General features: G+C 39.7%; 8 protein-coding genes across 9 annotated transcripts; 2 read left to right on the top strand and 6 right to left on the bottom strand.

Moving 5' to 3' along the window:
• The first annotated feature begins 8114 nt into the window (after window positions 1-8114).
• LOC104443739 (ACT domain-containing protein ACR8) lies at window positions 8115-11389 on the top strand. Its single transcript, XM_010057255.3, has 7 exons — window positions 8115-8624; window positions 8955-9000; window positions 9139-9253; window positions 9374-9441; window positions 9586-10149; window positions 10245-10349; window positions 10465-11389. Exons 1-7 carry the CDS (start codon window positions 8539-8541, stop codon window positions 10828-10830), a joined length of 1350 nt encoding a protein of 449 aa, XP_010055557.2. The 5' UTR covers window positions 8115-8538; the 3' UTR covers window positions 10831-11389.
• A 12649-nt stretch (window positions 11390-24038) lies between these two features.
• Window positions 24039-28155, top strand: LOC104443738 (AT-hook motif nuclear-localized protein 1). 2 transcript variants are annotated; one of them, XM_010057254.3, is made up of 6 exons: window positions 24039-24247; window positions 24405-24829; window positions 25956-26023; window positions 26634-26765; window positions 27027-27188; window positions 27551-28155. In XM_010057254.3, the coding sequence occupies exons 2-6, from the start codon at window positions 24433-24435 to the stop codon at window positions 27740-27742; spliced, it is 951 nt and encodes a 316-aa protein (XP_010055556.1). In that variant the 5' UTR covers window positions 24039-24247; window positions 24405-24432; the 3' UTR covers window positions 27743-28155. The 2 variants fall into 2 exon arrangements, with proteins under 2 accessions (XP_010055556.1, XP_010055555.1); XM_010057253.3 differs by having other exon boundaries at window positions 24040-24242.
• A 1364-nt stretch (window positions 28156-29519) lies between these two features.
• On the bottom strand, window positions 29520-33536 carry LOC104443737 (ATP-dependent Clp protease proteolytic subunit-related protein 2, chloroplastic). The gene is made up of 9 exons (XM_010057252.3): window positions 33343-33536; window positions 33170-33213; window positions 33008-33077; window positions 32092-32212; window positions 31661-31798; window positions 31434-31550; window positions 30587-30655; window positions 30408-30503; window positions 29520-29977 (listed from the first exon to the last, which is right to left on the bottom strand). Exons 1-9 carry the CDS (start codon window positions 33390-33392, stop codon window positions 29840-29842), a joined length of 843 nt encoding a protein of 280 aa, XP_010055554.1. The 5' UTR covers window positions 33393-33536; the 3' UTR covers window positions 29520-29839.
• An 830-nt stretch (window positions 33537-34366) lies between these two features.
• LOC104443736 (general transcription and DNA repair factor IIH subunit TFB5) lies at window positions 34367-36166 on the bottom strand. The gene is made up of 3 exons (XM_010057249.3): window positions 36119-36166; window positions 35127-35188; window positions 34367-34788 (listed from the first exon to the last, which is right to left on the bottom strand). Exons 2-3 carry the CDS (start codon window positions 35159-35161, stop codon window positions 34611-34613), a joined length of 213 nt encoding a protein of 70 aa, XP_010055551.1. The 5' UTR covers window positions 35162-35188; window positions 36119-36166; the 3' UTR covers window positions 34367-34610.
• Window positions 36167-38313: 2147 nt separating this feature from the next.
• LOC104443735 (60S acidic ribosomal protein P1) lies at window positions 38314-39798 on the bottom strand. The gene is made up of 3 exons (XM_010057248.3): window positions 39587-39798; window positions 39272-39481; window positions 38314-38602 (listed from the first exon to the last, which is right to left on the bottom strand). Exons 1-3 carry the CDS (start codon window positions 39653-39655, stop codon window positions 38549-38551), a joined length of 333 nt encoding a protein of 110 aa, XP_010055550.1. The 5' UTR covers window positions 39656-39798; the 3' UTR covers window positions 38314-38548.
• A 4959-nt stretch (window positions 39799-44757) lies between these two features.
• Window positions 44758-47499, bottom strand: LOC104443734 (protein cornichon homolog 4). Its single transcript, XM_010057246.3, has 4 exons — window positions 47208-47499; window positions 46156-46337; window positions 45377-45499; window positions 44758-45269 (listed from the first exon to the last, which is right to left on the bottom strand). The coding sequence occupies exons 1-4, from the start codon at window positions 47277-47279 to the stop codon at window positions 45233-45235; spliced, it is 414 nt and encodes a 137-aa protein (XP_010055548.1). The 5' UTR covers window positions 47280-47499; the 3' UTR covers window positions 44758-45232.
• Window positions 47500-49018: 1519 nt separating this feature from the next.
• LOC104443733 (uncharacterized protein At4g22758) lies at window positions 49019-51021 on the bottom strand. Its single transcript, XM_010057245.3, has 2 exons — window positions 50579-51021; window positions 49019-49484 (listed from the first exon to the last, which is right to left on the bottom strand). The coding sequence occupies exons 1-2, from the start codon at window positions 50997-50999 to the stop codon at window positions 49327-49329; spliced, it is 579 nt and encodes a 192-aa protein (XP_010055547.2). The 5' UTR covers window positions 51000-51021; the 3' UTR covers window positions 49019-49326.
• A 2820-nt stretch (window positions 51022-53841) lies between these two features.
• Window positions 53842-56499, bottom strand: LOC104443732 (uncharacterized protein At4g22758). Its single transcript, XM_010057244.3, has 3 exons — window positions 55853-56499; window positions 55013-55220; window positions 53842-54523 (listed from the first exon to the last, which is right to left on the bottom strand). Exons 1-3 carry the CDS (start codon window positions 56183-56185, stop codon window positions 54270-54272), a joined length of 795 nt encoding a protein of 264 aa, XP_010055546.2. The 5' UTR covers window positions 56186-56499; the 3' UTR covers window positions 53842-54269.
• Between the last annotated feature and the right edge of the window lie 11426 nt (window positions 56500-67925).

Raw genomic sequence — 67925 nt, 5'->3', positions numbered from 1 at the left:
TTTTCACCTACAATCGCATCACCCTGTATTAAGTCTCCATAGACGAGAATGATGGGGTTTGAACTTTACTTATTTTCAAATTCCCCGATGATGAAAATATTTTCCATACACAGTCGGGTTTAATCATGCATCCGAAGCGATGGTTAAACTGCTAAATCAAAGCTACAGCCGGGGCACGAAAAAATCATCGCGTCCCATTGACCTCTCGCAAATGAAAAAAGAAACCAACTCATGATGACAATGTTTCCTTAAGCACGTCTTCCTCATATCAAGAAGAATCATCTGCCTTGATCGCATTGCTCGCCAAAGAGCGGCTCTAATCAAAGCCAAACAGTCGCGCTTGTCCCACCAGCATCGCTAGCTCGAAACCCTAGCTCGGCCGGCAGCAGCTGCATCGAGCTTCAATTTACCTATAGAGAACAGTAAAAACTTTATCTTTCTCATTCTAGACAGACGAAGAAAAAGCAGAGGGTAATCTTCGAAAGCTTCATGCCTAATGATTCAGCAGCGAAAGGGATTGTCTGCGTGCGGGGGACGTGGTCCGATCGACACCAGACGTTGTCTTTCTCGATGGGAACCGGAGAGGCCCCCACCGAGATCTCTCGCACCTTTTTTATCTTTTTCCTTCTCCCTTTTTCTTAAAACTCTCGAAAGTTTAAGACGAAATCCTGGAAATGTGGTTGTCGAAAATTCGATTCCGCTGTTACAATTCGGTGGGTTCGGATTGGAGGAGGGGTCGGTATTTGTTGTTGTTCGATTGCTGTTCTTTCTCTTGCTTTGGCCAGTGCCCTTTTCTTGCTTCTATCGTCATGTAGCTGGCGGGGACTTGATGGACCAACCGCCAGCTGAGAGATATTTAATGAGTGAGAATTGAACACGTAAGAAGGAGAAAATAGGATGGTGATTAATCAAAAAAATTGACATTTGTGGCGGCAAAACTCCTTTCGACATGTAATCCTCTCGCTATCTGTAGTTTTCTTTGGTGAGTTCGTTCGTTGGGGGCGGTGGCATGATTGGCTATCATGAGAGTGGAGTGAAAGTGACCCAGAATAAGGAGTCACTGATTTTTTTTAATATAAATATATTATTTATTTATTATCTTTTGGAATTTCCTGCTTGATTTTCAAGATGAACTGAAAATTGCGTGTGTATGCACTGAAAATGATGGCCATCCCTTATTTGATTGAATAAAGGGACCACATTGAAAATTTAGAAATAATTTGAGGACCGTATCAAATAAATTAACCGTTTGAGAATAATATCGTATATTGGGCGAAAATTTCAAAGTTATCAAATTTCGTTTTCCCTCTAGATAATGAGTTCCTCATATATTAAGGAACAATATTTCACTTTAGGCTGTTATACATCTATTCCCATTTACGTATTAGGGAGATATTGATTTGTTATCAAGTATATAACTTTGTACAACAGCACATTGACAAAAAATATTATGATGAAATATATGATGTGGTTCACCAAAAAAAAAAAGGAGAAGAGCGAACGAATACACTTGGTATTTGACGTTGAAAATAAGTATAATTACGGTAGAAAATTAACCTTGTTAGAAGCAATGAAAAGGGCTTACCGAATCATGATGATCATGCAAGAACTTGGACACATCGGTGCCAAAGGAAACCTGGGGATCCTCAGTGCAGGCAGACGTCATTTTTGTTCTATTCCGACGTCATTTTCTCCCCACTGCTATATATTAAGTAGCACGTACGAAAATTTGATGACTGGTATAATTGCGAAATTAAAAAAGATATCCTGCTGGGTAGGTCTACTGAGAAAAATGCTGCGCTGCGAGTGGTCCGCCTCATCGAACCCTCCTCACCTTCCGCAATGAAGGCAACGTGAACTTAAAGCATAAGTATCATAAAGAAGCGCACGAGAAAAAAAACAGAGAGTCGGCAGAAGCTTGATAGCTGAGAGAAACACGTGCATGGATTGAATTCAGAAGTTAGGTCAAGCCAAGTCAAGTCGAATCCATGTAATTCAATGCTCAAATTCGATCGATCTAATCAACGAAGACTCTGTCATCAATCAAGCTCGAGCTCTATTAAACGAGTTTTCAATATGCTTGAACTTGAATTCATTAGTCAATAAATTATACTGAAACTTGAATAAAATTTGTACCGTGAGCTGGCCTAAAACTTGAAATATGAAAATAAAATATAGTCAAAATATATTTGTTTAAAGTTTTTCATCTTATGTGTGCGTATGATTAAGTACATAAAATATGACTACCTAACAATGTACATTGGAGTCAAGTTATTTTTAACCTTAGCTCAATTCTATTAATTACTTAAGTCAAAAAGAATCTTATTTAAACTCAAGCAATTTACTAGCGACGATTACCGACCTATTCACATTTCTATTCACTAGTAAACCCCTATAATCTCGGTAGTCAAATCATATAGGATCAATCCCTTTATCTTATCTCAGTTTAGATCAGTCTAAATAAACATGCCCAGATGTAAGTCATCGATTACTAAAGCTGAACGCCGACGCACAATTCTAAAATAGAACGCCGGCATATGCGTGTCAACATACCTAGTCGATCCGTGAAATGCTTCCTTCGCTCGGAGATGCTTTCCAATGGAATTCATTATACAAAAATTTGGCTAACTTTAGAATGGGAAAATGGCGGGATGATTAGTTGGTAATCCGAGGCAAACATCCATCATCGGAACGCTTATGGAATGAGTAAGTCATGGGTGGGCTAATGAGAAGCGGAGCCGTGAAATGCAAGCCAACCATCGCCTTTACTTCGTACTCACTTCACGTCCGATGTGATGATCTGCTTCACCCACCATGCGCTCGATCGCCCGCATCTACCCCCAATTTTAGCATTAACGAATCTCGAATCTCCAGATCCTCTCGATCCCCACCACCACCACCACCACCACCACCACGGTGCATCGCTTCTCGTCCCCCGAACGTGGCCTCTCAACCGCCGACCCACGTCACACGAACGTGATCGCTTCTTTTCTCGCCTGATGGGAACGATGATTGCGGCCGGTGGTTGAGCACGAGTTGCATCTTCGCTAATTGGGAAAGGCGCTCCCCGTGATCATTTGATAACTAACTAACGGCATTAGAGAATGCGTACTTGGGCAGGCTTATAATCTTGTTCTCACCTTGTAGCTTCCATAAAAAGCACTGGCTAAATATCATTATGGGTGTGCAAAGGAATGGGAGCCGCTTGGAATCGGACTAGACTAACTCAGTTCCAATTTATTTGGTCCAATCCCTTATTTCATATGTGGAACTACCCAAACTTTTAAGAACAATTGAAATCTTAAATCCCTAATCTCACTTTTCAACCATCTCGTTTTCGTCTTTGTGTCTCTCGTCTCAACTATTTAAAGGAACTCTCTTAGTCTATCCATTTCTCGATTATCAACTACCATCAACTCACAGTTGTGCCTTCAACCATTCCTTGTAGACACAACTCACAGCCTCACCTCTTTCTCTTGCTCTTGTTTACTACCATTTGCCGTAAGTTGGAAACCTCGATTACTGCCATTTGCCCTTTTTTGTTTCTTTAATCTACTCATTGTTCGAAGTATCAAGGGGAAAGTATTGTTTACATGTGTAAACTCTTTAGGTTGCATGAACGCTAAAATCTTATCATGAGCTATGTTTGAATTGAATGTTCATGGGTTCATGATTTGTTAGAAAACAAGCTAGTGATCGCGTGAGACTTGGTGGCACCAAATTCATTAATCGTTAGTTCAATTTCCAGATGAGTTAATGAAACAACAAGTGGTTTATGATTTCAATCTTTCGGAATTGATTCTAAGTAAAATGAATCACCTCTAGATCACTCATCGACACAATTTTTTACTTAGATAATAGATCGAATCCTCTCGCAGGATCGAATACTAAACCTAAAACCCCCGTCGTGCCATTACATGCCCGTAGATTTTTTCTGCACCAAGCTCTTCCAACATTTCCCGATGCTCGAGAATTAATCTAATAATATTAAACGAGAGCCGATTGAGGAAACGTAGTGATGCACCGCATACGAAGCAAATACCCCACCGTCGCAATCACGTGTAGTTCGCTTTGACCAAATATCGGTCTCTCTCTCTACCTTTTTTCATCAAACCCAACTTGACGGCCAAGATCTCACTACAGGGGCGGGGCCCACGCGGGGACGCGACGATCGAGACGTGGAATTTTCCCGACGTACAACGAAGATGGAGTAGGTGTGGAAAATACGTAAAGCGGGTCGGAAAATCACGGCCGAATTGAGAATTTGAGAGTGGGATAATAAAATAAAATAAAAGCGAGATCTTCGAATTTTTATGACAAGGGAAATTAACGTGAACAAAATAAATGTTTTGTTTATTGCGACATGTCGGGGGGTGGAGTCACGTTCGGGAGGAAAACATGCCGCGAGTGTCTCGAGGAGCAGGAGCGGCGCCGTACTGTTCATTCATGGTCCTTGTCGAGGACCCGAAGACCCGAATCCGGGCTCGCCCGCCCCGCCCGCACGGGTGTGAACGGGATCCGGAAAGTCGAGCGAATAATACGGTCAAAAAAGGAGGAAAAAAAATAAAAGGGGGAAAAAGGAAAAAAAAAAAAACCCACGTCAAAAGGCCTTTTCTTTTGATTTTTCGACTTTTCTTTTGTTTTCAAGGGAGAAAAAGAAAAACAAAAGAGAGAAACCTGGGACTGAGAGTGGACTGTGGGCCCCAGCTGACAGACGTCCTAGCCGTCGTCCCACGCGTCAGCCCTCCTGGCGCAAGAAGCTTCGGCCGGCTTTAATAAAAGGTAAAAGCCGATTCAAATCAAACGAAAAAAACTGACTAAAACTACTAGATGATGATATAAATAATTTATAGACTTAACCTTAATGTGCAATATAATATTTGAATCATAACTTATTTTGCGATTTCATCCATAAATTTCCAATTAGTTCAAAATAGTATCTAAACTTTTAATATATATTCAATTTAATGTCTAAATTATGTAAAAATATTAACTATTATCTTTAGATAATTTTGGGACTAAGTTGAACATGCAAGAATCACATCAAACTAAATAAAAATTTAAGGGCCAAATTGTACATTGAGTTACTGTTCAAAGATAATATTAAATAAATTAAAAAGTTTATGGATTGCATTATATATTAAATCAAAATTCATAAATCATTTATGTCAATTTTCCCTAAAACTATGACTTAGGGTTACTCCACCCAATTTGTCTTACAAATCTAACTTGAATTGAAAATTTGTACTTGGATGACTCAGAAAATTTCACATGCTTGACATGGGGAAATCAAGCTCCGATGAGGCTCGATCAAAGATCGAGTTGCTCAAATCTTCCCCCAAGTTAACTTTGAACCCTTTCGCCGCCCCCCAAAAAAAAAAAAAAAAACTTAGAACTTTAATATAGGCGAGCTCGACTCGATCCGATTTTTTTTTTTTTTTTTTTGTGTACTTCCGAGGGGTCATAATCATACAGCTCTCGAAGAAAGTTCCTGTCTTTGAAATTTATGTAATTGCACGGCACGCGATGTGCGGGGTACATAAATGCGGATCCAGCTTTCGCTTTTTTCCCCCCGTTCAAAGCGAAAATTGCATTTAGTTATCTCCGAATAAATTCCGGCAACCAACGTAATGGCCACGTCAAAGGCGCGCGTGGGGGTCCACCCTCTCTGGCTTTTCAGCACCTCACGTTCTCAGATCAGATCCGGAGGGGGGGGCCCGGGCCGGGCTGCCCCTGGGGGCTGCACACCCGTGATGACGTGGACCCACCGCCGTCCCGATTTGGCGGGAACGTCGCCGGTTTCCCGCCCGCCGGACCTCTTCGTCCTTCGAATTCGCGTTTTTTACCCCCCCCCCCCTCTCCTTCTCTTTTGTTCCTTTGTTTATCCGTGGAAAAAATCAGATTTCGTCTTTTCCTAATATCCCGTGCGGATCTCCTTCTTTAGGAAAGGGTAAAAGGAAAATCTCTTCCGGCACTTTGAATGTTGCGATTTAAAGATATGCCTAAACGTGTTACACCTCTCCCGTAAAAGGAAATTATCGCCGTAGTTAAAGAGAAAAAGAAGCCGGTCCTTAGCCGTACCAACATTCTTCGGATTAACGAGAGATCGATTTGATTAAACTGGTTGGTGCACCGTACGAAGGCCCGTCAACACCGCACTCGTGCGTTTGGTTTTGGAAGATTATGTTAGGGGAGGAATGAATTAGAGAAAGACTAACCGGAAAAATCAACGTAATTAAACGCTTGGGGAAAAAAAAAATAGCGAGACCGCTTGAACGGGTCGACCCGGGGAAGGTCAAGGACGTCTTTTCCGCACCAACCGGCGCGCCATTAACACGCCCCGCAGCATTCATTTCTCGTTAGTGCAACGCACGTCGCCGGGAAACACAGACGTCACGATGTCCCCGCCACGCGGCGGCATCGTGCGGTCGGCCCGGGTAAGAATCCTGCGGCCGCGGGAGGATATCGGGGGATCCGCGATTTCGTTTCTATTTGTTTTATGGCGGGCGGGGGAGTGGCTAATGCGACGGCGGCACGTCGGACAGACGGGAAGTGGGGGGGGCTTGACTACGAAGAAAACCGGGGAACGTGTTCCTCTGACGAGAGGCACGTGACGACGAGACAAGGTGGGGGACGGACTGCCTGTCGGTCGGGCCCACGCCCCCGGGGGGGACACGTGGCGGGGATGGAGGGCGTGACGAGGTATCCGGATGCGTGCCTCCACGAATACGTTAGCACGCCCCCACGCACTCGCCCCCCTTGTCTGAGTGAGTCCAAAGTGAAGTAAAGCGGATAACCACCCTAGACAACGTCGACCAATCGAATCGCGACCGCGGCGGCGTGTTTCGATGGTTTCGGGTCGCCTTCGTCCCCGTCCGACGAGGAGCGAAAAATGCTCTTCCAAAAGAAACACCCCGATTCGAATTGCTCGATTCGAATTGCTCGAGCTTCCCAAGGCACGAGATTCCGGTCATTTCACAGCTCAATGGATCGATCGGTCCTCCCTCTCGAGGGGGTTGGTTTAGCTGGATTGATTCTGGGCAGGCAAAGGAACCGATGAGTCCCGAATGGCTAGTATGGCGTCCTGCGCGCCGAGATTCATTTGTCATATTGATTTGGCCTTGGACTTGTCTGCGGATTACAAAGTTTTGGCAACTCAAAGATTGGACTTTTCCATTTGGACCGCAGCGCCCCCTCCAATCTGGCCGCTCGATGCCTTTAGAAAGGGCATGCGAAATGACGATCTTGTCCTCCTCGCTAAAAGAGGACAAACGGGGAATAGGGGCGTGGGAGGGGCATATCCGATGTGGAACAAAAGTTTGTTACGAGGGGCAAGGAAGGAAGGTACAGCGAGAAGTACCAGGAAACCGGCCTGAACAAAGTTGAATGAATCGACAAGGGAAAGGGCCGACTCAGGCGGCGCGACCACGTGTCGACCGATTGGCCTGATCGCCTAATTTATCTCCTCCTCATCATGGGATTATCTTTGCTACAAGCATATAATCCTAAATTCTTTTTGTTATTGCCCATAAAATTTGTCACAAAAGCGTAGTAGATATCTAAAATTTTCAAAAAGAGTAATTAAATTTTAAATTTTATCATGAAAGCGTATTTTTAAATTTTTAGAATTCAATTATTATTTCGTCACAAATTTCGATATTTCCTTCAACTTATGGTCCTTGTTGAGAATTGAGGTATTATCGAGGATCTTTCTCTTCTCTTTTTATTTTTTTTCAGGGCTGCGCCTGATTAAGAATCGAGTTGATTATTCATAATTCCTTCCTTTTACCTTTCAAGGGCTTTTCCCTATATTTAATCAGCCGAAGGGACAAAAGGAAAAAGAAAAAAAGAAAAGGCAGGTCGGGGTGGGGTGGGGTGGGGTGGGTCGGGCCGGACAGTCCGTCCGGGGCACGCGGGACTCGCGCCATGTGGCCCCTCCCCCTCCCTCCCTCCCTCCCTCCCTCCTCCTTTTGGTAATTGCCATAAATAAACAATAAATAAAAATAGACAAAATTTTCTCGTACTGCAGAAATACCTTAGCGAAAACAACAGTTCCCATCCACTAATAATTTAAGGAAACTGCCCCACGTATATATATAAGCCACCCCACCCAGGCGTAGATAGTAAAGACCAAGGAAGGAGCTGCTCCTCCAGAGAGAGAGAGAAAACCCTGCCCCTCTGAGCTCCGTAGAGAGAGAAAGAGAGAGCGCCAGCTGCTGCAGCTGCTTCTTCTCGGTGACGACGAGTGGAGTCGGCCTTTAAGCGAAGCGTTCCGACCGAAGGGAGGCCAGCAAACGCCGACAATTCGGAGCACGAGATAGAGAGAGAGCGAGAGAGAGAGAATCCGACATTGCTGCTGCTGCTGCTGCTGCTGCTGCTGTTCTTTTCTCTGCACCCGCAGCGACAGCTAAGTCGTTACGAATCGCGGCGCCTTCTTTCCGGGTATCTCTCGTCTCTGGGTCTCGGTCGACTTCGGAGGTGGGAGACGCGGTTTCGGTGAAGTGGGGTGTTCGAGACGAGGAAGGAGGGGAGGAGAAGATGCAGATGCAGAGAGTGGAGAAGATGGAGTGGCACGCTTGCCTCGACGAGTACGAGAAGCTCTTGTTCCGCATGAACACCCCGAGGTTCGTTTCCGGATTCGTGTCCTCCTCGTCCCCTCGAATTCGCAGAGGAGCTCTTTGGGTCTCTGTTTTTTTTTATTCCCCTTGTTCGGGATTGGTTGATATTCGGTTCACCCATTTTTTTTTTGCATCTGATCTCTTGCTAAGTTCTGTAAGAAACTTGGTTTGTTTCGAAAAACGAGATTTGTTTTTGGGGTGGAAAAAGATTTCTTCACAAGCCTTCCTTTGAAAAGTTCAAAGACAGGGTTCCGTCGTCTATGACTTTGAATTTTAGACCGGATGCCATTCTCGCTGACTTGATTATTAATATTGCTGTTGTCCTCCTCTTTACAGGGTGGTGATCGATAATGGTGTCTGTCCCGCTGCCACTATTGTCAAGGTATGCTTCCACGAAACCCTTTTCCAGAAATTTCAACAAAAACAGAAAGAGAAAGAAAAAAGAAAGAAGAAGAGAAATCTTGTTGCTTGTTCAATGTTGTACGGGTCTGACCGAGTCTTGGGCTCGTGCTTTTGCCAGGTCGACAGTGCAAGAAAACATGGGATTCTTCTGGAGGCGGTCCAGATCCTGACTGATCTCAACCTCTCCGTCAAGAAGGCCAACATTTCGTCTGATGGAAGATGGTCCATGGATGGTGAGTCGCCAAACCATTTTTTCTTCATGTTTTGTTCTTTTCTTAGCGTTATGCCTTGATCGGCATGTTTGAGAAATTTCCCTGATTTTTCTTGCTCTTGGATTTTTCCGGGTTCTACAGTTTACCATGTGACTGACCAAAACGGAAAGAAATTAACAGATGAGAGCGTCATCAGCTACATGGAACAGGTAATTTCCTATTCTGAGACCTCTTAGGTTCTCTATTAGAATATGGAAGGGACAAATTCTGGGGTTAATTGGATCAAGTGATTTATTAGTCATGAACATTGCATTGTTTGTATCTAAAAAGACTGTCGATTTTGGTTGTTGCAGTCTCTCGGAACCATTCACTTTACAAGAACCAGTGACTACACTGGCGTAACGGCACTAGAGCTGACCGGCACAGACCGGGTCGGCCTGCTCTCCGAGGTGTTTGCAGTGTTGGCCGATCTGCAATGCGATATTGTGGAGGCCAAGGTGTGGACTCACAATGGCAGGATCGCTTCCTTAATATATGTCAAGGACTGCAATTCCGGGTCCCCAATTGAGGACTCGCAGCAGATCGATACAATCGAGGCGCGGTTGAGGAACGTGCTCAAGGGAGATAATGACATTAGGAGCGCGAAGACAACAGTTTCTCTGGCAGTGACACACACCGAGAGAAGACTGCACCAGATAATGTTTGTGGATCGCGACTATGAGAGGGAGCCAGTCCTACAGCGGAATGGTGACTCTCCAGTAGTGACGGTACAACATTGTGAGAGGGATTACTCGATCGTGAACATCGAGTGCAAAGACAGAACGAAGCTTCTGTTTGATGTGGTGTGCACATTGACGGATATGGAGTATGTCGTCTTCCACGCGACCATTGATACTACTGGGGATAGAGCATCTCTGGTAAATATCTTTGCCGATTTTTAATCGCAATGAGAAAAACCAGTTCGCTATTTGGTAAAGATAATTGACTTGACAGTTTGTCGATGTTGTTTCAGGAATTCTTCATTAAGCACATGGATGGAACCCCAATTAACTCCGAGGCTGAGAGGCAACGTGTGATCTTATGTCTGCAAGCTGCTGTCGAGAGAAGAGCATCCGAGGTATTTTACAGAAATCCCAACATTTCACCGATCAAAAGCTGTTATTTTTCCAATTTTAGTGCAATCCTTGATTCTTTCGTTCTCTTATCTAATAGAATGTTCTCTATGTTCACAGGGTGTGAGGTTAGAACTATGCACAGCAGATAGACCGGGCCTTCTAGCAGAGGTCACGAGGACATTCCGCGAGAATGGCCTCAACGTGACGAGAGCCGAGATATCCACCACGCTGGACACGGCTCTCAACGTGTTCTACGTGACGGACGCAGCGGGGAACCCGGCAGATCCGAAGATCATTGAGGCAGTGAGGCAGGGGATCGGGCTGAGCGAACTGCAGGTGAAGGAAATGCCGTTGATCTACGACAGGAGCCCGGAGAGGGAAGGAGAAGAAGCAGTCGGGGTTGCCGGGGCGGTGCTGCTGTCGCTCGGAAGCCTAGTGAGGAGGAATCTGTACAATCTGGGGCTGATCAGATCATTTTCTTGAAAAGGCAAAGAAGAGAAGGGAATGAGGGAAGGAAAAGGGTATTTTGGAAATTGGTATGGGAGATTCGTCCACTGATGTGGGCGGGCATATTCTTTGCTTCAGATTTGGGGCTTCGTGTACATAGCAGAAGAGGGGGGAAGAAGAACAGCAAAAAGTCGAAATTTGGTGGATGGTAGGTTTTGCTAATAGCTTAGTTTCGAGTGAGGAAGGGGGCTTTTTTAGGGTTTGTTGGTTGGTTGGTTGGTTGTTCAATTCGACAGGGACCCAGATTGGATTTTGGAGGGATGGAGGGGTCCCATATACAAAGATCAAATTTTTAAGAAAGTTTGATTTGATTTTTATTTTATTTTTATGTTGAATTAGCCAGGAGTAAAGAGAGAAAAGCTTTGATTTGATCAGTGAAGGCTTTTGCTGGTGGTGGTGGCAGTGATTTGAGAGATGAGTAGGTGGTAGAGAGGGAAATATCATCATTTGTTATTTCTACACAGCAGAGTTGTTGTACATAATTGACTTATTTCTTTTCTCTTCAGTATTTGGCTTCCATGGTTGACTTGATTTCTCCACATTCTCTGTTCTGTCTCTGTCCCTCTGAACTCGTGAACCTTGTCGTGTAGTTTTCGGATTTTTTTGGGATTTTCCTGAGCAAACCCATGGGAGACAACTGGCGCTGGCTGCAATGCAATACGAAAACATGGGGCTGTCATCTGAGAGCCCCGAGGAGGGAAGGAAAAAAAAAAAAGGTAATTTAATGGACGGTTGAAATGATATAAAGTCTAGATTAATGGTTGACCTAGACGGTAATGAGCAATGTCTTTGTGAGAATCTTCTGCTTCATGGAACGCCTGCGACGTTCGGCGACCAATGAGAGCGCGACTGGTGTAGCTCCATGTGGTTTTCCACCTGCCCCGGTTGCTGTCATTCTTCCCTCGCTCCTTGTTCGATCAAATCAAATTGAATTGGTTGGTTAGGTGAAATAATGTGAATTGCCCCCACCACGGATGCTCCTTGTTCTGTTTCTTTTCTTCATTTCTTGCCATTTGACCTAATTAACTGTTGAGTGGACCTTTTTAACATAATGAAAAGGTTCGGCCGCGGTTGAGCATGCTGCAAATGTCGGCAGCATGGTAGGAATTAGGATCAAGTGATTTTGAAATGGGCAAGTTCTAGATCTAAATCATGAAACTTACCTTAGTGCGATCGATTTGCAATTTTTGGAACGTGGAATCAACTACTTGTTAAACTTGAATTACACAACGTGAATGCCTCTTAAAAACCTTAGTATATGCTAGATTTGGAGAAATGGAGCTTGAGAGTCTTTGATTGTTTTTGCAGGGCTGAGCTATTGATCTACATGGGCTTGTGAGGTTCAAATGGTAGATTACAAGACACAAGGTAAAACTAAAAGGAATGAGGGTTTTTTGGTCTTGTTGCAAATCCAAAACTGAGAAACATAACGGAAATAGCGGGTTCAAATTTTGGCATCATGAACCGGATCATAATTGATAAGGTAAAGTCGGTTCAGTCCGATTTCAATATTTACTCCGGATTAGTGCTCACTCCTAGCAACAATCTTTCATGTCTACGGGCACGCATGTCGCTAGTGATACAAACGAGCAAAAGACGATCACAGCACATACTCGCACGTACAGTCACATGGAGTTTAGTTAGGAGCACGATTTCTCGATACAAGACAAAGCGTCCGTAGATTCCTCGCGAGACATCAACTAGGAAACTAGGAATCCGCTTTACAAAGGCCGTTCGATTCGGTGCTAGCTAGAAAGCTCCCTAGTTTAATCCGCCCTAAATCCGATAAAACCCATGGAGAATCCCCCTTCCAAAACGGCAGGAGATTACCAAGTTTTCGTTACGCATCTTCTTGTCCTAACCATCGCGCTAGCCATCGCTAGATCTTGGCTACGATGTCGGACGAATCCGCCACGCCAAATTTGTCCATTTACATCAGTTCCGCATTAGCAAGGGAAAAAAAAGCCTAGTGCTAAGTCGGATAAAACCACGATTGATTAACGTTAAATTCCCATTATTTTAACGACAATGGCATCGATAGTTTCGCCATAACGACCTATCATTGTCTTTCTCGTTCGGGTCCCGACAAATGTATTTTATTTTTAAATTCGAAGTGGTCAAAGATAGACGGATTTAAAATAGAATAGAATAGAATAAAATAAAGGGGGTCGCCAGCAAAATTTAAAATAATCACATGCTTTGGTATGTGCCCAAGGAAAACACCACGACTCCCCACGCTGAATCGATCCCAAAAGCGGGCTTTGCTTCCGGCTTAGCATCTCTGGAATCGTCGTCTTCTTTATTCTGTCCCCTTCTAATTTTCCCTAATTTTTTAAATTAAGTGAAGACGGCCTTTACCTTAAAATTTATTCCAAGTTTGTTAGAGCACTCCTCGGATAGTACACAAACATAAAAAAAAAAAATTAATTTTTTTTTTCTGTCAAACCGATTCCGCCTATGATTCGCGTAAATTAGTATTTTGAACATCGAATCATTTCCTTATGAAAGTAGTCCATGAGTAGGAAAGCACAAAACTATAATAATACTGCCTTTCTTCTAAATCAAGACATGCCCAACAAAAAGCAGGGATTTATTTATCTTCCTTATATTTTTCTTTCTTAGATTTCGTTCTTTTATTTTACTTCATTCAACAAAAAATATCCATCTATATATGGGTTCGTTCGATTTGAGAATTTACCCGATGTCCGGCGCAGTCCGTGGGGCGACGGGGGCGGTGGACGATCGGAAAAAGAAGGGGAGAGTCCTTGCTGTCTTTCCCCTAAATCGAGAATTTCTCGACGGGTCCGAAAGCCGACATTCCAAGGTTCGAAAAAATCACGTCCTTTTTTTCCTAGGATTGGCCTGGCGTGGCGTGGCGTGGCGTGGTCCGCCTTGACACGCCGGAAAATGCGCCGGTTATCGAGCTAAAAAGCTCATTGTCTTAGCTGGCATGGCCTCTCTTTTTTCCTTCTGCTTGACCTTTATTTCTTGGAACTATTTATTTTTTTATGAATTAAAAAAGAAAACGGGGGGAAGACAGAGGGCGAGACGACTGGTCGTCCGCGGGTACGACTCCCCACTAAGCACTAAGCACACCACTCATTGGGGGCTCTTCTTTTCATGTCCGTCGGTCGTCCTCTCTTAGACCGATCGATTCAACGTTTGACGATCAAAATCGCATTTTCACATGGCCCTCGAGGGACTTCCTTACAAATAATCCCTCAATTTTGACTTAATATATAACATTATTATTAAATTTCTAATTTGTTCAATATTATTCATAAACTTTAACTCAATATGTAATACAATTTTTAAATTTTTTATATAAATTCAAGTAATTTTGTGCTTGCTATTAAATTAATTGAAGGATTAAATTCAAGGATTACATTAAATAAGTACTAAAAATTTAGGGATTATATTGAATAAGTATTAAAATTCTAAAGATCATATTGAATAACTTAAAATTTCAAAGATTATATTAAATATTAAGCTAAAGTTTATAACCCGCATTAAATAAATTAAAAGTTTATGAACTATAATACACATTAGACCGGAATTCATAAACTATTTATGTTATTATCCCTTGTGAGCTTCGATTGGTTAGGGGCTCAATCAATTCCAAAGTTTTTAATTAGTCATTAATTATTTTGTTTATGTAGAGTTACCGAACTGATTGGGAGGAGCGTGACAAATGGGTGGGGAGGGGGGTCGTGAGATAATCCTTGTTTTAGCTACAAAAAGGGGATTTTTGCATTGATATGGGTTAGCTCAATTGACTTCCACATAAGTTATACATTCATTTTTGTCAGTGAGCGCAACAACGATTCTCTCGGAGAGAATAGACGTATGTGTATGTATATATGTATATAAATACAGACTCGAAATGACCATCTAATAAAAAAGATTGGTGTTGGGTTTAGATGCCATTGGCATGGAGACAAGACATGTGCTGATGGTTGAAATGGTGTTGGTTTTGTGGACCGTTGACCCCTCTAATAATTTAGTCCAAAATTCTGAGTGCGTAAGTACGCTAACGTCTTAACATGCCGCGTCGTATGTGCAGTCTTAATGTGATTGGGAATTTCCTACTGTTTCTAATTAGTGAGAAGGATACGAAGCACAAAACTCCAATTTCGCCTGAGTAGGATTAACTTATTAAGATACATGCGACACTAAATAATCCAAGGGCGGACCATTTCTCTAAGTAAATGAATTATAAAAAAACGCCAATTTGAATCCAAGATGGTCCCCGAAATGCAATAATTACAATTTGCCCAATCATAGGCCTAATTTCCTTTAAAAAAAAACCCTAAACTTTAAGTCAAATCACAATCTCGCCCCAATTTTATTTTATTTTTTTGTCTTGGAAAAAAAAAATCCCAACTTTCACACTAGTTTGAAAGATGCTCACGTGCCCAAAAATCGCCACTAGTTTACTCAAAATTATCAACATTGAAAGCAATTAGAAGCTTTTATTGGAATTTGCGTTTTCATCAACATTCTCCCCTTGTAAGGAATAATAATAACCTCATGATGTCAATAATATTGAAGAAATTGTGGCAATTTTTAAACGTGCTTGCAGATTTTGAGATTAAAGTGAAAGTTGAAGATTTTTCACAAAAGAAAAGAAAAGTCTAGGACAGAATTGGGATCGGGCAGATATTTGAGGATTTTTTTTGGAGATTTAGCCCTAATCATTAATCTGGATATTCGCGAGAGGGGGAAATAATTTAATTAAATTATGGTTAGGGTCGTTGATAAAAAGGGAATCCGACAAAAGCAAAAGAGGCTCCATTTCGAGACTCGTTTGTTTATGTCCCGGCCGCATTCTTTTGTTAGCGGAATCTAATTTTTGTGCCCGTCTCTCTCCATGTCCTAAGTTCCGTCAGGCCTTCTTTGGCTGACAACTGAATCCGACTCGATAAATCCCAGCTTTAACCTTCGATTTGTTCCACTAATTACCTGTGGGTTTGGAAGAAAATCTAAAAACCTAATTTGTTTATTATTCTGAAAAAGCAAAACCCAACTTTTATAAACGCCAAACATATAAAGCCATGAACTTTAAATATCACTTTCTCACCAAATTTATAAAGAAAAAGAATAAAACAACATAAATTATTGCCAATATAACTCAAATTGGCAATAACCGTCATAAGAGAACCATTGGCCGCGGTGGCTCCACTGGATAAGGTCCTGCTGATCTTTAGCCTAGAGATGAAGGGTTCAAAACTTAGGGGAAGCGCTAGGTGTATTAAGTGTGATTCAGGGGTGGTGGGTCCTCCTGCTTAAGTGTCACTTGGGGTTTACGGCGTGGCCATTGTCATTGCTCGGCTTGTTCCTCCAACACCAAAAAAAAAAAAAAAAAAAAAACAACAACATAGTATGTGAATTTAATGTTTGGATATTGTAGGCGACTTTTTGGTTGTGTTTATTTTTCTTTTCGTTTATAAATAACAAAACTGCTTTACTTGTTTTTACTTAATATAATTTGCAAACTGCTTCTTCTTCTTTTTACCATATATACTCCGTTTTCTACAAAGTTATCGAAACTTGGCCAAAGCAGGAGTCTGTCCAAAAACATGCAAGAGAACATGTTCTCTCGGCCAACTTTTAACAAGACGCATCTAAGAAAACGAAGTACAAATATTCCTACCAGACTTTACTTTACAATTGGAATAATCTCCATTCCAACTTTGTTAGCTTGATACGATCTTCCCAATTTGTCCCCATCCGTACAAATTTACGGCATACACAAGCATTAGGAGCCGAGAATATCCTTCGGTTTCCTCCAAATTCGGGGTTCCTCGAATATGTGCGCAGCTCGTGAATGTACGAGCCGATTGTGCTTGGAAATGTTCCTACATCAATTGGCCCGTCGAATGTTCGAGAAGCTCTTTGCTTTCATTCGACATCGAAGCATACGCATTATGCACGAAAGGTTCCTACATCAATTGGCCCGTCGAATGTTCGAGAAGCTCTTCGCTTTCATTCGACATAGAAGCATACGCGTTATGCGCGAAAGGTTCCTACATCAATTGGCCCATCGAATTTTCGAGAAGCTCTTCACTTTCATTCGACATCGAAACATACAAATTATGCATGACACCGACTTATATGTCGGAATCTCAAAAGTTGTTCTTGACTTAAGGAATATACTAGAGAGAATACGAATGTCGGGTACTCAAAAGGCCTAGCAAAGGAGCTACAAAAAGCCTCCGTGTGGTAATGGGCTTATTGGGCCGGGTTCAATGTTAGATTTCAAATTTCAGTTTCCTCCGCTCCCCATGTGAGGCCCTCTATCTCTTTTTTATTTTCTTTTATATGATTAAACTTTAGATTATAATTATATGGACTTTGCTAAATGTATGTATGCACCTCATGCATTGACCAAACACAAGAATTGTTGGGAAGAATACGGCGAAAAATCAACCCCGATTCCAAAATTGATTTTAGGAAACATATGGCACACGTCCGCGATGACTTGCGCATATTTTTTTTTAAAAAATTAAATTTGAATTATGAACTACAAATTCAAAAAAGATTAGAGAGTTGGGCTTTCAAGCAGATCATTGAATTGGGCTTTTCAGACCTTGTTTGAAGTTGAGCTTTTTGGGAGTTGCAAAGAGAGAGGTTTAAGACAATGTCATCAAAAGCAAAAACTTCTTTCAAAAGAGATCATGGAAATTAGTGGTGTTCCCAAATCTTGCGCTTGGACTTGAAGCAAAAGGCTGGAAAGATAGTGCCAAGCGTGATGGTCCGAATCCAAGCCTCTTTTTTTTTTTTTTTTTTTTTTTTTTTTTTTTTTTTTGTCGAGGAGAACGAATTCGCTTATTACTCGAGCATCTCTCGGCAAGAAATCTGTCGGGGGTAATTTCTCTTCTTCTTCTTTTTTCTCATTTTTTCCCTATTTTTTCCAGATTAAGATAGATGGTCTCGAGGTGAAGAACGACATGAGGTTCTATTGAAAGCGTCAACGAGGAGACGGAAATAGACATAAATAATAATTATTTTTTCTCTGTCTTTACGATGATTAAGTATAATAAAATGTTGGGATTGCTTGCCTTCTACTTTCATCATCGTCATTACGCCTATAAAGTAAATAACAAAATCCCATCCTTTTTTTTTTTTATTTGGGTTAGTGATAAAAAAAATCAAAGCTAGTTAATTATTATTTAAGTAATAATAGTCCCACCATCCTGTGGTGGTTTCAGTGGTCCTTGGCTTTAAAGAAAGGGAGAAATTTCCTTGATATACGGTCGCTAGATTGTCCAAATGGACCTGCCCAAATTATTATTATTTTTAACTTTGTCATCTTTTTGGGAGGTCATGTTCTCTTTGACTGCAATAATCCAGCTCCATAGAGGGCATGCTATAGAAAAAGCCTTTTTGACCGGCATGCCTGCTGATTTTGACTCCACGGAGGAGAAATTCAAAACCCTAATTGAATTCTTTTACCGTTAGTCAAAAAAGAAAAAAAAAATTACAACCCTTTTCATATAATTAGTTAACTAAATTATTATTTTGAAGTTAGGTCACCAAAATTTTGAATTTGATTCACGTAATGCGTCGCTCGGGCTGATAAGATTTATGCTTTCGATCCGAGGACTCATAATGATGTCTTTGATTTGTATACTTAATTTTTTTCGATGGATATTAGAAGTTAGTAACTTATTCAACCTATTGTTTTCTTCCAACAAGTAAAAGAGCACAAGTGCATGTGTGCAAAAACAAGATGGATGTTAAAAAGGCGTGATTTAACGTCGGAAGGAGATTTTAAGATGCCGAGAGATTTAAGTTCGATTATGGACAATGAGATGTTTATAGGATCGTTCATTATTTAAAACGATTTGTCTATTTTATCTTATCATGTTCCTATAGTCTCGTCTTGGCGAAAGTGCACGAACATTCGACGAAATTTCCTCCGAATTCGCTTTCTAATATTGATAATGCTGAATTTTGTAAATTCAAAGGTAATTCCTTACCTTTTTCTCTCTACGAAATGCGACCCTTCAATTATCAATTCGATGGGAGAGCACGCCTGAGCATAAAATATTATGGAAAAGCTTATAATTATAATAATAATAATAATCATAATAATTATTATAATTAATTTAACCACTCACTCACTTTCATCATGAAAACACATATGATGACATGGATGTGCAATAAAAGTCACTATAAGGCCCTACTCATCTTTAGGGTCAAGTGGTAATTTATATATTTATTTATTTATACTATTCCAATGTTATATAACATCACGAGCTCCCCCGTTGATTCGACCGCTCCGTCCCACTTTTGGTTTTTTCGGATTGAGTAGAATGCAATTTAAGTCAGGTTAGATTACCGACCAAAAGGAAAAATAAATAAATAAACAAAGAAACAAGTCAGATATATTTTAAAAAGCTTTAAATAATTGGAATTATTGTAAGATGTGCAAGCTAATGCACATCGACCTTATCACCATATTTTCTTTTCATTAATCGATTAATTAATTTAGATTGTTCTTATCTGGACATATCTTTCTTTCAATTGTTTTTTTTTTGTTTTTTAGCAGCCCTGTTTACGCAAGATACCATCAGTCTCTGTGAAAATAAAGACAATTTATTAATTGCAAAATATATTTGCTTGGTCAATGCTTGCTGTCCAGCATTCAACTCTCTGGGTCTCACTTTTTTATTCATTATTCATGCTCTCGAAGCCAGCAATCACTTTCTTTTTTTTTCAAATCCTTTTTTGAATTGTTATTAGCTATTAAAAAATGAATTTACCAGAGAAAGTGAGAAAGTATAAAGTGTCGACTTCATTTGTGAAATTTACTGGGTAATTGTTATTTTTCTCATTAATGTTTAAATAAAGTGAGAAACTATAGTGGTAAGATTCTCTCGTATTTGTCATGATTGAAGTGAATTCTTTCTTTTTGAAATATATCTCTTGGATAAAAGGAAACAGTGTTCTCACGTCTACAAAAGTCTTCCTGTCCAACCATTTCAAATTTTCCTGCATGAACGACAAGTTCGTCCTTAAAAGCTTCGTCATCTAAATATAGTATACGAACAAAGAAATTCGAGTTACTTTTATTTTTGGTTTCTATTATTTACTCAAATCTAACCCTACTTTTCATTTTCCTCACTCTTTCCATTTCTTGTAAGGACTTTCGTCTTCTTGTACTTCATTTTGTTTGTTATTCAATCCTGTTTAAAGGTTAAGCTAAGCCTCAAGGTCTATCTATTTTATTTTCATTAGTTTTTTTTTTTTGAAAAGGACTTTTATTTTCATTAGTTGATTTCTTATGAAATATTAAGATAGAATTAAGATAGAAGTTGCATGATAAAATGATAAATTAAAGCTCATCAACGCGTTCTCATCCGTTTTCTAACAGAAATTCAGGATCAAATTAAATGGGTATTTTAATAGAATTATTTTCATCACTATTCTTAATCGAGTTAATTATTGTTGTGAATACGTGATATATCTAAAATGAGTGGGTTTTAAAAGCAGAGAAAATTTATATAAAATATAAATGTGCTATGCTTTAAAAAGGGTATAAACTTTAATATGATAATGGATTTCAAAAGAAAGAAATAAAGCTTCAAAATTCGTTCATAACAAAAAATGATTTTTGCAATGTCAAAGTTACAATTTATTTATATTAATGTTGCTGTCATTAATATATTGGTTATGCCCAAATAGATATACATATAGTTTTGTATTTGACATATAGATTGGCACTTTTTTCAAGAGGTCATCTATTCTAAATGTGCTCCCACCTAAACACGTTTAGCATTAGAATCGAGTACACTTAACATTAGAATTCCAATGCTAAGCTTGTCGTTACGTTGAGAGGTGTCTTTAGTGAGTCAATTCTAATTTTACATATGTCTCTCAAGATGCTCCCCTTGTTCAATATGCAATTTAGTCCATCCTTGCTCCTTTTGACATAAAAAGTCTACCAAGAATCGCTCTGTCTAGCCTTTTGGCCCTACCCATCACTTCTCACCCTCCTTTGACTACATTATTACAAGCTCATTAGTGTCTACGTGGTTCATCCCCAACACACCTATTGAAGGGAGTCCCACTTTGATACCAACAAATTTCACGCCCTGGCTCGTATAAATATAAGAGAATGATGCGACTGTCTTTCCAATCAAAATACGTGACCTCAAATAAAAACCAATATTAACCTGCTATCAATATATATATATAGTAAGTTGGTTTTAATATCGGAGTTTTTATAATCCACGAAAAAATATATAAATTTCAGAGCTCCGCTAAACCAAATAACTATCATTGGACATATATATAACTTCTCAAACCATTCCCAAAACCCAACCACTTAAAGTTCATTTTGATAGTGCTCTCGTTCTACTTTCCTTTAATTGAAGAACTTGAAAAAGATGTAAAATGAATGATATGAGTAACCATAGCTCTGTGAGCAGCACAAATTTCTTCTAAGTTGGTCGAGTATTCACCATTCACGTTTATAAGACAATATCAAACTCATTTACCCTAAATCCGACACTTAATCAAAGTAAGTTATATCATTCTAACATAATCATACATACATATATATATATATATTTGAAATATTACTTAAATCAATAATACTAGAACAAACATTAACAGTCAAATTTATTGATTGATCTCTATCAAATCATAAATCAATGATCCATAACGTTGATTAATCTATTGTTCAATATCCGACCATAGTCACAATATAATGCTTAGTGACAAAGCGGCTAAGATTCCTCCTTGGCAAGTCTTCACCCATTATCAGTCAATGTTTTGGCTTCAAAAGACATACAATGAAACCAATATACATATCAAGAAATCCCTTAATTTATTTCACAACGATAATGAACATTAAACCATCATCCTCCAATAATCCACCAAATCAATTCAAAATCCACATTATAAATCCAAATACATTTCACGAACTAAAACATATACCCTTTTTGCAACTCGGCTCATTAGTCAACATACTTTTCATAAAATATTTCTAAAATCATTTTAGAATTCATTTCATAAACTAATTTCGTAAAGTAGTATTTATAACCTTTCACACTACTTTGCATAAAAATTCTTCTTAAACCATTCGCAAATCAGCAATGTATAGCAGTATATATAACCTTTCACACCATCTTTCATAAAGTAATAAAAATGCACCATTCTGACCACCTAACATATTTGCATGGTTTGACTATGGACTACACATATAAGAATATATATATTATGTTTTCTTCTTCTTTTGGAATTTGTAGCCCAATAATGTTGAATTGGGCGTGCTTTCGGTTGTAAATAAACTCAATGACTGACCAATAATTTGATAAAGAGCAGTTGAGCGCATTGTGGAAAAGTATCCTTGCAGTCTTTTTCTTCTTTCTTCTTTTCTTTTTCCCGTGAGAGGAGGTAATTTTCCATTTCTTATCTTCCCTTGTTCCATTTTTCTTTAACATAACAGGACAAAAAAGACCCTTCAATATTTTATTTTCACTTTTCAAAAGACAATATATTTCTCGGTTCCTCTCTATTTTGAGATGCCCTCCTCGAAGAGTCAAAAAAAAAAAAAAAAAAACCTGCAAAAAAGAAAAAGAAAAAGAAAAAAAGAAGGATTCCTTTTTTTGTTATTTGTCGTGTACATTTTTTTTTTCTTTTTAATAAACATATAAATTTGGTTTCTAAAGAGAGTGTAAAACAGCTGGAGCACGTGCTGTGCCTAACATTTGGTATACACCAATTCATTATTATAACAATTATAATTATCGTGTCTTTTATATAAAAAAAGTAAGCAATTCATTACACCTTTGGTAGGTAATATCAAGGTGGTAATTCGAGCACATGGACTCGCCTCTACCCCGCTATGGTCCCCCCACTTGCCACCACTCCCACATTTTTATAATAATTAAATTCTGAAAATCCCTCATCGATTTACATAATTATAAGCATTATTAAGAAAAGGACGATCTGTTTATCTTTCGAAATCACATTTATGGTTATTAAGGCAGATGCACATTTCTCAATTAAATATTATACACTTGCTAAAAAAGGTTATGAAATGACTGTTACTGGGAAATTAAGCTTTAATCTCTTGTTATTTTCTTGTTATAGATCATGCAGATAACATAAATGAAAATGCACGAGAAAATTAAACCTTAAAATGTTATTTTGATCAACTTACTTCATATATCCAACGGCAAATTGTCTTAAAATTTTATTTCACAAATAATAATTAATTGAGACTGATTTAATGAGTTCTCTCCCACCTAACAAAGGGTAAATGACATGAACGGTAGATAAAATTAAAAAATAGAAGGAAGATTTGGAAAAACCCATGGACTTGCAGTTATTTATAACTTGATTTTCGGAGAAGCAAAGATGGCATGTTCAAACCAAATCAAATGTTCCACCGAAATTAATGACTTTTTGAATTATGAAAAATTTAAGATGGACTTAAATGTGATTACTAGCACGTTTTAAAAACTCAAGTGCGGGAACTGAAATTGGGATCTTATTTAAAGCTTCAGAAATAAAATTAAAAAAAAGGTTAAAAATTTAAAAATTAGAAATGATTTTGGACTTTGATCGATTTCCTCTAATTAATTTGTTTCCAGGCCATCATTTTCATTTGAATTGGGTATTGCACGCTGGGTCCGAAAAAGAGGAGAATCTTGTCCATCACTACTTTATTTTTTCCTTTTCTTAGGTGTACAGACAATTGCTTCACGCCTTGGCGACTAAAAGTCTCAATTCATTATTTTAAATTAAGGGAAAGCAGGGGGTGTTAATCCAATATTTCCTCCACCCATTTTCCAAGAAAAAATAATTCAAAAAAAAAGGGAAGAAAATAAATAAATAAATAAATGCCCTACCCCTGCCAATAATTAATTAATTTATTACATCTCAACGGGAGTTCCAACCAAAACACGGATATCAATATCTCCACATTAAATATGGAAAGAAAAATCAACCTTAAAATAATAATATATTCGAGCGATGCTTATCGTATATATTGTTTTCTTTTTCTGCCAGTCTCTATTCATTAATATAATATCAGTTCGGACAATCTTAGGAAAGTTAGGAACCAAATTAGCTGAACAACGCCTTTAATAAAAAAGAAAAGAAAAGAAAATCTAAATATTTTCTTAATATCTCCTTATACTCCATCTCTTTCCGAAAAATCAACCTTCCACTTTTTAGATAAATATATTTAGTTTTCCTTTACTGCTGGAAAATTAGGATCACCAACTTTTTAGTTTTAAGCTCTCCCGTTTGAGCTTAATTCTACTTCCTGTAATCACGAAAACTTGCAGTGAATCTCAGTGTAAAAAAAAGGGAAGGAAAAGAATTCAAAAGTCCGTTCTTGAAGTTGTTCTCTGCGGTTCTACTTCTGTGTAAGGTTCTTGATTTTTTTCTGTACTTATGTTTCACGTTTCAAGCTTCAGTAGCATGGTTCAGTTTCTTGGTTTCCATCAAGTTTGAATTTTTCATTGAAGAGCTGTTCTGGGTTGTTCTAATTTTGAGCTAAAAAGTTGAATGCTTTTTGGTGTCTTTAGAGCATAGGAATTTGTGAGGATTTTAACCATGGAGGGAAGAGAAGGTGTGAGTAGCAGTGGAGGTGTTACAGTGGTGGGATCAGATGCTCCGTCAGAGTACCACGTGGCTCCAAGGCCCGAGAACCAGGCCCAGAATCCTGGATCGGCGGCCCCGCCGGCGACGGCGCCTCCGCCGCCTCCGCCGCAGCCGGTGGGCGGCGAGCTCCCGGCCACCGTGGCGGGCACGGCGACGCTGTTGAAGAAGAAGAGAGGGCGGCCGAGGAAGTACGGGCCGGACGGGTCGGTGACGATGGCGCTGTCGCCGAAGCCGATATCTTCGTCGGCGCCGTCGCCGGTGATCGACTTCTCCTCGGCGCCTCCCAAGCGAGGCCGGGGGCGTGGGGCCGGGTCGGTCGCCAAGCCCAGCTTTGAAGTGGAGAATTTAGGTAAATGAAAGAAGTCTTGGCTTTCTTGCAATCATAGTAAGTTTATTGCCCTGAAGTTGACATTTTTTTGGAAGCACTCTGGTGTTTTAGGTTGAGGTTGCCAGTGTTTCCTGTGATCTCTGTGGTTTTGATGTGGGAGTTGGGGTTTGTTTTACTGTTGAGATTTTTCTTTTTTTGGAGAGATTTGTGTGGGAATTTGCAGTTCTGGTGATGCTTTGATGGGGGATAGATGTGGGGCCTGTGAGTTTAGATGCTTATGTTGCAGAGATCAGATCTTCTGATGCTTGTGGATTTTTCCTGAGGGGACTAGGAGGAGGTGTTCGTAGTTGACTGATGGAATCTTCTAGCAAAGCCTGTCATTGGGTACCTCAGACTTGTCATCTGCTAGCTGAAAAGCTCAAAAAACTGGACATATGGGACTTTGTGAGGGCTTGTCAGAGCCAAGCAAAGTTGTTCCCAAATGTGTTAAAGTCCGCCTTTGGGAGATTCTGCTTCTGCGTCTCTTTTACGGTCACCCTCTTTCTTCAGAAGGCCTAACTTATAAATCTGCCAATTGTTTGACATCTGCTGGTAGGATCAGCGCACGTACTCAGATCTTTTTCTTGACCACATAGTAAGAGCTGATGCAGAAGGATAGTTCACTGGTTAGGACGATGTATCGTATGGCAATAATTTCATTGCCTGAAGTTCGGTGATACTGTTCTCATGTTGGCTTCTTGACATGCTTTGCTGGCTTTAGAAAATGGCGATCCTTTCCTGTAACAATTGAAATTCTTGCTCAGGTTAAGTAAATTGGATGCATCTCGATGGCGAGTAATATCAAGGAACTTACAAAAAATCCTAAGCTAATTAGAAATTTCCATTGCATCTTCCTTGCTATTTATCGTGATTCGGTACAGGTGTCAAGTAACTGGGTAAGCCACTTGACAGATGATTTATAGTGTGTCTATCGGTTCCTGGCAAGCGTATAACAAGCGTATGTTATACGGTCTTAAACTTCTGTGTCGTGTTTCTTTTTTCACTTCATACGAATTTTACGGTGTTGATCAGGTTGTGATGAGCTTGTTTACCGTGTAAATGAGGTCGTTCCGAAGTTTTAACCATGTATTGGATTGTTCCTTTACAGGTGAATGGGTCGCATGCTCTGTTGGTGCGAATTTTACTCCTCACATCATCACTGTTAATACAGGCGAGGTATGTTTGGAAAAAATTGGCATTTATCCACTATTGTCTGCAATCATGCTCAGCTAATTTTCTCATGAAATATGCGCATTGAGGGACCAGCCTGACAAACACTTAAGTGAATTTGAAGGGATATAAGCCTCCAGAAGTTCACGAATATTCTTCACAACCCCTTCCCATCACCAAAAGAAAACCCAAAAAAGGAGAGGGAAAGAAGCACGGTAGTGCTTTTGTTTGTTCCTATCCATTATAAAGTTTTTGCAGTAATCGCTCTTGTTGTCGTTCCTCTAACCTTGGCTTCCATATTGCATAATGTTTTGTACGAATACCATCTGCATTCTCTTTAGTAATCCAACACTTAGTCGACTCAGCCATCAGCCATCTCTCTGAATTGGAAAATGATAATTACTTACTCGCATTTCACAAAAAGTAAAGCTTGAAAAGAATCCCACTTTAATCTCTCTTTATTTTAATTTTTGACCCGAATTTTATGGGGCATGGCATCAGAGTCTGAGAAAGTAACCTGGCGACTTATTGAACTGGAGTAACTAGATGAAGTTCATCCTAAGATGTTCCTACATTTCTTGTAGTTGATAGGTGATTTACCTGTTCCTCATTTCAGGATGTCACGATGAAGATAATATCATTTTCTCAGCAAGGACCTCGAGCTATATGCATTCTTTCTGCCAATGGTGTGATTTCGAGCGTTACACTTCGTCAGCCCGATTCTTCCGGGGGTACATTGACGTATGAGGTGATGCATCTTACAGAAACATGCTTACACATCTGTGTATATGCAGAATCTTTTTAAATTTACGCTCTCTACCTCTTCCTGTTCTGTTTTTGGTATGTACAAAAATTTAATAACATAAAATGAAAGAAGAAGAACCAGAATTGGTGGAATAAATTCATGGTTAGCAAATGGTTGCTACATAATCATGATTTCAAAGTCTCTTGTAGAATATTTCCTTTTTTCCCCTTCATCGACTGATAGTATTCCCGTGTATAATTGCAGGGTCGTTTCGAGATTCTGTCCTTAACTGGGTCATTCATGCCCAGTGACTCTGGAGGAACAAGAAGTAGATCGGGTGGGATGAGTGTGTCTTTGGCAAGCCCAGATGGACGTGTTGTCGGTGGAGGAGTTGCTGGTCTTCTAGTAGCTGCGGGTCCTGTTCAGGTATGATCTTTTCAATAGTTTTCTTTTTCATGCTCCTTTTCTGCGACAACAAAATTGAGTCAATGCTACTGGTGATCGCTTGGAAATCTTCTGTGAGAACTCTATATGTGTTTGATTGTTTTTTAGTACCTGTAACTGAAAGTTAGTTTTCACAACTTGTCTGACCGAAAGACTTGCCGTCATCTTTGGGTTTTTAAAAACCATCTTTAGAGCCTAACTTTTTAGATGAATCTCTAATCCGAGTACACTGAATCTTGATCTAAGGATGTCCATGTTATATGCGATGCCTCATGTACTCCTGATTATTGTAAAAGCACGAACCCCTGAATTCACTACTTTTTGCCACTGTTATCTATCGATAGGTTGTGGTAGGCAGCTTCCTTGCGGGAAACCAGCACGAGCAAAAGCCGAAGAAACAGAAGCATGACGCTATTTCCACGGTCCCACTACAGACGTCAACTATTCCAATATCCGCTGCGGATAACTGGTCTGCATTGCAGCCGGATTTGAGAAACAACAAGCAAACTGACATTAATGTGTCATCTATGCCTTGAGAGAGAGGTGGTAGTTGCATAGTAATAATAGTAGTAGTGGTATTAGAAGTAGTAGTAGTGCTAGACGACATCTACTGATCAGATCATGATTTTTAACTGACCAACCACGTCGATTTGGCTCTGCTCGTAAGTCTTATGACTCCCCGAGTTTGTCTTTTGTCTGTAAACTTCATCTAGAGAGAGTTATCTTCAGCTAGGCCCTCTTTTTTTTTCCTTATTTTTCATTTCCCGGCTCTTGTATCGGTGTTATGTTCAGATTTTAGTTGTCTGGTTCAGCTAGGGTGCTGCGGTGTGTTCGATTTGTGTAGGATGTTTAATGCAAAACTATGGGAATTCCTCCGGAATTTTAGCCAATGGTTGCTCTTGATATTAGAGGAACCATGGGTCAATTATTTTTATGTGCTTTGTAATTTGTTTCCTTGGTTTACCTCTGCAAATGCTAGAACTGTTACAAGGTACCATCTTCCCAGCTCGTATCTTGTCATATGTGGGAAATCTAGGAAACCATGCAGTAGATTTCTGATACACGTCGACTTAAATCAGCAATGTTTTGAGGGTTTATTTCTTTTATGGAGGACCGACGGGATCATTTTTCTTGGGAACTATGTGGGCACGGTCGTTTCACTCAAATCATCCTCGATTTCATTATGCCCGTGAAACATATGAATTCCATGGAACATGGACACGCCGTCTGAAACTTATCGCCGCCTAGCGTGGTCCGGCTCGTGTTTTCGAAGGAACCGAAATTTCATCAATTCAATAGACCACACGAGACAACATGGTTCGATGGCTAGACCACATGAGATGACACGGGCAGTCGTGTCTCAGTCGAAAAAATAAAATTAACTCCGGTTCTTACGTCAATGGGAAAAAAGAGCATGGAGTGCGGGAAGCTGCAAGGATCTGGTCTATGGAATCATTCCATGGATATTAGTAGTCATTGTCACCATTCTTTGAGTGCTCATCCCTTATTCATCGGCATCTTATGTCCATACGAATACGTTACTTCAAAGAATAATCTAAACAAATAAGGACCCGTGTTCAAAATGATTGCACTCCTTGAACCCCTTCCAAAAATTAGAGAAGAAATTTATAATCCAGGACCTAAAATTTCCAACCAATAACCACCTGATTAGATTATCTTCCACTCCAAACAAATACCAACACCAGCAAAAAAGCTTCATGATGGTTTGATTAGACCATCTTTTACTCAAGCCCAACAAAAAGGAGTGTTCAGAAAAGAGTCACTCTTTTTTGAAGCAAACCAAACTCCCCAAATTCTTTATGCAGGGCATGAAGCCTGTCCTGCCAAAGAAATTCGTCCTGCTAGCAGTTTCAGTCTCCCTTATTCTTCTCCTGAACCAACGGATACTATCATCATCAAGCAGCCCCAGCAGTTTCAAAGATCCCGATTCGTCATCAGGCGCTCTCTTGGTGTTTTTAATCCTAAACACCTTCATCCTCACCATCCTCCTCGGAAGCCGTAAACAGAACTGTCGTGGAGCTGACCTCTCCCGCCCTTCTTCTGATGAAGTTGCAGAAAACGACGACAGAGAAAATAGAGACGAGGGAGACAGTGACATCAAAGAGTACAGTGGTTCTGGTAGATCAGATGGTTATGATGGAGATGATGACATGAGTGGAAGTGACGATGAGATTAGTTGGGAAGACGGAGATTGTACCAACAGTCTAGAGAAAAGAATCGAAGAATTCATTGCCATGGTTGATGAACGATGGTGTGTAGAGAGGTTCAAGGAGAATAACTGCAAGGAGCGTGTAAGTAAAAGCTAAATGTATGAAATCCTTCCCTTGGCCACTCTAGCTGCAGGGTATTGCATCGGTCATGAGTTCAAAGTAAGTACCGAGCGTCTTTGCAGCTGCTAATTGAAGTATATTCATTCTCTTTTAAACTTCTCTATTCAGCAGAAGATTATATTGGGATGTCACTGACTATAAAGCATTACAAAGGCAAAAGGATCTTTACACAAGGTTATTCCCAGCTAAATAGCCCTTTCTCAAACAACTTATGACCTCAAAAAGAAAAATAATTGCAAAAAGTGAAAATACTTCTGGCAGCCAACAGAGAAGGGAATTACACTAACCAAGACCTGCTCCATTATCTTTACGTGGTGCATCGGCTTTGATACGAGGTGGCCGGACAATCTTATCAATAAGCCCGTATTCAAGTGCTTCTTGAGCATTGAAGCGTTTCATTCTACTCAAGTCTTTGTTAACCTGCACATTTTTCAGAAAAGGACTCATGAATATCTAAACAATTCTTTCCAAGAAAAAAAAGAGCACTGCTTTTCTGGGAGTGAAGCAGTTTGCCATTTTAATCAAAGATATGGAGCCAAAACATCAAGATATATGTTCATCTCTCTCTCTCTTTTTTTTCTTTAAAAAAGAAAAAGTATATCAAAAGCTTCCAGAAGTAAAGAAGATTGCCTTTTCAACCAAAGATATGGAGGAAAGACATAAAGAACTCATATCAAAGCCTGCCTTTTTTTTTTCTTCTTTCGGTGGCTGAGCATATTCAAAAGTTTACAAGCAGCTGCCGCAAACTAGCCTAACACTGATCATTTTATACTATAAAATCAATCGTGCAAATAGGCAATTCTTTTCTTTTTAACAAAACTAAATTTGGAGTTCAGTTTAGGGCACTCACCTTTTCAATAGGCTGGCCTGTTTTCTTAGCCAACTCACTGAAAAGATAATCTCTGATTCTGAGAAGCTCATCTGCTTCATTACGAATGTCATCAGCCTGCAAAGATATTCTCATGCACTTAAGATTGCCATGCAAAATATCCTCAGAAAGTTTAACTGCATGCTAGCATGAGGCTATACCTGTCCACGAGCAGCACCAGCAGGCGACTGCAATGCAACTCTTGAAAGTGGCATTGCAAAGCGATTACCCTATTAACAGGAGCAAAATATAAGAATGAATATGCCAAAGAGAGCTTCTGGTACCAGGCATCTAATTACTTTATGCAGTCAATTATCAAACAAAGAACAAGTTAAATAAACCATAACAAGGTCCAAGCTTCAGGTATGACATATGAACCAAAATATATTGCAAAAGCCATCTACACCAGGTTCAAAAGGATACTCGAATACTGAGCAGATGAGTTCTATCGTTACCTTAAACATAACCCCTGGAGGGCCCAAACTGTACTTCATGGGGTCAACTTCATGTGGTCCTATTTCTTTTTTTCTTTTCTTCTTCTTCTTTTTTTTTTTTTTTTGGTGGTAAATTCAGTTCTTCTGACAAGGGCTAATGGATCATTAACGGTACAGAAATTAAACTTCCTCTTAACAATTATGTTCAGCTCATATCAAATAACCGACATGCTTCCTCTATTAAATTCTCTTACTTCAATCCATTCACTTTTCCACATCAACCAATTCCATACACAGAGCAAACTTAACCAATTGCTAGTGTCTGATGCTCGTATTGTTTCGTTTAGGGATATGGATTAGGTTCATGAGCCCATTTGACAGGGAAGTGGACTTCCTTACTCTAAGCTTTTCAATAGTGGATGTCAACTTAAGAGTGCTTACACATGTCGTGTGAATTACCTTCACCATGCTATCTAAAGTCAAGGCATTGGCAACATTTTTGTTATATTCAACTAAAGGATTGTGCTAATGCTACTGCATTCATCCAGCACATTTTTAGTGAATATGACGGTACCTTTTCACCAGCTGCCAAGAGAAAACCTGCCAGATTGTAGGCATAGCCGACACAATGAGTGCCAACAGGACTCTTCAAACTCTGCATCGTGTCGTAAATAGCCAAGCTTGGTGTAAGCTGCAAAATGAGAAATCTAAAAGCTCAAAACTGCAGTTTTCCCCCAGTTAAAATAAGATAAAGTACACAATTCCAGAGAATTAGGAAAACCGCATGCATGTAGAACTCACATCTCCACCCGGACCATTGATATAAAGATAAAGCCTCTTGGAATCATCAACACTGTCAAGGTATAACATAGTTGCCAATATTTGGTTACTGAACTCCTCATCAATATGCTGCCCAATGAAGATGACCCGCTCCCGGTACTGCATCCATCAGTTAAGTGAGTCCTCCATATGACAGTCCCTTTAATAAGGAAAGGGTATATAAATGTAGATTACACACAGAAAGTGCGAATAAACCTTTTGGTCAACAAAGCACATGTCAAAGGACATGACCAAATACCGCCCAATATATTGATGGTCAATATAACACTATAGGAGACAAAGGAGAACAGTGGAACCGTGGAAGGATATGAATAGCACAATCAATGTGGGTAAGCATGTTATAGGGCAACTCAAGCTAGCGGTTCAACTCAGATATTAGTAAGATGACTTACTAGGGCATTCCACAAATCCACCCACTGCCAAGTTCCTTCACCAGGAACTCTATATGGTACTCTTGGCGTCCCTATCGGCATCATTCTTACTCTACCTTGTGCTGGCCTAGGATTGCTAGTCCTGCACACAGAAAACATAGTAGACATAAAATGCATATTACACAATAAACTAAAACAAGCAAGATGAAAATTCTTGAAACTACAGCAGCATTTCGTTAACGTACAGCCACTCTCTGTACATTTCAAAGAATACTGGCAATTTGTCCAATAAATAATGCCATTGGTGTCTTTGACCAGGTAATAGAATGAACAAGGTATACCAGCAGACAACCATTACAACTTAAGAGTAGAAGTTTCAGCAAGAAACCCAGGATCTTATACCTTCACTCCGATTAAAGCAAAAAAGGAATTCCATAAAATATAAGATATTCGATAATACTTAATACGAACAACGCAGGTGACAGATGACAAAACCCATGCAGTCTGTGAAATTTGGTTCCTGAACTACAATCATCCAGCGAGTAAAGAGTATCATGAAGTCGAATGCTACCAACATATTTCACAGGGGCAGGGCATAAAATATTTTGCTTCGGCAAAGACAAAATCGACCTGATAAATAACAAGTTAGCAGCATCCTCTCTCCTACTGCTCTCTTTTTGCAAAATTACATTATTTTCTCCTAATCAACAAATTGAACAGACAAGCTTTAAACTTTCGAACCCAATTTCCAAACTACCATGTTGCGATTAAACACCATGGAGGAGCTTCAAACCAGTACGTTTCCAAGAGAATGCCTCCCAGACCAACAAAGGACCACAACAATTCCCACAGAACCACTAAGAAAAACAAAGATTACCACCATCAATTCAATAAAATAAAATTTAAAAAAACAAAAAAAAAAAAAAACAAAATTTACCTGCAGTGGAGGCTCTTATGAACTTTCCCATAAAACTCCGCGGACACGTTGGGCTTCACAGTCGCGAGACCTGCAAAAGAAACCCAAACCACCACCCCGAATCAACACGAGAAAAGCACCGATTTTATGAACAACCGGGTGGCATAAGAGCGAAAGACGGACTCGAAGATTGAAGCTTTAGGCCCGAATAGAGCTTGGTGGTGCAGCTGCAAAATTCGCAACCCGATATTCACATCAGCTTCCGCCAGCTCAAAAAAAATCAAACTGAAAAACAAGATTGAGAAATTCAGCCAAGGCGGGTCGTCCTGGGCAGGAAAGCAAAGCGCTCGAATGACCTGAGAGAGGGTCGGTGCAGTCCCGGCTGCGCGTGGAGAGAGACCGCCATTACTGTCGTGCAGAGGGGAAGAGAGAGAGAGAGAGAGAGAGAGAGAGAGTGGCGCTGTCCTATTTCTGGGTCAAGAAGATGAAGCAGGAAGGACCGATGAGAGAGAATAAACCTCGGAAATATGTTGCGCACTGTTTATTTTCTTCTTCTTCTTCTCCTTCTTTTTTCTTTTTTGGGGGAAAATTACGGTTTTTATTCCTCTTTTGCTTTTAGAGTTTATTTTGTTTGTCCGGATGGTTTCTTACTTTTTATTTTCTTCTTATTTCAAATAGACGCATTTTGATTTTTCTTGCTCGGTAATACATGAAATTTTGATAATATATATGTTCCATGTCATATATTTTTGTATAACTTCCTATAATTTATGGAATTTAGATATTATAGTGCTTTTTACGAAAAATAACATTTGATTTTTCACTCAAGCATAAAACGAATGTGTAGATTTTATGACTCACGCCAATTTGCCTAAAACGCTAAGTTCCTTACTTGCAGTGCAATCTTTGGCATGGATTATATGGGCTAGTGAAGCACATGATTTCAATAGTCTAAAAAGAAATTATTTCGTGTCAGTATCTGCTCCCCTTTCTCACAAGAAGGAAAGCAGCGTGTAAAGACGATGAAATTCCAGGCACATAACTCTTTACGAAATTCATATCTTCTTCCCTCAAGTCTTTCTTAAATGACTCATATATGCACATACATGGCCAATGGAACCTCGTGTGGCCAAAGGTTACTTCTCACGATGACCTTGAGCATGTGAACTTGATGATGCAAAAGCAAATAAGCATCTGGGGACGATTGAGCTGGTGAGCCACCATACCAGATGACGGGGAAGATCGGTCGTCCGGCGTCGCTTAAGCTAGGAGTACACAGCATTAGATCCGAGTTCCATAACATCACCGGTCATATGGGTGTGAGGACTTGATCGTGCTAATCGAATCGGAATGAAGCTCTTGACATAAGGAATGGAGGAATTGGTTTTGTCAATGCCGAAGGGAGACTCATTACGTAAAGTCAATCCAAGCGTTTGCGGCAAATTTTGCCCGTTTCGAAATATAGAAACTAGACACGAGCATTTTACATTCAGACGAAAAGCTCTTGTGTCTCTGCCATGTCCAGCCGCAAAATGTAATTTTACTGACGTTACACAAAAAGGTAGGCCAAGTCTCCCTCATTGTAATCATCTGGCCGAGAAATGTATAGAATGGAAAGAAGTCATCAAGTTGGCTTCTCATAGGAGTTTTGTTCCCTGAATTCTGCAATGGCATTCCTTAACATGTCGGCCATGTGAGGCTGCACGAACAAGTGAGTGTTGTCCAAAACGTGTATGATGAACTTCTGTGATGCCGGCAGAGAAGCATTAAAGTTGATGATGAACTGCGCCATAGGAATGTCGCTGAACGAAGATGTATGTTATTTCTTTTGTTGATGTAAGTATCAAACGAAAAGAAAGATGCACATTATAAAGAATAACATAGTCGCACTTTGTTCTGTTTTGAAAGAATAAATTAATGTTCCAAATAACCCTTCAGGGATGTCCTCGCGAGAATTCTAAAAGAAAAGACAACTTATTTCAAAACCAAACACAATGATTTCTCAAGGAGATCGCAGCATAATACATGCTGACACTCGACCAGATAAGATCTGTGATGGAACCATCAACAAGGCAGAAAGATCCACAACGGATTCAAGCAATTAAAAGCAATCCTCCAGCGAAAGAAAACAAGGAATTACCATGAAATGAAAAGTCCCTTTGTAGCATTAACCATTATGTATCAGCCAACTTGAGCATCAAACTGTAAACAGAAAACCAAATGACAGTGAGATGAGAGAAATACAATAAGGTACCATTTATATAGACAACACTAAAACCAAAAGACTTCTGTTCTAGATGGTACACAATATTTGGAAGATTTGAATCTGACTTGCTACATTCTTGACTGATTGAATAGCAAACGGTAGCCATGTAGGATCAAATCACAGACACATTACCATCGAGTCCCAAAAACACTTAATGCAGAAAATAGGTTGCTACATTCCATGGCGGGGTGCACTCATGACTCCCTTGGACTCAAAGAGGATAAAAATATCCAACATCACCCATCAATGGCGGCCCGGAAGTTGAATTTCTATGTCACATATAAATGGCAAAAATTATCATGGAAAAAAGCTCGAGCGGAATAGGCAGACTGCAAGATAATAAGTTCTTTGAAGCAATCGATCAAACACCCAGTGCGCAGGACCATGCCAGGAACAAAGAAAACCCAGATACCAAAAGACCCCCATTCAAGTTAACCAGCCAGCAAACCAATACATCGATCATAGACGCAAAAACACAGTTTCTACTAAAGATCCACCCAGAAACACTGATTTTGAAATGAGTACGAATACAAAAAGGCCCTCTTTTTTAGCTTCATCCGATCAAAGTAAAACAGTGCAGAAATATAAAACTCGTTTTCATTATCAATCGAGTTCAAGAATCTTAATTTAGAACACACAGCAACCTTCATTTCAACACCAAGATATAAAAAAAAATCACCCATCAATGCACCTTTGTTATCAACTGAAAAAAAAAGGACGGAAGTAAAGGGAATTAAACGGGGAATTCGCTGCGCATGGTCAATATCTCATATAGAAGAACAGAATATTAACAAATCAGCAGATGCGATATCACCTTAGGCAAATCTCCAATGGGAGCGAGTAAAGGCAAAAGGAAGGGAAGAAACCTTCTGTAGAATTTTCTGAAAGTGGAGGCGATGGTTGATGACCTGACTTTTCTCTTTGCCGATAGTTTCTTCTTTGCGCAAATCAAAACTTCTTGTGTTTTTTTATTTATTTATTTATTTTAACGCTCAGATTCTAAAATCTTGACCTTTTTCCTTTTTTTTTTACAAAATTTGAAAATAATACTTTTCTGTTTTTAAAGATATATATATAAGAAAAGTTACACAAGAAAAATAAATTCTGTTAAAGTTTTATATAAAAATAAGAAAAGTTACACATGTAAAATATTTGATTTATGTTCAAGGTAATCTCATCTTACTATTTCATCGTTGAATGATGCGATTGTTGAAAAATCATTTCTCTCTCTATTTCTCTATTTTCTCTCTGTGTCTTCTTCAACTTTAATGCGAGGATATGAGCTAATCTTTGATCACAGGGTAACCTTAGCAAGCACCAACACTCCCATGTTGAGGTCGTCTCGCCTAGCTAGTGTCCAATACTCTCCAAGCCTCTCTGTATATTTATCTTTCTTAGGAGGGGCAAATACACTCTAGGTGTTTTGCATCTTAGACATCTCAACATTCAGACTGAACCGAGATGAAGCCTTTTAAGGACTTCATTTATAAAGCTATATATATAAAAAAAGATTACACATGAAAAATGACATTCTACTCCAAAAAACTGTAATATGAAAAATAATTAATTTATATCTGGCCGTATGATTTCATCATTAAATGATGCAATTGTCGAAAAGTCTTTTCTCTCCCCCTTCTCTTTTTCTCTCCATGTCTTTTCAAAACGAGAGGGTTTGAGCTAGTCTCGCCCTCCCCTCCCTTTTTTTTTGTTGATTTTGTTTGTGTTTTATTGTTCTTTTCGTGCTTTTTTTTTTTTTTAATTTTTCCCAAGTTAGATTTGAGAGTTTGTTCTCTCGATTTAGTTCTTAATTTGAGAGTTTGAACTCTTCCCATCTAATTTAGATCCGAATGCAATTCTCTCCCAATTTAAATTTAAGAGTTTAATATATATTTTTTTGGGATTCGATTACCCTCCGCCTTATTCGTGTGTAAGTTAATTGCCTCTGCCTTATTATGGTTGTTTTTGTACTGGTGTAGAGGAAGCCAAGCCTAAAAAAGAGTATTGTCAACTGGCAAAGTCGTAAATATTGATGAAGGAGTTTGCAGCTTGTGATCATTATTAATAAATACACGACATTCAATGATCAACTACTAATTAAAGAAAAATCAACCATCAAGGCACCTCTTATCAACCGATTTACGCAGGGAATTCGCGGCGTGTCTCCGACCGGTGGTCAATATGGTGGGATCAAATATGATGAACAGAACATTAACAAATCAGCAGGTGTGAGATCTCCTTGGTAAAATCTCTCTTAAAGGGAGCGAGTAAAAGCAAAAGGGAATGGAAGTAAACCGTCTGTAGAATTTTCTGAAAGTGGGAGGTGATGCTGGAGGCTGACTCTTCTCTTCGCCGATGGTCTCTTCTTTACGTAAAATCAAACGCTTCTTGTTTTTATTTATTTATTTATCTATTTATTTAATGCACAGAATCCAAAGTCTTCACCTTTTTGTATTTTTTTTACAAAATTTTGAAAATAATACATTTTGTTTTTAAAGTTATATATAAGGAAGGTTACGCATGAAAAATGAAATTCTGCTCCAAATAAACTGTAATATTAAAAATAATTGATTTATATTCAAGTTAATCCCGCCGTAATTGACTCATTGGAAGAGTTTCCAATGTGCTCATCACTAACAAAAATACGAGATTCAATGATCGGCCATCAATCATTTTGCTTAATAAATCGTTCCACAGTTATTGGAGGAGTTTTGACAAAAACACAAGATCCAGTGATTGCTTAACAGATTCGTCCTTTTTAAACGAGTATGTTGCTTAACTATGTTCATTGATGTTGCTTAACTTTGTTCATTGTTTTCTGGATTTGGCTTCAATATTCTTGTTCTGTTTCAATTTGATCCGTCATGAAAACTAGTTACTTCTTATGTATCTTTTTAAGAAATAAATATAATTTCCTTTCTTTCGAACCACAGAGAGAGATAATGGGCTCCTTATTTATACAAGAGTCATTTCTTTTATCTAATGGTAGAGATTCAATTATTCTATATATGGGTCGCAGCACTTTGATCCGAATTTGCTAATCAACAGACATTTATACTTATCGAACGTCAATCTCAGCATACATTTGATTTGAAAAACAAAAATGGGTTGTGGATTTATTCCTATGTTAAACCAAAGTGCTTAGAGCTAAAATGCAGTGTAATTCCACATATCTGATATATAACCGAAGCTGCAATGGCATCTAAGGAGCAGAAAACTGTGACGAACTTTGTAAGACATGAACAAAATTCGAAAGCAAGAGATAACTCCAGTGGAATTTCTAACAGACCAAAATGCTCCTAATCAAACAAGGAAAATCCCATGTCATCATCGCTCTCTTCCTTCGGTTCCTCCTGAACACAGAACAAGAATATGCAACAGCATGAGATTCGGACCAAACTTACCAGCACGATAACTAGTGAAGAATGTCACATCTACACTCCACAATTAATGCTACATGATATCATAATCTTCTATTCAAGGATCTTGCAAATCTTACACGATAAGAAATCAACTAATCATGCACTCGGCGCATATGGAAAAGAGACACAACCATAATTAGGCTCCTACACGAGGCATAAAAACTATACTTCACACCCACATTTCACTGAATAAGGTCCAATATTTATAGAAAAGCACTTGATTCTGGATCAGCTCCAATCATTCTAAACTTTAGTTCCGTGTCCAAAAAAAACACTTTTCTGAAAATGGTTGCCTGTATTGCTTAAAATAGTTAATCTATAAAATAAAAAAAATTCATTATCTTCAATAATTCAATCTAAATATTTTTATGGATGATGAAAAGAAATTTGTTTAGTTATTTTGTTAAGTGATACGAGTGATATTTTTAGGAAAATATATTTTTTTAAATTATTTATTTTTCCGCGAAAACATGCACAGACAGCAGCTATGTTGTTGTCTTCGAGAATAGACGGTCAAATTCATCAACAGACAAGGCCATATATTACTGATAGCTACCCTAGTGCGAATCAAGGAACCGACAGCAAAGGAGGGAACTTTACCTTCTTCTCCTCGGCGGCCGGGGCGGCGGCGGCGGGAGCGGCCCCACCGGCGGGCGCGGCGACGGCCACGGCAGCGGCCCCACCGCCGGACCCGACGTTCGTGATGAGGTCTCCGACGTTCCTCTTCTCGGCCAGCTTGGCGAACAGGCCCGGCCAGTACGACTCGACGCTGACGTTCGCCGACTTGACCAGAGCAGCGATCTTCTCCGCCTGTTCCCAAGTCGCCGCACAGTCGATCAAAAACCAAACCAGCAAGCGACACGCGCAAGTTCACTATTCACAGACCGCGAGAGAGGGAGGGAGAGAGAGTCTTACGGTGACTGGGATGCCGTCGTCGTGGAGGATCAGGACGGCGTAGGTGCAGGCGAGCTCGCCGGCGGACATCGTTTTGTTGCGGAGGTACGAATCTGCAGAATTTAACGGCGAACGGGGTATGGAGATCGCCGACGGCGCGCGGAGAGACCTCGAGGAAGGGAGGAAGGAGGGGGGGATTTTCTACGGTGCGGCGCGATCTAGGGTTCTAGGGTTTCCTTGGCTCTGTTTTTATCACGCGGCGCGCACGTGATGTTCTTGAGCTCTCCCTGCGAGTGGGCCCAACTCGGATTGGTTTTTGAGCCTTTTGGCGTCTGGTCATGGGCTTAGAGTGGAGAAGAACCGGCCCGAACATTGCCACTCGAGATTAAAAAGATGGGAGAATGGTTCAAAAAGTCTTACAAATTGTACGGCGGCCAATTCAGTTTTAAATTTTTTAATTGTGTCACTTTAATCTTAAACCTTTTAATGATTTATCAATTTATTCATAAACGTCAACAATCATATAATTTTTATAAGAGAAGATGATACAAATTGTCCTTGAACTCTGTTCCAATGTACAATATTGTCCTTCCACCGATTCAAGTTCATAGACTATATTAAATATTTTCATATAGTTTATAGACTAAGCTAGCCACACTATGTAAGACGATCGGCATTAACTGGATCGCCACATTAGCGATTTTCAATTAAAATTAGACAGAAGGACTATATTAGTAATTCATTAAAAAATTAAGAACTAAACTAGCAAATTATCAAAATGTTTAGAACTGAATTGATAATCGTACTGTAGGTTTAAAAGTAATTTAACACAATTAAAAAATTTAAGATTAAATTGGCCATCATACAATAAATTTAAGAATTTTTGGATAATTTTCCTTTAATAGGAGAAATAATTTTGTTTTTCTTTTGACATTTGAGGTAACAATTTAAGCAACGTTAAGAAGGGGATAGACATTGTGCAACATTTGGAGAAAGTATTTGGAAAAATACAATGATTTTACATCAAAGATTTTTTTTTTAAAATGCAAATAGTACATAGTAAATTGGAATTGAAAAGTGCATTGGTAATGCTACTTGGAAAAAAACTACACTTATAAAGTAATTTAGTGTGCTTTCTTCTCTTTCATGGTTATATTTGGTATGTACGATAATGTATTGAAATGCGCCAAAATTATTAGAAATTCAGGAGTTTAATTTCATATATTGTCACTTTACCAAAAAAAAATTTCATATATTGCCAATATTTTTAAATGGGTGCGTGTTGCCGTGGTTTTGATGGGGACTTAATTAAATCTAAACCCGAGTCTCGAGTCGGGTTGCGATTATTCTTCTTGGTCTAAATCCATCTAGACATTCCTATTCATGTACTTAATCTCAAATGGTGGCTGTGTCACGAAAATAGATCCGATGCATTCGCTTCAAACTGAAATGTCTAGTTACATTGATTTTAGGAATTATTGCTCTCACCATGGAAGGGAATAGTAGAAAGTGAATAAAGAGAGGAGCTTTCAAAAAATACAAGAATTGCACAGTCCTTAGACGATTTAAATGAGGGAGAGCATCTTATTCATACATGAATTCTTCTCTCTGCAGCCATTGATCCCTCTTGAATAAACAATGGAAATTCAATCTCCTTACAAGTATACGTTTCCATTATATATTTGAAATATTATAGGGTCTCTTAAAAACCTTTTTCTAGAATTCATGGTTTTTTAGGCCAAGACATGGGCTATCTTGACTTATTTTTTTCTGGTCTATTGGGTTTGAAAACCTCTTATTATGCGTTTGGTGGTCATAATAAAATTCAGAATATGGTAAAATTCATCCTATTTTACTTTTAGTACTTATTCAAGACAAGATAAAATCAGAAATGAGAGAATTATGGACCGGATAAAATTATTCCATGAAAGAGGTAGGATAAAGATGAATATAATTTGAAGTTATTTTTTCAAATAAAAAAATTATTAGCTTAGAAAATTGTATATTTAAATATAAATAATATTTGAGTTCCAATATAAGAATTTCACAATAATCATAAAAATTTAGTTTTTTAATGTAATGTTATTTTTATTTTATATTGATTTTAATTTTCTCTTACTATAAATTCAATACATAAATATAATATATTACGTATTTTAGATATTTTTATTTAGGTATATTTGTACAATTTATATGTAATAAAATTTTATTAGAGAATGATGGAAGGGGAAAAAATAAGAACATAAAAATAAATTAAATAGTGTCATGAGGCATATTTACTATTTCTGTTTGTAAACTTTTAGGTTTATTTACGTTGATATGTCATTTATACAAAAAAAAATGTATATGATATGATGTGAATATATTCAACTTTATTATTATGATTCATTAATTAATTGATAATAATGATAAGATATGATAAAATCCTTGAATTTTATACCTTATCTTATTTAATCCCATTATAATTAGGAACACGGGCGATCCAACGTAGTCTAATCCATTTCCATTATATGCTTGGAATATTCTAGGAGATACAAGAAGATTCCAAACTTCACCGTTCTTCGGGCCAACTCATTGGCTATCTCGGCATATTCTTTTGGTTCGTGGGGCTTGAAAACCTCTAATCTATAACAGAAGCCTGCTCAAGTCCCTTCGAGAAATATGAGTCTCGCCTGAAAATTTTTTAGCTGTATTTCTCAACTGGGCAATATAAAAATGATTTCCTTTTCAGACATTAACGGAGTGAATTATAACCATTATGTTTATGGAATCAATTTCTAACTAGAAATAGGCATTTTCATTTCCTCGAACCTACTTTCTGGTATCTTGGAGAAGGGCTTCACGGGATCTGAGATGGGCTCCCCTCCCTTTGGAGGGGTTGGCGGGGAAGCCCAATGAGGACTTTATCCCGTAATCCTAGCTAAACCCCCTGTAAATGGGGGTTAGCTGGGCACCCTGGGATGTCCGATTCAGGGTGGAGCCGTTTAAGGACTTGCCCAAGTTCGCCTTTGAGAAATCTCGCTGAGAAATATGAGTCTCGCCTTAAAAATTTTTAGCTTTCTTGTATTTCTCAAATAAAAATTTATTTGATAATGACACGAAATTTCTCCTCTGGGCAATATAAAAATGATTTCATTTCTTTTTATTTTGGGCGGACATTAACGGAGTGAATTATAATCATTATGTTTATGGAATCAATTTCTAACTAGAAATAGATTTTTCTATTTAAATTTGTAGGACGAGTTTCTTGGCAAAAATACGTGTTTGATAATAATTAAAAATTTCTATTGTCGAAACAAAAATTTATTTAATAATGACACGAAATTTCTCCTCTCGCTGAATGATTGATGGATGGCGGCAAAAGACCGCGCCCAACCTATCGTGGAGTAGCATCCATTGCCAAAACCCTAGGTGGTTCCATTGGCAAAGGATCGACCGCGTATTGGCAGGATGGTTAGGGACAGCGGCAATAGAGGGCGAAGGATGGTGGGCAGTAGTAGGAGGTGGTTAGCTGACGGCGATGGTAGAGGATAGTGGCCATCGATGGGCAATGAAGGATGGCAATGACAAAAGGTGGCCAACAGGCAATGACAAAAGGTGGCCAGCAAGCAACGACGACGGTGGGTGGGTGAGTAAGGGGTGCATGACAAACCTTTCTTTGAAACAATTTTTCTATTCCAAACCTGTTTTTGGAATAAAAATCTGTTTGGTAAATTTTTTTATTTTTATTCCTAAAATAGATTTTTGTTCTAGAAATAGGTTTGGAATAAAAATCAGAAGTAAAAATTTTCTACTTCTCTATTTTCTAACATAAATGAGAAATAAAAATTATTCTCATCGTTCATTGCCGCCAACCATCGTCCAATTACCGCCGCCATCGGTCGCCACTGCCGCCGCCGGTTGCCCCCGCCATCGCCATCGGTTGCCAACCGCCGCGGTTGCCCCGCCCGCCGCCGATCGCCGCCGTCGCCGCCGCTGCCCCACGCCACCGCCGCCGGTGCCGCCACGCCGCCACCACCGTTCGAAAGAATTTTTTATATCATTATCAACGAATTTCTATTTTTGAAATAGAAATTTTGTGTTATTATCAAATAGATATTTTTGCTAAAAACTCATCTAGAAATAGAAATAAAAAAATCTATTTATCTTCCAAAAATCAATTTATTGTTAGAATGGTTATCATTCGCGCCCTTACTTTTCATTTCTATTATAAACCTATTTCTCGACTTAAAAATTATTCCAAAAATTGAAAATGAAATTGTATTATCAAATAGATTTCATTTTCAGATTTGTTCCAAGAACAAAAAAATAGAAAAACAGACAAACAAGATGGTTATCACTCACATCCCAAAATAGGGCCGAGTTAGAGCGCGTTTAGTAACATTTTTGTTTAAAAATTGTTCTAGGAAAATGAAAAAAAATTTTTATTTCGAAACAATTTTTAACAAAAAAACTCGTTTGGTAAACTTGTTATGGGAATAAAAATGAATAAAAACACGTTTGATAAATTTGTGTTCTTTTTGTTTCTTTTAATTTTTAATAATTTTCTTTTATTTTTCTTATTTTTCTTCTTTTGGCCAGGTCGGCCTCGGCCATGACCGGCAACCGGGCGACGAGGGCGGTGGCCTCGCCCGGCCACGGTGAAGCTCGGCTGACAAGGCCAAGCCTCGCCTTGGCTAGGTGAGCTTGGGCTCGTCGGATTTGGGCAAGCTCGGGCTCGTCAAATTTGGGCGAGCCCGAGCTCGCCACTCGCTTGCCTTGCCCTACGCCGGTGAGGCCGAGCCTCGCTAGGGGCCGGCGCTCACGTCGCTCGGCCTTGCCGGGGCCGGCGACACTCCGGCGAGGTCGCCCTCAACAACCGTCGCCATGGCCGAGACCGGTGACCGACCAAAGAAAAAAAAAAAAGAAAAGAAGAAAAAAAAGAAGAAAAAGAGAGGAGAGAGAAAATTTGTTCTTAAATTTTGTTTCAGAAACAAGAAACACGTTTTTCTTTTTTTGTTTTGTTTCAAATGTGTTCCTAAAACAAAAAAATAGATTTGAAATAAAATACAAACAAATGCATTTACATTCTTTTTGTTCCCCAAACAAAAAAAAAAACATAAATTTTGTTTATAAACAGAAATAAATAATGTTAACAAACAGGGCCTTAGTGGTAAAATTACAGAATCGCGGGTGAGTTGATTTCTCTAACGTTGCCCAATTTGATGTTTCCCGATTCAAATATGGAGGCAAACACATCTAACTTGCCCAACAAGAGAGTCAAGTACAGTCATGGTGATTATGAGAAGTGAGGTCCTTGTTCCCCATGGAATTTGTAGGTCCAGAACTAACAACATTGAAAGCTCTTTGCAGAATAAATAATGCACAAATGCTTAATCTAATGTAAGTTACAACCCTCGGCAGAAAGGACTTCCATGAGTAACCCCTGCTCGAGCTTGGAACGTCACAAAGACAGAGATGGAACAGGGAAGAGAATATTCCTTAGCATAGAGCAGCACAGCCAAACAGAGATGGGAGGAGGACCTGATAGTGACTGAAAAGGCGCAACTTGCCTCATACCCAATCAGTCGAGATAATGAAAGCAAAGCATATAAATCAGGATTCCCCGTAACCCAAACATTATTGGAAGATCACGTGAACATGTGAAAATTCCACATGAGACTATCCTCATTCTTCGTGATCGTCCAGTGCGCTATAGATCAACCTGGGAAGAACATTTGTGTTTTAGCATCAGGCCACGGCTTGAAGATTTCAAAGGAATTAAAAAACGTGATAGTCTCATAAGCAAGCAGCCTTTCACTTTTGGCATACCAAAATAAGGAGAGGAAGAGCAACAATACTAGATAGCCCAGCTTAAAGAGCCTTTTCTTCTTTTCCCACTTGAGCATGTTGTATATCTCAGTAACATCTACCAAGTGCTTTTTCTGATTGTACCTAACAACAGTCACAGATCAGAGTTGGTCATCACCAGAGTCAATACGAGCAGATATCTTCACTGGCAAGGTAAACAGATGATCAACAATCAGCTCAGACAAGAAGATGTTTTCAATTCTTAATTTACACACAAGTTTGCATTTAGATGTTCTAGCTGATAATAAAGTTGCCTCATGATAATTTAAAGCTCTCACGTAGTATTTGCCATTAAATAAAAATGCAGTAAATAGAAGAGGTCAGCCTATCTTAATTATAACTATCATTCAGATAAGTCAGAGCTAGGACATGTCTATTTAAGTCCTGACATAAAAAGGGTTTGCATTTGCATTTGCACGACGGCCAAAGAGCATCATCATGCTCAGACTAATCAACTTTGAGCTGTGGGGCAAGAGTCTCAGGGATCATTAACTTGGGCCCAATGACGTAGTGTGAGCCATCAATTCAAGCATCTGTTAGGTCATTAAACATGTTACAAACCTCCAGGAAATTAAAAAGCTCTTTCTAGTATACATGATTAAAAATGCTGTCCTTGTTGGATGTCATTACAGGCGGTCAGCATTTCATAGAAGAGAATCATCCAAATCACAGAAAGCACAGCAAGTTTGGCTTCAAATATAAAATGTAATGCCATAAAAGGGGGAAGAAACTGAACTCACAGCGTCACATTGTAATAGAGGTATGGCACACACAAGAGGGCCATAACCCAATGTCTTGTCAAGACATAAAACAGCAACAAGACTCCCTGTCCGATAAACTCCGGTAAGATCACTGCATTAATCCGTGATGCAGAATCATAAGGGTTTATGTAATCGAACTCCAGATCGGCCAAGCACATGAGCTGCAAATGACCTCGAGAGGTTAGGCCTTATCACTTGTAAACATAAAAAGTCCAGCAAAGAATACATAAAGACCAGAATTTCATCGTAAGAGCAGCAGAAGACTGCCGCACTTCGCAGTTTGTGTATAATTACAACCCCCTAAGTGGTTAAGCACTCGAAAACGAAGCGAACAACCTGTTGCTCTAGGAACCACACCGAACCCATTGAACTGCAAACTCAAAGGGCTCCATAAAGAAAACCAAAGGCCTATGCCTGCCCACGACACGGACCGAAATGCATCACTCTTAGATCAAACAAAAATCGCTTTTTGGCCCTTTATTTATCAGCGGCGGCACTTCTTATGGAGAATCCCATTTCAAGTGAAAATCAAAAGCTCGGGAAACAAAAACAGAGGGAAAACGAAACGCTGCTTCGGGAAGCAAAAGCCTCCACAATGAAGCAAAAAAGAAAGGAAAAAAAAAGACAGCTTTTTGGCAATCGTAGAGAAGGAAAGATGGCGTTTTGATTTAATCGAAAAGGGATTCAGACGCGACACGCAGCCCACGAAGTCATCTGCTTCCAATCTACCATCGATTGCCATTCTAATCTCAACGCCCGATCGCTCTCCAAAGAGCTAAACCAGCGGAGAACCAACGGAGGGCAAAACGACACAGTTTTTATCCACTCCGAGGTGCTTCGTACCAAATTTGGACTCTATCTAGATACGGTTCTGCTCAAAGGCGAGGGGAAAGTGCAGAGGTCAATCGCGACTTCGAATCGAACGGCAGCGTCATACCACGATTCGACTTCGACCCGATTCCAAGAAAGGTGGGAAAACTCCGATGGCGTTAGGGTTTTGGTGGGTTGGGGAGGGGGCAGGGGGCGCTGACCTGGTAGATGACGACGACGATGAGGGCGACGACGGCGAAGAAGGAGACCAGCCACCCGAACAGATCCTCCATGAATGATACTGCTCGCTCGAGCTCCCCCTTGGCCTCGTCTTCCTTCCTCTCGAGGTCAATCCGAATTCTCAGAAGCCGCAGAGAGAGTGAGAGAGAGAGAGAGAGCTCGGGAAGTTGACTTTTGACTATTGAGGTGCAGAAGAGAGAGAGAGAGAGAGAGAGAGAGAGTACACGGAGGAAGAAGTCCAGGGGGGGCTTGTCTTCGGACGGAGATGGAAATGGAGTTGTACCATTTAACCCAAATGACAAGAAGGAACAGGAAAAGAAAGAAATTGGAGTTTTTATCTTTCTCATTTTTTTAATTCTTCCTCATTTTTTGTAATAATTCAAAGAAAGACATGAAAGTGACCTCATTTTTTAAAATAAGAACATGAAAATGATATTATTTTAAATAAGAGCACATAGTGTCCTTATTTTTTTAAATAATAACTTGAAATAAACCTTATTTCAAATAAATGTATGAAGTGGCTATATATATATATGACTCAGGGAACCCGAGCACCGTACCAACACGGACAGCCAGAAAGGCCGGGGTAACGGGGATAAACCCTGGGGGCAATACGTGCTAGCTACCACACACATGTCACCAGGTAAGTCACCCTGCAACGCCCGGAAATCGAACTCCTCCTCTTGCGTTAGGGGGAGAAGCTCGCCATTCTAGAAGACCACCTGTGGATGGTTATATTAATATCAAATAAGGCATGAACTCACCGTTTGATGAAGAGCAATTTTATCTTTCAATTTTTTAATTTATTTTTTTTTTTTATGTTTTTTCCAAATTAAAAAAAAAGAAGAAGAAGCAAAACACACGAGAGGGAGGAGCCGCTGCCGCTTCATTTTGGGCAACAGCAATGGCTAGCGACCCGCGCCAACCAAAGGTGAGGGCTTGCTCCATCGATGATAGGGTAGGGACCACAAGCGGGAGGGCTTCCTCCCACCTCTGTTTTTGCCCCTTTTTAAAATTTTTAATTTAATTTAAATTTAAATTGTAGTTGGATAAAAATATCCCTAATCAATCAGAATCTTTTGCGAGTGAGCGAGTCGACAGGGCTAGGCCCTTATTTGAAAAAGTCATAATTACTTTAGGCTTTTCTTTGAAACTAATATGACCACTTCAGGTCCATATTTAGAATAAAATCTACTTTAAGTCCTCATTTGAAAAAATGATAATACTTCATACCCTTATTTGAAATTTTCTTTTTTGGGGCTTGATTTATTTTTAATTCTTCAAGAAAATATCAAAAGCACATCTGAATTTTCGCTGTATGACAGAAAATATCTCTCTCTACTTTCTGAACCTACAAATTTGTTGCTTCAGGGGTATTTGTGCATTTATTTTCGTGATTTTTATTTCTCCTGGACCTCCTCTTGGCTTTCTCCCCGGATGAATTAGAGTCAATAGTTGTAAAGTGGTGCGAGGCAAGAGTTTTCGAGTCTTTCAAACAAGAGAGTAAATTTCAGCTGGACTGAGGTGGCAAACTTACGGTTAAAACAGAGGTGTGTTTTTAGTACTCGGATGAAAATAGAAGCATGCTTTTGGTATTTTCCTCCACTACATTAGACTATTTCTATTTTGACTTTTTGCATTTTTCAAATTTTCGACTTTCATTTAGCAAGAAACATTAAGAAAAAAAAGTCTTTCTAATGGCCAAATATCGATAAGTATGACTGCCTATGGTTCTTGATTATCTTTTCGAAACTGTCTTAGCATGATTTATTTACAACTTATAATCTAGCCATGAGTAACGCAATAAGTATGAAAAAGAAAATATTTACACTAGATAGCATAGGACTTTGATTTTCATGGCCAATATCATCAATCATCCCGAAAAAAAACACATTATGGCTTCCATAAGAGAAATCCATCCGACCTCTTGGAGCCCCCGACCTTGAGAATTTACAAACATGAACCCAATACACGATCCCGTTTGTTCCCACGTAATTCGCCCGATTCGCGCTTCCAGGCACATTGGACTCTCACGCGCATTGGGCACGTCCCAACTAACATGATTTCTCCATCCATCTATTGAACCGGGGAGGGCTTGATCTACAGGAGGAAATCCATGAGATGGGTGAGTGGGAGTGGGGAGTTTGCCTCCATGCTGGCTTGTCCAGAGCAAGAGGAATTGGAAGATGTGGAGCGCTTGCTGCAGAGGAAGAAGTTCCTGGACCCCAAGCTGATCAGCTTCTCCTCTGGCCGTAGACCTGCATGCAAATGCAAAGTGCCAATTCCTTGTGCAATTTCAGTGCCTATCCAAGTTCCCGGGGGTACAAATGTAGAGTAAAATAGAGAATCAATTTGGTAGACAGATGTAAATATCACATCACAAGAAATTCAAATTTTGTAGACCACGATACACAAGAAAAAGGTTGGTTTTTGCCCATTGGATTTTGATGATTTGATTTGATTTGATTTGATTTGCCTGTAGGGGTGAACCGGTTGATAGATATTGAAACCGGACTAGAACAACCTTACTCAACTGATTTTGGTTTGATTTCTGATTTCAAAATTTTGGAACCAGCTATTATCGGTTTGTAACTAAGTGTGGAATTGAACTAAACCGGAGAATTGAATCAAGAAACCCTGATTCTCTCCTTTTTAGTTTTACCTTACATCTTGTATTCTCGTTATATTGCTGCCTATGACTCTCGTAAATAGGGGAATGTTTTACTAAAGTTATCCTTTCAAGGAAAAAAAAAGAAACAGAAAAAGGAAATATTGACAGGGTTGGTTCAGGATTTACACGATATTATAGTTCTAAAAATTGAGAATCAATCTTAATATAATAGGTTCTATGCTCCATACTTAGAAGATTAGAACTTACTCACCTCGAAGCTCATCCCTAATTGGCTGTGATAAGGACATGTTTTCTCCTATGCAAAGTAATTATGGACAGGATTGTTAAGAAGAAGATAATCATTGAAAGTCTGTATCTCTTATTGTCATGGAATCATATATGGTGGATCTATCGAATCATGATGATCGAAATGTCTAAACTTATCGGCAAAGTACACTATTAGTCAAATAAAAAAATAAAAAGATGGCCGACCAATCTTCTTAAAGTTCAAATTTTTAAGCTTTAAATATGCACAAAACAGGACAAAACTAAGTATAGAAAACTTAAAAAAAAATAATAATAATTAAGCCCTCCAAGCCGAGAACTTCGTCAATACTAGGTCAAGATTTTCTTTTTAATATGATTTTGGTTTGAGGAAATTCCAAGTCAGCACAACACAGACAAGTTTCGTGGAATTTAAGAATTAAAAAAAAAAAAATGCAAAGCTGGTGGAGAACTCACACTCCAAGCTGAAGGGGGAGTAGTGAAGCTCGAAGCAGCGAGGGTCGCCGCCGCCTCTCAGCAGCGGCCGCCTCTTCTCCCTCGCGTACACCTCCACGCTCGCCCTTATCAGGTCGCTCACGCTCTTCTCCCGCGCCATCACCACATGCACCGGCCCCAGGCTCCTCTCCACCGTCACGTTCAGCAGCAGCCTCGCCGGGCCCCCTCCCGCCGCGGAGGCCGGGGGAGGCGGCGGCGGGGGCGGCGGGAGGAGCCTCCGGGGGACGGAGATGAGGCCGCCCCGGCGGCGGACGAGGTCGGTGTGGCTCTCGGGCGGGAAGGTCTGGAGGGACCAGGCGGAGGGCGCTCGGACGATGGCGGCCGGGGGAGGGCGGGCGGCGGAGCGGCGGCGGGCGGTCGGGTGGTGGGAGCGGAGATTCATGATTATTATTTTGTCGAGAGAGATTGCGTCAGGGAGCGAGATGGCGATTGAGGCGCAGAAGAGATCAGGGAGGGAGTGTTTTTTCTGGACGTTAATGGGGGATGGAGAGACAGCGCGAAGCTTCGTGGAAATTTGGCGGGATACGCGGCTGCTCTCGTGACGGCACTTTTTCGTAGGATTGATAGTACAGCCATCAAGTTCAGATGGAGTTTAAATTGATGCTCGAATATAGCCGATTTTGTAACGTATTCCATTTAGGAATGAGTATGACTTTAGAATAGAACCTAGGAATGAAGAATTGGCTAGGGGTGTGCAACAGAATCCGTCTGAACTGGGACGACCGGACCGGACCGAACCGGCCGGTTTTGGGCGGTTCCCACGGTTGGCGGTCCGGTTCCCGGTTCCTAATCTTGAAATCGGCGCCGGTTGGTCCGATTCCTAGTTCCAAGGTGGGAATCAAAACCGGACCGGACCAAATTTTTTTATATATAATTTATATAAACACATATAATATATAATATTTATATAATATATGAATATTATATATGAAACTTATTATTGCAATTGAGGTAACAACGTGGCCAAGAGACCACCAAAACTCTTGTTGTTACTTTTTATTTATAGAGAAAATTTACTTGTTAGTTTCATTTTCGCTATTCTTTCATTTACTTGTATCGACAATACTTTGTAAATTGCAAAGTCCTAGCAACTAAAATCTTACGTAGGTGTCACTCTCAGATGTTTAGAAAAGAGTGATCTGTCCGCTTGAGACTAAGAGAGCATTTCTAGTTGATATTGATGAGTGAAGGTTGCCCTCCCGTGCATATTCTCCATTTCCACGACTTTTGTAGCTTCCCATGCTATCATGGGTCTTGCCATAAGTATGCTTTTTGTAGATTCATCTGTCTCTGTAACCATTCCCGCTCTTTGAATTAGACCGATGGGTACTCATCTTTCCCTTGATCGTAGGACAACGCTCTAGGAGTTTCTCGTGCTCACACTCTCTCTCTTGCTCCCCTCACTTGCAAACGACAAGATATTTCAAGCCTCAAAAAGTCTCATATCAACTAAACATTCAAAGCATAGAAGAGAGATTGTCTATAAAACCTAAGCCAAACACAACCTTTAATCAAATTGTTCACCTAAAATTAAGCCAAACACATAAACTATGATTGATATTTACGCAAGTGAAGTTTGAATATTTTGCACGTGAGAACATGTGTGAGTAGTTTTATTAGATTGCTTGTGAATTAAATTTGATTGATCGGTCCGAAGCATAATCGTTCTTTAGTGAATGTTCGTTTTTAGTGAAAAAAGAAAGTACCGATTCTATTGGACCGGACCGGACCGGAACCGGAACCGATGGTTCGGTCCGGTTCTCGGTCCTAGGACCAAACGGTCCGGTCCACGGTTCCCAATTTTGGGAACCGATTCTCCTGGTCCGGTTCTTGGTTTCACCTTGGAACCGGACCGAATCGGGAACTGATCACCCCTAGAATTGGGCGATGAGGGTATGTCCAATCTCAGGTTTTAAGATAAGTAGAGGTGTTTCAGATTTCAAAAATTGAAGAACCTATATTAATATGTAAATTTTAGGCTGGTTTTAGGTTGGTGAAACTTGGAATTAGAACCTAAACCTATAACAAGTTTTTGTATTTTTCTTGATCTATATCTTCACGGGATCTTGTGGTGTTCCGTAGTGTCTAATGATGAGTATATAATATATAACCACTAGTCTAAATTTCCATTTATGATAGAGACTTAATATAAGTTATGGTGGTCATTAAAAGTGGTGATTCACTATAATTATTTGATTAATAATACATATGGAAACTAGATAAACTCTAAAATCAACCTTAAAACTTGTGACGGAGTAGTTTCCAATCTCCAAGGTGTGCATGATAGGTTATGGGGTTAAAAAAAAATGAAAAACCTATTTTAACAAGTAAATTTTAAGTTCCAAGTAGAATTTGTATATAACTTGAAATCGTTTACTCCTAGTTCCATTACTTTATAAATCAATTTCGAGCTTTGTCAAGTATATTGTTATGCAATACCCTAATTCACGCAACCGGAAAAATATCATTTTTTTCTCGTCGAGTGAGAATTGAGAATATGAGATTTTGCCCAAAATAGATAAATAAGAGAACGGCGATAGGGGCACCGACCGAAGAAATAGTTGTCCTTGGCGCACTAACCAAATAAATGGAGACAATGGCCACCGACCTATTGGAAATTCCATACGGTGGACTTTGACAAGGATTGAAATCGAGGCGGCACTGCATTGATCACTTTTATTATGCATTTTGACTATTAAAATGAAATAAATTAAGAATTTATTAATAGGGTTTAATACCATGAAAAACATTAGATTAGTACACCCCTAACAAATTTAACTCGAATTAATTTATCAACCACTAAAAACTCAAACTATTGACTTAGTGATAAATTTACCTTCCATTAAGTTTCTATTAAATTTTACTGTTAAATTACTGAATTAAATAACATGCGGTAGTCAATGGATATACTAACTTGGAGTTTCATCTTATGTTTGTCACAAGTATATTAGTTAGTGGTTTATCGAAATATTAGTCCAAATTAACGAAAACTAAAGATTGATAAATTTATTACAAATTAGCATATTTGGGATTTTTAGTTATCAAAAAGTTAGTTTTGAATAAATTTATCTCTGAATTTAAGATTTTTAGTGATCAAAAAATTACTTTTGAATAAATTTATACTAATATACCGAATTAGAATTTTTCATGGTATCATTCCTTCACTTGGATTTCTGGTGGGTTTTCATGTTCCTTTGGTTGTCTCAAGGTTACCCAAAAAGAAGTAACAAAAAGAATTCCTCGGTTCAGGAGCATAATATAAAGTTTCCTCCTTTTCCAATATTTCTTTTCACATCTCTCGTGAAAAGACATTATATACATTAATACAATACATTGAAGTTCATCTAACTTAGTCCCTGCAAAACCCGCCCCACCATTTCACTCCCGTCCACCATCATAATAAATACGGCGGACTCTCACACGCTTTAGCTATACGATGCAATGAATGCATCCACCTTGTTATGTATATACCCAATACGCTGAATCAACGCTCAAACCAGACGGCATCGCTCGCAAGTTGAACCAGAGGACACCATCTGAGGAGCTGGTAAAAACTCTGAATTACGAGAGGTCGAATCGAATGAACGATAGCCGTTAGAGCAGCATGAGGCAAAAAAATTTATGCCGCCCGACCCTGGAAGCACATCGAGGGTTAGTCTTGTTGTGAGCAGATGATGATTCGCCAGAGCTTATGAGCCCGCCTCATGATTTTCGCGAGCTTTCGAGCTATGAAAGTTGTGAACAAGAACATGGGAGGCGGGCTCGGTGGAGAGACGGTCCTCACTGGTACTGCTTTATCGGACACAAAAGAAGCCGAGAATCCGTTGTTACTGAGACCAGCAGCGGCTCTTCGCAGATAAAAGCTTCGGCTGCCCACGTCCCCAAGAAGCTCTGATTTATCCAGACCTATACAGCACACGACATTCGAAATTAGATTCCAGATGTTCTTCTAGTTGAGCAGAGACCCTGACTCATAGAAGATATTCGTCACAGTGTCACACTGTGGATTTACCGATTACGGTCCAACTTTTTCACGAAATATATATGGTTTTTTCACAGAATACCGGCAAAGTAAAGGAACTTTGAAAGATTCTGCAGAACCCGAGAGGCAGTGACTAAGAAAGTGTGATCTCTATCTTTCCTTTCGAAGGCAACTGGTTTGCTATGTGCCTTAATTTGAGATTCCTATTGTTCAATACTTTCCAAAAGTCGTAACATGACTGCACTTTGATTTAGTTGGCTTGACTCTCGTCATAGATCAAGCATACCATCACTGAATATCCAGGAACTTCACAAATTGCGCAACTAGTGCCAGCAGAATCATAAAGGTACCCGATTCCCAAAACTCCTACATGCCACCATAGGAAGTACCGAACAATGAGATTCTCAACTTACTCTGAAGGCTGAAATAGGAATGGTGCAGCTCGAAGCCGGTCAACTGATCACAATCAATCTTAGGCATTCGCCCTTCTTCCTTATACTTCTTCATAACGAGCTTGATTGTGTCCTCCACACTGGAACCCAATTTGGCCATCATCCTGATAGGCCCCGGACTCCCTTCGATTGTCACATTGACCACCACCTTGGCTTCCTTATTGTATCCCTATACACACACCCAAAAGTTTCGAAAAGATTTAGAGTTTATTCTGCACATACAGATCGAGCAACTTCAGATCCATAACTAAGAAAAATCAGAAAGCTGAAACCAAAGATCCCCCTCTGCAGCTTCTAGATTTGTCTCTCAGTAATCAATTAAAGCTACCCGAGTTTTCGATCTTGAGGCTGGCAATCGATCTTATGCATTTACCTACGATCAATCTACCTGAGTCGCTACGCAACAAGTGAATCACACGCCAGCAATGTCTATGTCTGTGGTTCGATAGCACATCTAGAAATTCCAGAAATAGGTCAATCACTGGTTCATGCGAACGGAAACGTTTGATTTAGCTACTATGTATAGGTGCATGTCATCTATTATCAGCTATACCAGCACCTGCTTTTGCTTGAAGGAATCAGCTAATCCCCTTCGACAGTTAAAACAGAACATGATCGATCATTATACAAATTGAGCTTGAGAAGCCAAAGAGTCAAACCCCATTAGCCAGACAAGTCAAAGCAAACAGATCCAACGACACAACCCAACAGTATTCACCAAACCCATCAAGAGCCATCTCCCAAAAATCTGAACATGCAGCTCAAAATCAAGAACAGCACGGAAAAGTTCGCAGCTTTTACCTCCAATCTGCCGGGAGAAGCGCTACCCATCAAAGAATAAGACGAGGCGAGCACATCCGTGCAGCTCAGGGGGCTGAACAGAGTCCCGTCATTCGAGCTCGCGCTCTGCCTCAGATCCCCCGGGGGGCCGCCACCGCCGTCCCCGACCAGATCTTCCGCGCTGCTCCACAACGCGGGCTCGGAATAGCACCTCCGGAGCCTCCTCGCCGGCTCCGACCGCTTGAACGGAGTCCTTCGAGCGGCGTGAGCCCGGCGGGGCGAGGGCTGCGGCGGCCTCCTCCTCCGGCCGCCGGAGGCCGCCGCGGCATGTCGCCGGTGATCCCTCCCTGACATGCGAAGAAAGGGAAAAAGGGCGCTCTTCTTCTTTGGAAGCAGCTTGGCTGTTGTTTTCTTTCCCTTCGATTACGTGCCACTTTTTTGGTAGTTGAAAAGGGATGGAGTGGAGATTAAGGAAGAAGAAGAAGAAGAAGAGATTCTTTGGCCAGTTTTGCGGTTCAGACAGGCTCGTGGGGCGGAAATTCAACTGTTCTTTGTCGGATTTCGCCGGTTCGGTTTGGGAAAACGTGGAAGCGACGGGAGTTGCTTTCCTACATTTCCCCCCAATTGGAGGAGACTTCTTCTTGAGGCAAAGTCAGTGGAGTTCTCCTTAGACGATTCTTCATTTTTTCCTTTTGGCAATATATAAATTTTCTTCCATCAACTGAAAAAAATTAAATAATGTCAGGATATCTTTAAATACCTGAATAATCTTAATCGAGAACATTCATCTCTCTCGTTCCACGCTGCACGAATGATTAGTAGATCACGAGGATTGACATTCTTGGATTGCCCTAAGGAAAAGTAAAATATGGTAAGTTGAATTAAAAGTTTAATATATATGTACGCTTTTCATTGTAAAAAAAATTTGAAATTCAAATTTATACTATCAGTTCACCACTTTCGAAATCGCAAGGAAGAAAGAAATGGGATGAACTCGCTACCAAAATGGTTAGGTAATAAATATGATGTCTACCTTCCAAGAGGTCGTGAGTTTGGTGGGCGGCGGAAGGGAGCGTCGAAATGTTTCGTGCCGAATCACGTGATTGTATCATATTTTCGTGTCGAGAGACTTTCCGATGGCAGTACTATTCGGCTTACTAACCTCGAATGTTGAATCATGAAAGATGTGGAAGAGTTAGCACTTGGACCCAACTTTTTACAGTCTTGTACGAGAAAACGCCAAGACGGGGGGGCGGGCCGACCGTCCGTCCATCTTGACAATTTAAAAAACACCAATAAAGCCGACTCCTCCCAGGTTCATGTTTTGTCCTATATTTTGCGCACTCGAATTGATTTTTATTTTTTTCAAGGAAATCGGCAGTTTCCTCACTCGACTGTTTAAACAAATGACTGTCAATTCTGAAACAGTCTCTCGCCCACTAAAAGGGCGGTGTCGGTGTCATGAATATTTTATACATAGATTAGGGCAAAGTCGGAAACATCAACGCCTGTCTCCTTCGTTGAACGACGGGACAAAGCTTGAAGAAAAGGATAAAATAATACAAGCTAAAGCATAAAAACTAATGACGAATGCACGATCCAGCCAACCCCCGAATAATTGTGTTATTAATCCGATCGAGATTGGACCGCCGGTGGCCTGATCTCTGAAGTGTTGCGATAGAGACTCGATGAACTATTAAAATAATTAATCGGCGACAATTAAAAAAAAGAAAAAAAAGTATTATGAAAAGTACTTATCTTTGACATAATAAAAATTGAAAAATTCAAATGTGCAATGTCTCCATAAATAAGGTCACTGTCGATGCCGTGCATATAGAATGTTAGATTAGGGCATTCCGAGTTGTCTTTGACCTATACGCGATTTTGGGGTGGCAATTCGTAGGCTAATGCCCATCTTACCCGCTTGATAATAACTCCTTTACAAATAAGGTGGGGACTATAGTAAGTACCAAATATTTCGAAGAAGACACCCTGTCTTCCCGTTAGGTTCCTATCGCATTTAATAGGAAGATATGTGTGTTTTGAGGGTGTCTAAATATTGTTTTTGTTCCTTTGAAAGCACGGTTTTGTTTCGTTTCGTTTCGCTTTTTTTGGAAATTTATAAAGAAGCACTTTCGATTACTTCCGAAGTAATAATTTCAACGAATATGACGGCTCCCGATGGTGGAGAGATGTGTTTTGCATGACCAGGTCTAGATTTTTTTTTTAAGGACTTGCCAATGGCCGTGGGGTGGAGTCGGACTCTGAACTGGGCATGGGCCGAACGGGTGATTGGTTCAGGGAGTCATCTAAAAGGCCAAGCTAGAATTGGTTTTCATAAGGTCGTTCTGCTTGCATGCTGATAACTAGTCTTTAGTCACTAAAGGATAATTTAGGACCTATTTGATAATGCTCCAATTCCTTCCTATTTTGTATTTGTTTGTTCTCTGGAATAGAAAAAAAAAAAATTTATATAGTGGCCAGGGAATAGATTAATTGTCAGGGAATAGATTTGAAACAATAAAAAAGTAGAAAAAAATTACTTCTTTTTAACCATTGGCCTGGGGCTCCGCTGGATAAGAGCTCCATTGATCCTTGCCCAAAGGTGAGGGGTTCAAAACCCAGTGAAAACACTTAGTGTCTTAAGTGTGATGCCGGAGTAATGGGTCCTTCACTAGCGTCACCCCAAGTTTGCTTGGCTGGCTATCGGCTGTATAGGGTTCCTGGGTCACAAAAAAAAAAAATCTTTGTTTTCGGGAACCATTTTTGAAACAAAGTCATTTTCTTTTTTTTCTTTTCTTCTTCTTCTTCCTCTTCTAGCCAATCATCGAGCCTTGCCATGGCTAAGCGTGATCAAGTCTCACCTAGCCATGTTGCTGGCTCTTGTCTCTAGCCGGTTGCAAGCCATCGCCAAGGCTTAGCAATCGACTAGAGTAGGAAGAAGAAGAGAAGAAAAATAAAATAAAAGAAAGGAATGGGAAAATCTCATAAATTTATTAAAAAAATTAAAAGAAATTCTACATCATTTTTTTTTAGTGTCGTACCAAACGCATTCATGTTGTTTTTTTATTCCGCTAACAAAATTTTTGTATAGTTATTAAATGCGTTCGAATGTTTAGAAACTCGCTTAGGGAACATATATTGAAAAAAATATTTTTGAAGAGAAATTATTTTCATAAATAAAAATGTTACCAAACGCACTCCTAATTATTATCAAGCATCACTTAACTTTGCGTCACTTTTCTACCTTGGATCACAATCTAAATCACATTGTATATTCAAGGGATCATTCGTTCTAATGTGAACTCAGCGACTTAAATGAAAGTGAAATCAAATGTCAAAGAAAACGGATCATAAAAACAAATTGTGATCTATGATGCAAAAGTGCTTGTTCATTGAGTTATTGATCGATAGGACACCAATCATTGAGTGGGCTCGGGCATAACTTTTTAAAGAGAGGCTGAATAGACTCGAGAGCAGTGGCTCGCTCATGAGGCCTAGTCCGACCCTCTTTGACCAAGCCCGAGTGCATCTGGTCTCGTGTCTCCTACGTAGCTTTCGTACGTATGTTGCTAGCATGCATATCTGAACAATGCTATATGAACTCGAGGTTGGACACAGGTTGGCTAGGCCCATTGGCCTAGCTAGGAGTTTCTCTAGCCCAATTAGAGGTTGCGCATCGAGTGGTTTCTAGAAACAAATTGTGACCTGTGATGTGAAAGTCCTTGTTCATGGAGTTATCAATCAATAGGACTCTAATCATTGGGTGGGCTTAGGGCATCAGTTTTTGAAGAGAGGCTGGGCAGACTCGAGAACAGTGGCTCACTCATGAGGCCTAGTGCGACCCTATCAGACCAAACCTAAGCGCATCGAGTCTCGTGTCTCCTATGTAGCTTTCATAGACAAGTTGCTAGCATGAATATATGAACAATGCTATATGAACTCGAGGTCGGGCGCCGGTTGGCTAGGTCCATAGGCCTAGCAAGGAGTTTCTCTATCCAATTCGAGGCTGCGCATTGAGTGCCTTCGACAAAGTAGGGGATAAGGTTGAAAGGCCACAAATTGCAACAAAGATTGTAAATGATGCATTGCCGACACCCTTCGTACCATAAGCGAAAAGCCAGCAAATCTTCGGTTAGTATCAAGAGATAATGCCGGGCACGCGGTTAAGGTAAGACCTCACGTTTCTACAGGGCACGAAGCCGTGTAAACCTAGCTCGCCGACTATTCTGTCTTCGAGGCCATTACTTTGGCGAGACAATCACGTCGACATTATCATCCCATTTTTGCATAAGGAAACGTCCTTTCATATTCACCAAGACTTTTGTTAGTTGGCCTTCCACATGATGAATTGGTACAATTATTATGTGGGACGAGGAAAGGAGAGAATCCAACAACAGTGTCTCCTTCCATTCGGCAACTTTATCCCCCCCACTCCCCCCTTTCTTTTTTATTAGATGCGCGCGCGGCCCGTCCCTGGCATGCCTTGAGAAGTTCAGCTCGGTGCCACCGGTGGAGAAGAGATTAATCATAATTAAGCATGGGATAAGGATTAAATCAATCACTCTTTTTGTGCATGAATCTGTCAAAATCGCACTCACTGACCCAATTACATGCTCCGATTTTCTCTCTCTCCCCTTTGTTTATTTTGGCCATTTGAGATGCTTTCACGGTGGACGATCAGCACTGAGGCTAATTATTACAACTTACAAGATGGTGTTTTCTTTTACGTAAATAAAGCACGTAGAGAGCAAGATTATGATTAGCCTCGTTGCTAGCTTAACCCCCTCATGAAGCATGACTCTTCACAGTGGCCAAGACCTCGGCGATCACCGACAGAATCATGGTCAAAGTCAAGATAGCTTCTCGGAGTGCATGGATTTAAAGTTTGATTAGGATCGAGATTATATCCGGTGCGGGGACAGATTCGGACGCCTTTGGCACGCACCTGACGCGACCCTGAATGAGAAAACAAGAATATGATGCACCCCCGACATCTGGTGCAATCATCAAAAGAAGCGCGGGAGTCGATAACTTCGTACAGTAGAATGTGTTTCGTGAATAGAATGTTTTATTTCAAGGATGATAAGAAATCGACTTACCAGTTTCAAGGATAAGTTCTTAATACGTACTTCAGAACGGCATTGATACTTTTTATGGATTTGGATAGTCGAGTTTTCGTTCAAATTTCTCTCGTCTCTCGAGGAAAAAGAGGGGTTTCTTTTGGCGTGCTGTTCACTAGGGCTCCACCAGACTTTAAGTAATGATTTCTTGACGCGATGGAATTCTTGCATGATATAAAGTTACCCACCTACAGACAAATTCTACTGCTCTTTTCTGAACTCAGATAGGCTCCAGATCACTTGACTCAAGGCACTAAATTTTACATTTTACTTGCGACTGGAAACCTTTCTTTCATCACCATATTGACAGCGAGTGAAAGACTTTGCGAGGAGCCTTATCCTATACAACAATTTTGTCCTCTTTCGAGGACATGCATGATGATGAAGAGTAGGATAGTGCCCGCTAGTGCTAGGCATTTCATTGGCCCCAGGATCATCACTCCTCGTTGCAATGACGCCGACGGCTGCCAATTCGGTTCCGACTACGACAAGCTTGTGCTCAATCGTTGGAGGAGGATTAAGAGCCGTCATCCGATCGTATTTGACGGTTGCCAATCACCGAGGGCCACGTTAAAGCGTCGCGCGACGTGACCATCACATAGATATAACAGGACGGGAGCAAAGAATCATGTTAGTCGTGGGACATGAACATCAGATCGAACTGGCGTGTATCGGACTCTCTCGGGTATCATGTCAAAGGAATTCCGAACGGATGTCAGGTGAAAGGATGGAGAGAAGCACACGGAATGAGGAAATGATGCCATTCCATGTCGTGGGCTTCGACCAAGGCGTGCCTTCGCTTGCATTCGTTCCTTTCTTTCTACAGCCCGCATTGCGAGTAGAGAGAGAGAGAGAGAGAGAGAGAGAGAGAGAGAGAGAGAGAGAGAGAGATTTTCAGTGAGGCACGGTCCACGCACAAAATCATGAGATCGCAGGTGGGGGCCAATCATCAACCACGAGCCTCGAAATCGGGGGAGGCGGGGGGGACCCAATTCTCATGATTGGATCTCGATCCGTAATCCCCTTTACTTTCACCTTTGGCCTTTTCCTTAGTCAAAACCGATTAAGTAAAAGATCGATCGAAAGGGGATCTCAGCCCACTCCACCGAATCTCTCAGTCTTTTCCATTGCTTTTTCACTTGCCGAAATCTCCTACACCGGTCTCCTCCGATAAAGACTAGGGGGGGAAAACCACTGCTCCCGTAGTGAATTTCGGACGTAGTCTCACGTTTCGTTTCTCTAATTGGCTAGTTCAGCGTTTGGCTTGTTCACATAATGTCTGTAGATGCCCTTTTGTCTTGGTGTACCGTGGTCATGATTGACACGACGGATATAAGTGCTAGCTTGGAAAATTTGGACATTCGGCGTCACGAGAGGATCCATGATGTATTTTCGCAATGACTTGAGCGACGATTGGGTGGTGGAGAGAGAGAGAGAGAATGTGGATTTGGTATTGACCAAATTGAAATTTGTGGACGACGATCACGTTTGAAAGCGCCACGATTATCAGAATCATGATGGGTTTTTCGGCTGATTGACTTTGGGACCGCATTACGCTTGAAGATAATTTGATCCGGCGTTAATTTCCTTTCGACCTCACTCATTCACTCATTCGAACATGATCTTATGTCCACCATTTATGTAAATAAGAGGAGCATGTCCTCGTACTTGGCCCTAAAATCAAATTGCTAAATGTGGGCCTTGACTAGGTTTGGTCAATCATTCAAAGCCTAGGTATAGGCTCAAAATGGGAGTGATAAAAGATGAATTGACAAACTGATGTTTTCTGAGGTTAAGGAATATTGCAAAGGCGAAGAAAGATGAACAATGGCATCCTATATGAATAGCCATCACCCACATGCCAATCTCTTTCAGTGATTGCTTTTGGCACAAGAGTCCCCACCTCGAGCATCCAATTCTTGACCAAATTGGAAATCCGGGATCATATGTGAAAAAGTGGTTGAGATTTTTGAACGCGCAAGAGTATGATTTGATGGTCCAATAGTTATAGTTACCAACGGCCAATAAATACCGACAACCTCTTCTTAACAATTGGTTATTCACTATGCATATCACATGCTATAAGCTATGTTGTTACTCGTTTGCCTATACTCTCAACAAAACTAGTTTTTTTTTCTTTTTCTTTTTTTTTGGGAGGGATAATCAATAGGGGTAGGCATGGGTTTAGGGTCGACCTTGGAACTAGACCTGATTGATCCCACCCGGTTAGTTTTGGTCCAATGTTTTTGGAACGAGCTATTATCAATCTAGTTCTCAATTTTGAATGCAGAGTCGAACTCGACTAGACTAAAGAACCAAACCAAGAAATGCAAAGTTGGACTGAACTGGACTAAAGAACCAGACTAAGAAACCCTAATTCTCTCCTTTTAATTTTGCCGTGTATCTTGTATTCTTACTATTGTCGCCTTTGCTTGATCTCTCTCTCTCTCTCTCTCTAATCTACTTTGCCGACTTCTTCACATTTCTTCGACGAGAATCAATCATTTGAAACTCTTGAGCCTCTTGAAAATCGATTGCTCGATCATACAAGAAAATTCGAAGATGGTCGAGCTCTATTCCTCCATTTCCAACAAATACAAAGGTTTTTCAAAGGCATTTGTGCTATGTAACTGAAGATTTGAAGTCTCAAGCAATAAAAAAGGAAACCAGGAAAAGAAAAACGATAATTGATTGGCTTTTGAGTAGACCTTAAAAGCGAACTGGATTAACATGGTTTATTTCAAGATTTATAAGATAGATTCTAAGTTTCAAAAATAAAAAATCAGTAAAAACTGGTCACGGCATGGTAGGTTCTAGGTTTCAAGTCAGAAATCTACCTGTCTTGAAATCATACATCCCTATTCCGCTGATCACTAATGTGCGTGTTTGCAAAGTTCGGGTTACTTGACGTTTATTGCTCTTTTTTAAAGCGTTGATCAATTTTTTTTGAGTACTTGGGTTTTCTAAATCAATCTCAGACTTTATCCAGCCGATGAATGAAAAAAGAAAAAGAAGAAAAATTCTAAAGAAGCATCACCCAGATTGGGACAAGGCTCGCCCAGCCACTTCTTACATGGGATTGATTGTCCTACAGCTTTCATCATCTAAAGGACAATGATTTTATTTCTTGGGGATAAAAAGTGCGGTCAAAAGAGAAAGAGTGGCTCCAAAAAGTCAACTAGAATTGTCTAAATTCAGTAAGTGGAGAGGATATAATTGCCTGTCCTCTGTTAGTGTTTATCTGGCTATTCGGTTCAAGCTGCGTTTGCGAATTCACATGCACCTCGATTAAATTATGCTATGATTAATGCAAATATTCAGTGTTTTAATCCCCCCGACAGGTTACTTTATGTGATTTTACAAAGAAAACCGAAAAGAATATTTCTTAAGCACTTCATTAAAACTCATTGAATATATCTCCAAGAATCAATTTTCTGATCGAAAGTGCTCGACATTTTTTCGAAAGATAAAAGAGTTAAAGAGTCCCCTGTCGACATTTGTTAAGTCTTATGAAATATTCTCTGGATTTGTTAATTTTTCTATATGAGATATGTAAGTTCCTTACAAAGCGTATTTTTTTATTATTGAAAATTGTATATTTTTTTTTCGTTTTAGTTAATTATGTTAGAAAGTCCAACTGAAAAATTTAAGTTATTAGATTAAGGTGCGGTTTTGATATTTAAATATTTTAAACCCCCCAAAATAGGGTCTAGAAAAATTTAAATTTTGATACCACTGTCAATTATTTTAAAAATTTAAATTGTCAAAAAAAATGTATTGCTTAATATATGAATATTCTGATGAATTTAATAAGCGCTCTATATTATGGTTTTCATATTATTCTTTTACTTCTGTTTACAGGACATTCTTTTGGACAAGTAAAAGAAATTAAAGAGTTAATCGGCATAACAATGCTTCCTAGGTTTTATTGCTATAGGATTCTCTATTTTCGCATTGAATGTTTGGTTTGATAGACTTAGAGCCTTCAATATTGCGCTAGCCAGAAGGTCTCTCCACATCGGGGTAGAGCTAATGAGTCGATTAGGGTTTCTATGATCTCCCGAGGGAATTCGTTTGTCGCTATCACGTGTTGTAATCAATTGCATTATTCGTAAAATTTATAAAAGTGCTTTAAAATGCAATCAAGTAAAGAAAAAAATCATTAATATATTGCTAGTAATCTCTTGAAAAATTGAATAGTAATTTCATACTTATATAGCTACCCATCTCTTAAAAACGGAAAGATTACCTTAGGATTTATCAAAGAACCCATTGTACGAGGACATTTTTATGGTCCTTTGAGATCAATTCCCATCCATAGCTCATTTTCATTGGGAAAATTATCAAAAAAATTATAAGTGTATTGCATTTGTGTCAATTCATTTCTAAACATTTTAATATGGCTAACTTTTTTTTTTGTCGGTCCTACTCTATTCCTACTCTACACTCACTCTCGATTTTTGCCCCCGCCTCTTGCAGCGTGAGTCGAAACTCACTCCCCGAAACTTACGCGTCCCCACCCCATCCCCTCTCGAGAAGGTGGGGATTTGAACTCACCTCCCCCTTCCATGTTGGAAGGGTGGTCACTAGGCGAATCCCAATGGTTAATATGGCTAACTTAGTCTTAAATATTTTGGCAATTTTCCAATTTTGTTAATTTAATCATTTTAGTTATGTTTTAGTGGAAATCACTAATGTGATGATTCAGTTATGGATAATTTTTGGATTTCTTTCTTTTTCTTTTATCTTTTTTCCTTTTTCCCTCCATTGTTCATTAATGGTGCACATGACAAAATTTCTAGAACAGAAATTGATTTCTCAATTTCTATTTCAAAAATTGAGAAGTTAAAAATTTTAGTTTTTGACTTTTTCTTCAAATCAATTTCTAGAATAGAAATCCGTTCCAAAAACAGAAAAATCAAATTGCGTTACCAAATGGATTGCTTTCCAAAACCTGTTTCGGAAACGGAGAAACAGAGAAATAAAGAAGTAGAAATTTTATCATGCGCAGCCTAAAAGGGTTAGTATGGGAGGATAACTTCAAGGCTCTCATTGGTGGCTGATCGAGGACAAAGAAAAAAAAACTAAAAAGATAAAAAATTTAAAAATTCAGAAAATTCAGAAAATTGAAAAACTTGCAAAAATTATCCATGTTGAAGTCAATTGTGCCACATAATACCACTGATATTGAATAGATTACCGTATTGGTGATTTCCGATCAAAATTAGCCAAATGACTAAATTAACAAATCATACAAAAGTTTAGGACTACATTGTAATATATATTTAAATCATATCACCTAAATTTAGGCGAGATGGCTTTTGGAAAATTACCGAAGTGGTGTAGGTGTTTATCAAACACTGTATAAGAGTTCCAATTTCTCTTTTTACGTTGACTCTTGAATAGGAAACACGAAATAACCAAAAAAAAAAAAAAAAAAAGCACTAGGAAGAAGACGATCACAATCAATTATGTAAAAGAGTATTTAAATGTAAAAGAAACAAGAAAATAAAATGAAATAACTAGCGTTTATCGATTACTTGATAGCATTTGCTACAAACTACGATTCAACATTTATACTCCTTGGATCAAAAAAGGAAAAAAAAAAAAAACTATTCATACTACTATTGTGGTTGCAACCAAAATATGAACACATTCTATGTGGCTTCTAAAAATTCAGCAATATGCATTTGCAAGCGGTTGCCAATCATATCGAATAATTCGACAACCATTACTTCTCTGCTCTTTCGTGCCCAACATTGACAATTACTTCTATAGTTCGTGGCTCGAGTTCTTGACGGTTAACAATGGCTTATATTTTCCGACATTCGTGGTCAGTGACCTCCATGATTAATGGGCCACCACAGCACGATCGTGTTAGTCTTATTCCTCCGCGTCTATAACAGTTTGCATAAGCGAATTACATCTGAAATCATCAGACCCAATTACTTAGGCAATTACCTCTCGTTGCATTCGTGTTAATAGCCTGTCAGTGGCAGGGGAGGGAAAGAAAAGAGAAATAAATTTGGGGGTGGGGGGAAGAGACGAGGGAAAGAAAGGAGATGGGGCTATGAAGCCTGGACAAGTTGCCGGAGCTTTTGTGTCGTGTCCGACACGCTTGGACACACTTGAACATGTTCGAACACGTGGTCAACATATGTTGACATGTTCGGACACATGATCAACCTTTCTCGGACACATTTGGACGCGTTTGAACACGCGGTCAACTCGTGTTGAAAAATCCGACACGTGGTCAACCTTTCTCGATATGTTCCGACGCGTATGTCGAGAGAGGATCATTGAAGAAGACGATGGAGGGTGGAGACGAAGCCGAGACGATGAGGGAGGGCCGGTGGTGAGGCTGCAGCTGTGAAAGAGAAAGGGCCAGAGGCCCTTCGGCGAGCGACTGCGATGAGGCGACCGGGAGAGAGCTGTGCGACGAGGAGGAAGAAGAGGCTGTAGTTAGGGTTTTAGTAAGAAGAGGGGGAGGGTGGTGGGGGACGATGGAAAGAAATCGAGGCTGGAGTGAGGGGTGGCGTGACAATGGAAAGAAATTAGGGCCGGAGAGGGCGGTGGCGTGGGCTGGGAGGAGAGATAAACCGAGGAGGAGGGGGAGGGGGAGAGAGAGCAGGGAAGAAATCGATGGAAGATTTTGGGGGTGGCGTGGGAGCAGGTGCTACAGGGAAGGGAGGGGGAGAGAGAGAGAAGGGAAGAAATCCAGGGAAGATTTTGGGGGTGGTGTGGGGGATAGGGGAGAGAGAAACTGGGGGAGGGAAATGATTTTTTGGGGATGAGAGTTTAGAGAGAAAAGACTAAAGAGAATGAAATAATTTTTGGGAGCTTTTTTGGGGAATAATTTTGAGCGGCAAAATATTTTTGTTATAAAAATAAATAAATGAATTAAAAAGTGATTTCGAAAAATAAAAATATTGAATGTTAAATAATAATAAATTTTGATGATTATAGAATAT

Source organism: Eucalyptus grandis, chromosome 5 (assembly GCF_016545825.1).
Source record: "Eucalyptus grandis isolate ANBG69807.140 chromosome 5, ASM1654582v1, whole genome shotgun sequence".
Lineage (NCBI taxonomy): Eukaryota > Viridiplantae > Streptophyta > Magnoliopsida > Myrtales > Myrtaceae > Eucalyptus > Eucalyptus grandis.
Note: the sequence above shows the minus strand (reverse complement) of the source record. Positions and strands in the feature narration are given on the sequence as shown.

What these genes read in the sequence shown, in the direction of transcription:
- LOC104443737 (XM_010057252.3), bottom strand. Translation starts at nt 33,392, where the DNA reads ATGGCGGTCTCTCTCCACGCGCAGCCGGGACTGCACCGACCCTCTCTC. An exon ending in CTGCACCGACCCTCTCTCAG is followed by an intron (nt 33,214 to 33,342) that starts GTCATTCGAGCG and finishes CGAATTTTGCAG; the next exon opens with CTGCACCACCAAGCTCTATT. An exon ending in CTGGTGCTGCTCGTGGACAG is followed by an intron (nt 30,504 to 30,586) that starts GTATAGCCTCAT and finishes ATATCTTTGCAG; the next exon opens with GCTGATGACATTCGTAATGA.
- LOC104443738 (XM_010057254.3), top strand. Translation starts at nt 24,433, where the DNA reads ATGGAGGGAAGAGAAGGTGTGAGTAGCAGTGGAGGTGTTACAGTGGTG. An exon ending in TCACTGTTAATACAGGCGAG is followed by an intron (nt 26,024 to 26,633) that starts GTATGTTTGGAA and finishes TCCTCATTTCAG; the next exon opens with GATGTCACGATGAAGATAAT. An exon ending in GGGGTACATTGACGTATGAG is followed by an intron (nt 26,766 to 27,026) that starts GTGATGCATCTT and finishes GTATAATTGCAG; the next exon opens with GGTCGTTTCGAGATTCTGTC.
- LOC104443733 (XM_010057245.3), bottom strand. Translation starts at nt 50,999, where the DNA reads ATGAATCTCCGCTCCCACCACCCGACCGCCCGCCGCCGCTCCGCCGCC. An exon ending in CTCCCCCTTCAGCTTGGAGT is followed by an intron (nt 49,485 to 50,578) that starts GTGAGTTCTCCA and finishes ATTTGCATGCAG; the next exon opens with GTCTACGGCCAGAGGAGAAG.
- LOC104443736 (XM_010057249.3), bottom strand. Translation starts at nt 35,161, where the DNA reads ATGGTTAATGCTACAAAGGGACTTTTCATTTCATG. An exon ending in AAGGGACTTTTCATTTCATG is followed by an intron (nt 34,789 to 35,126) that starts GTAATTCCTTGT and finishes ATCTTCGTTCAG; the next exon opens with CGACATTCCTATGGCGCAGT.
- LOC104443735 (XM_010057248.3), bottom strand. Translation starts at nt 39,655, where the DNA reads ATGTCCGCCGGCGAGCTCGCCTGCACCTACGCCGTCCTGATCCTCCAC. An exon ending in ACGACGGCATCCCAGTCACC is followed by an intron (nt 39,482 to 39,586) that starts GTAAGACTCTCT and finishes ACTTGGGAACAG; the next exon opens with GCGGAGAAGATCGCTGCTCT. An exon ending in CGGCCGCCGAGGAGAAGAAG is followed by an intron (nt 38,603 to 39,271) that starts GTAAAGTTCCCT and finishes TTCTGTGTTCAG; the next exon opens with GAGGAACCGAAGGAAGAGAG.
- LOC104443739 (XM_010057255.3), top strand. Translation starts at nt 8,539, where the DNA reads ATGCAGATGCAGAGAGTGGAGAAGATGGAGTGGCACGCTTGCCTCGAC. An exon ending in TTCCGCATGAACACCCCGAG is followed by an intron (nt 8,625 to 8,954) that starts GTTCGTTTCCGG and finishes TCCTCTTTACAG; the next exon opens with GGTGGTGATCGATAATGGTG. An exon ending in CCGCTGCCACTATTGTCAAG is followed by an intron (nt 9,001 to 9,138) that starts GTATGCTTCCAC and finishes TGCTTTTGCCAG; the next exon opens with GTCGACAGTGCAAGAAAACA.
- LOC104443732 (XM_010057244.3), bottom strand. Translation starts at nt 56,185, where the DNA reads ATGTCAGGGAGGGATCACCGGCGACATGCCGCGGCGGCCTCCGGCGGC. An exon ending in CTTCTCCCGGCAGATTGGAG is followed by an intron (nt 55,221 to 55,852) that starts GTAAAAGCTGCG and finishes GTGTGTGTATAG; the next exon opens with GGATACAATAAGGAAGCCAA. An exon ending in TTCCTATTTCAGCCTTCAGA is followed by an intron (nt 54,524 to 55,012) that starts GTAAGTTGAGAA and finishes TGTGCTGTATAG; the next exon opens with GTCTGGATAAATCAGAGCTT.
- LOC104443734 (XM_010057246.3), bottom strand. Translation starts at nt 47,279, where the DNA reads ATGGAGGATCTGTTCGGGTGGCTGGTCTCCTTCTTCGCCGTCGTCGCC. An exon ending in CTCTATTACAATGTGACGCT is followed by an intron (nt 45,500 to 46,155) that starts GTGAGTTCAGTT and finishes GACTGTTGTTAG; the next exon opens with GTACAATCAGAAAAAGCACT. An exon ending in CTCTTCCTCTCCTTATTTTG is followed by an intron (nt 45,270 to 45,376) that starts GTATGCCAAAAG and finishes TGTTCTTCCCAG; the next exon opens with GTTGATCTATAGCGCACTGG.